The following is a 72,089-nucleotide window of genomic DNA, read 5'->3' as shown; positions in this document are numbered from 1 at the left end:
AAATATCAATTTTAGTAGTTTGCCCGAATGCAAATAAGGTGCGCTAGCAGTTCGATTTCCCCTCAGCTCCGGTGTTCTCATCCGGTGTTGACGGATGGCAGTTGTTCGCGTAGCGATAATGGGTGAATGCCTGTATATGCGGAACTGCTCATTCTCCACATTCATATATCTCCCTGCCACTCCTGAAACAGTGGTGCAGCGGTCAACCTATGCGCCACTGCCCTTCAATGACGTGCTGGTATTGGTGGGACGCAGGTTGCTCTTCCCGAGCAGCCCCTCGTTGCTCTTCCCGAGCAGCCCCTCGCGTTTAAATGAGTGAGAGAGAGACAGAAAGAGCGTAGAGAAAAAAGTGCCCTATAGTGGAGGGCTCCAGATTAACTTCGACCAAGGTTGGTTAGTATAACCTCCGTTGACATCGCACAGCACATGGACGTCTTTTGCCCTAAGTCTCCAATAAAACCCGGCTGCCGCGGCTGGGAATCGATCCAGCCACCTCACGCTGAGGAGCCGAGCGCAGCCTGCCATTCAGCAAGAGCAGCCGGCGAACAAAAACAAGGATCATAGTCACAGAAGGCCGTCACGAGAATACAGAAAATAGCCGCCTGAAACCTGCCGGAGTACAATCTTTGATTGGGCAAATGCCTGTGGCCACCGATATCCGGTTTGGCAATTCTTCTTAGCACTCACTGAGAAGTGAGCATTATTTTAGAAATGGCAGAGGCGTCAAAGAAGAAGATAATGGTGGGCACAACTCCAACGCTAGGAAAAGACCAAGTACCCGAGACCATACAATTACCTTGCATTTCCATGTCGCTCAGAAGAGTCCTGAGCAGCGGCCATGCCGCAGTCCAACACATCTGGGTCCGCCTTTTGCGCTCCGGCAGGAACGCTGCGCAAAGTGGCGAATTCCAATGATGCAGGTCATTGAGTAAACGGGCATGCATAAGAAATGTAATGCACATGCACACGCTCTGGCATAAGGGACCAGGGGCGGATTTAAGGGGAGACATGCAGCCGAACCCTATCCTCAAGCGAGCGATCTTACCTGGCAAAACCGATATTTTGCACAGTGGTGGGTTTAAGGAAGGGAGGTGGCAGCCCCTCTCATCAAGAAATTTTTTTACGGGAAAGCCATGAAATACCTTTTTTTTTATGACGGCGAATGTTCAAGAACCGCATCTCTCTAATGGGCACCCCCCCCCCTCATGACCGTACCAAATTCCCCAAAATACGCCCCTTCATTCCACCCCTTCCACTCTTTCGAGGAAGGTAAAGAGATGCTTGGTGCAAATAAGCAACCCCTGCAAGGTGCCGCATGCATCTGCCTCTAAGTTACAGCCTTCGTCAATTGTTCAGAGCACAAAGGAGTTTGCTTTTCGGACACGCTGTGCCGCTCGATATGCATCCCAAGGGTTCTGAATTTCTTGAACGTTAGTGGAACTCATGTCCTGCCCACAACGTTAGGATCTCTGCAGATGCTACAAGAACCCCGCAACGCGGCTTAGAAGAAAACCTTCTGGGCTCCACATTTTTGACACGAGGTCTTTTCAAAGCGCGCGCAAAAGCCAAAATTTCTTAAGCCAATATCACCTAAGGTAATCGCGTTTTCAAAATTCTTAATAGTAATATGGCTCCTACTAACTGTCGCCCAATAACCTCTACAACCAACAAGGCACCTAACTGTAATAGGTAAAAAACCCTTAACGAGTTTACTAGTTACTTGGATTTAGCTGCTGTCTGATGTCCGCCAACATTTGTATTAAAATTTGAGGAGGCACTTAAGCTTAGCCTTAAGGGTATGAGGCCACAGCGTAAGGGGTTAATTCCTTCACATTCTGGGTCTCCAGAGCAGCATGAACAAAACAGGAAGCCGGACTCTAACCGGCGAAAACACTCCGATGGGCGCTTACAAGGCGTTACCAAATTAAGAACCTGAACTATAACACAGGATCTGTGAGTCTTCCTACCACTCCTGGCGCAGTGATGCAGCGGTCAACCTATGCGCCACTGCCCTGCAATGTCTGGTGCTGGTAGTGGTGGGACGCAGGTGGCTCTTCCCGAGCAACCCCTCGCGATTAAATGCGCTGCCACCTGACACGGTAGTGTGTGTGTCTGTAGGGTGTGCGTATGTGTGTGTGCGAGTCTGTGTGCATGAGTGTGTGTGTGTGTCTATGTGTGTATGCGTGTGTGGGTGGGTGCGCATGTGTGCGTGTGTATGCGTGTGTCTGTGTGTGTCTGTCTGTGTGTGTGCGTGTGTGTGTGTGTGTGTGTGCGCGTGTGCGCGCGTGTGTGCATGTGTACTTGTGTGTGCATGTGCGATCATGCGTACATGTGTCTGCATGTGTGTGTCTGCGTGTGTGAGCGTGTGAGCGCGTGTATGCGCGTGTATGCGTGTATATGTGCGGTTGTGTGTGTGCGTGTGTGTTTGTGTATGTGCGCGTGTGGGGTGTGCGTGTGTGTGTGTGCGTGTGTGTGTGTTTGTACGTGTGTGCGTGTGTGTATGTGTGCGTGTTTGTGCGTGTGTGTGTGTGTGCGTGTGTGTGTATGCATGTGTGTGCGTTTGCGTGTGAGTGCGTGTGCGTGCTTGTGTGCCTGTGTCTCTCTGTGTGTGTGTTTGTGTGAGTGCGTGTGTGCGTGTCTGTGTGCGTGTGTGTGTGAGTGTGTGTGTGTGCGTGTGTGTGTGCATGTGTTTGTGCGTGTGTGTATGCGTATGTGTATGCGTGCGTGTGCGTGTGTGTGTGTGTGTGCGTGCGTGTGCGTGCTTGTGTGCGTGTGTGTCTGTGTATACGTGTTTGTGTGAGTGCGTGTGTGCGTGTGCGTGTGTGTGCGTGTGTGTGCGCGTGTCTGTGTGCGTGCGTGTCTGTTTGTATGTTTGTGTGCATGTGTGTTCTTGTGCGGATGTGTGCTTGTGTGTGCTTGTGTGCGTGTGTTATTGTGTGTGAGTATGCGTGCGTGCGTGCGTGCGTGTGTGTGTGTGTGTGTGTGCGTGTGTGTGTGTGTGTGTGTGTGTGTGGGGGGGGGGGGGGGGGTGGGGGGGGGTGTGTGTGTGTCCACCACCCGGTGAAAAGCCTGCCACAAAACAAGCTTTAGAGTGACACAAACCGGCTAGATGTCGTGCATGGAAACTAAGTGCTAGCGCTCTACAAACGACAATGGTTGGTACCCTAATACGAATACGCCGAGGTTGGGTTAGGCGACGCCCTCTCGGTAGCCCAAAAGTGCACGCACGTTTAAAAAGGGGGGGACAAGGTCCTCTCCCCAAAATCGATCTCATCCCACCTCACACGTACCACAGTTAACAATTCTCTTACCAATACTCTTCATCGTCTTGCACCATCGCCCTTCTCGCCCTCTAGCTCCCTGCAGATGCGAGAAAAATGTTGGGCGCCTAACACAAAAAAATCCCGGCTATGTGCCCGCAGAGTTGCAAGGGTAATACGCATTCGAGAGGGAAGCCGGTCATATGGACGAGAGACTTACTACTTTCCATTCCTCAGCCTGAATACGTTGGGAATATTATTACCAACCAATCACAAGGCATATGCGAATATATAAAAGTCTAAAAAAATGCTCTTATTACCTTGCGCCAAGAGTTTCTAGCGGTGATTTTAGTAAGTGATAGTGTCGACGCGTGGCGTAAAACCCTCCCGAGACTTTTTTTTATATCTTGATGCTCTTCGACGGTATATTTTCCCCGAAAACACGGCTCTTTTCGGAATTCGAAAAAAAATTATATCAGCAAGGTTGCTCTATCGGAAACGCAACCTGTGTATCCTGCTTCGAAGCGTGCACGAACTTGCACTTTTGTGCTACAAGCCTACGGGTTGTACCGCATGGATGCCCTTGCTAAGGCGGCAAGAGCAGGCAAGGGCAAAAATACCTCTTCGGAGTGGTATGATACACGAGAATCATTGGTTATGCGAAAAGGAAAGGCCTAGCGAGTGCCACCCTTGGTGAACATCACGCCGACAGGCGATAGGACGGTGGGAATAAGAGAGAGAGAGCCGAGAGAAAAAAGTGCCGTATAGTGGAGGGCTCCGGATTAACTTTTACCCAGGTTGGTTAGTATAACCTCCGTTGACATCGCACAGCACATGGACGTCTTTTGCCCTAAGTCTCCAATAAAACCCTTCTGGCCCGGGCTGGTGCTTGATCCAGCCACCTCAGGTGAGGAGCCGAGCGCAGCCTGCCAGTCAGCAAGAGCAGCAGGCCAACAAAAACAAGGATCATAGTCACAGGAGCCCGTCACGAGAAAGCAGAAAATAGCCATGTTCTCATGCCTGAAACTAACAGGAGTACAATCGCTGATTGGGCAAGTGCCTGTGGCCGCCGATATCCAGGTTTGGCCAATCTACGGAAACGGGCACAGACACAATCATACATATGTCTTAGCACGCACTGAGAAGTGAGCATTATTTTATAAATCGCAGAGGCGTCAAAAAAGAAAATAATGGCGGACACAACTCAAACGCATAGAAAAGACTAAGTAACCGAGCCCATACGATTACCTGGCGGCGGCAGTCAATGTTGCAGAACCCTGCCTCGCTTGAACGCCGCTGGGGCGAGTCCTGCGGCGAGCCCTGCGCAAAGCGCGGAATTATAATGATGCAGGCCAATCAGTAAACGGGAAGACATCACAGTTGTAATGCACATGCAAAAGCTCTTGCATAACGGACCGGGGGCGGATTTAAGGGAGGGATGCAGCCGACCACATCCTCAAGCGAGCAATCTTGGGTGGAAAAGCCCACATTTTGCACATTGGTGGATTTAAGGAAGCGAGGTGGCAGCCCTCTCAGCAAGCAATTTTGTACGGGAAAGCCATGAAACACCTTACTTTTATAACTTGGAAAGTAAAAGAAACGCATGTCTTTAATAGCCCGTCTCCTTCCCACTGATCCTACCAAATTCCCCAAAATACGCCCCTTCATTCCACCCCTTCCACTCTTTCGAGGAATTTAAAGAGATGCTCGGTGCAAATAAGCAACTGCAAGGTGCCGCATGCATCTGCCTCTAAGTTACAGCCTTCGGCAATAGTTCAGAACGCAATGGAGTTTCCTTTTGGGACACACTGTGCCGCTCGATATGCATCCCAAGGGTTCTGAATTTCCTGAACATTAGTGGAACTCAGGTGCTGCCCACAACGTTAGGATCTCTGCGGATGCTACAAGAGCCCCGCAACGCGTCTTAGAAGCAAACCTTTTGGGGCTCCAAGCTTTTGACACGAGATGTTCTAAAAGTGCGTGCAAAAGCCAAAATTTCTCAAGCCACATCGCCTAAGCTAATCGTGTTTCCAAAATTCTAAATCATAATATGACTGTTACTAACTGTCGACTAATAACTAGGGGTGTGCGAATATTCGAAATTTTCGAATATAGTTCGAATATTATATTTTTAGTATTCGTATTCGATTCGAAATCCAAGAGTTAACTTGTAAACACTGGTCCTCCTTCTCACGGCACCAGTTAACTTGACACACTGGTCATCCTGGTCACGGCACCACTTAACTTGCAACGGAATGGCCGGTTTGGTCGGGTCGGATGCTCGTCGATGGGGCGAATAACGATGGCACGTTGGCCGATTATCGTATAGCACTTCACGTCTACGTACGCTCGTCCGGCGACACGTTGCCGGTTGGGGCAGCCACCCCAAACTTCTTGAGAAGCAAAAAACTAATTTATTGCAGACTGGAGCAAAATACAAACACTTAGAGAAAAGGCGGTTTAAAAACAGCCGAGACTGGGACTCGGCGCGCTCTCGTTCTCTCTTTGTTTGCAGCGGGTTTTAATGCCTACGATAATTGGGCGGAGCTTTATTAAATCTGCTCTCGCCCAATTTCAACCAATCTCGCTGCAGTGGCACTTTGCATGCAAGTGCGCGGACCCCAGTGCTCGCCAGAGTCCGACTCTAGAGGCGCCAGTAAATTCCACTGGCTAGCTAGACAGTCGGGGTTTAAGAAGTCGCCGGCCTTATTGTCCCCCACCCCCACTTGACAGCTCATCTTTTTTCAATGATAAACAGTCACCGACCCTCTGCAACCCCGACAAGGCTGTTCGCGGTCTGCTCCAAGTTTCCCGCGGCCTTGGGGAGCGCCCGAAGCGCGCGACGCGCTGTCTCCTTTCTCGACCCCTCCAGACTTCCGACGGACACGGTAGTAATCGGCGAGAGGGGGACAGAAGCCACTGGCGCCGTAGGCGTCTGGCTTAACACCTCCCCACCAAGAATGTTTGGTGGACGCTCGCCGTACACCCAACATACAAAAGCGCGCAAAAGCACAAAAGCCCTGGCGGTCAACAACATAAAAAAAATCCCCAACAGCACAAGGGACCCGGATCTCAAGTGAGTGCTGTACGAACAACATAAAGAAAAGGAGCGCTTCTGCGTCCTACTAACAATTGCAAAAAAAACATGCCCAGGAAGCTGTCTGCATGCAGATGCGAACACAATTCTCAGTTAACACATTTCATTTACAAGCAGAGAAGCACAAACAGAACCCTCTAGTAAAATCCTGAGAAAAATCATACATGCAACAACATGTCAATAAACGCAAGATGAAGAAAACATATTGCTACAGAGTTTTCATTAAGTTGCATATACACCGCAACACGATCCCAACGAGGGCAAGACAAATAACACGGCACTCTTCAAGGTTATATGTCATCACAAAGGAAAACAGTTCATACACGACAAAATCAGCCCACCAGCATGGCTCTGTCCAATCATTTTCAGAGCCTCTTGGCTGTGAACTGCTCTCGTTTCCCCACTCTCACTCACTGCTACGTTGTGTGCTCGAGCCACATGGCACTTTATCCTTATTGCCACCTGTCAGTGGCAGAGTGGGTTACGGCTGTGGACCTAGGCATTCGTTGCTAGCCACCAGGATCGAACACGCCGTCTGGTAGCGTAAATTTGAACATTCCTTGTTGCGACGTGTACAATCCTCGCATTCTTCCTGCCTTCCGCGTTCGCTCATCTGCCTCGATGAGGCCGCCGCCTGTGTGCGCATATGGGCCGCAAGCCTCCGCGAAAGGATCTAAGTGCTCGTTCCTGGAGTGTCTCGTAGAATGTGGGATGACCAGCTGAACGAGTTTATCATAAGCGACGCCTAGGTTGGCGATCCGCCTGTTGAGCAGACCCGCAAGGCGATCGCAGCATGGACCGCGGTACGCCCATATCAGCGGCAGTGTAACTTCGCTCCTCTTTGGGTCTGGAGCGGATTCGCCATCGCCGTTGCTCAGATTCCTTTCATCTACCGCCAAGCTTATCGCGGCGTTACACGGGTGCGATTTTTCCGGATCGGAACATCCTCGCTTACCCAGCTGTGCTACAGGCTTCTCGGACACCGCTGTGAGTGCTGCGCATGGTGTTTGAACACACATGCCGCTTTCAGAACACTCTGCCTGGCATACAGATGTTTTGATGGGCAACAAAAGGTCGCAGTGGGGAACCCGGCCGGCCCAGCATTTCATGTCGTTCCGCTCATAAGCGCCATTAGTATCACTAACAGCATGCTCGGCTGCCTCGGAACACACGACCTACACCGTCTGATCACTGGTCGAATTCTTCCCAGGCAAATCCGTGGAGCTCACCTCCACCTTAGGATTCAAAGACTCCTGGTCTTTGTCAACAATAATGCCTAACTCCACAACTCGCGGCTCCTCGACACCAACCACAGCTGCACTGTTTGCGGGAACGTGCGATTCCTCTTGTCGCTCCTCAGTAGGAACCGACTGAATGCCGCTGCCGCTATCCTCTTTATTCACTGCTTCGATCAGCGTTTCATCAGCGTTCCATACGATACGGTACGACGGCAACTGTGCCGTCTCCGGCAGTACACTAGCCGCTCTCCGTGAGCGTTCCTCCTCCTATATCCTTTTTCTCTCCTGCCGTAGCTTCTCTTCGGCTATCGCTAACTGACGCTTGAGGTCTCGAATATACGCATCGCTTCTCTCTTTTTCTCTGGCTCGCTCGGCCTCTTACATTTTCGCTCGCTCTTGGCCATACCGATACCCATAGCTATATCCACTCCGCCAGCCAAATGTGGCCATTGTGTCTCGGTTTACTCTAACCTTGCGGCTCAAGCACTCCCGAGGCAAGTAATGTGAGCCTGGAGAAACTCACTCTGTTGTCGGGCTGTCGATCATGACACTTGCTATCCAGCATCGGCAGGTTGCGTCCTTAGGCGCAGATAGATGTCCGGCATCCAGGGCTCACAGCAGGCCCATCACTTCCTCCCGGCAGACGAAGTCGGCGATCGCAGGTGCCACCGAAGTCGCGGCCGTTCGCTCCGTTGGTCTCGCTTCACTCGCTCCTTGGCACTCTCGTGGAGTCTTGGCTCCGAAGTCTCTCCCAAAGAAATCACCTCAGTTGGACCTTGGTCCCTGGGGCTTCTCACCAAGGTGTTGCCCCGTCAGGCTTCCGGAAGGTACTGCCTCCAACCGTTTCGCAGAAAGCCGCTGGGACGATCCTGGTCACGGCACCAGTTAATTTGACACACTGGTCATCCTGGTCACGGCACCAGTTAACTTGCAACGGAATGGCCGGTTTGGTCTGGTTGGATCCTCGTCGATGGGGCGAATAACGATGCCACGTTGGCCGATGATCATATAGCACTTCACGTCTACGTACGCTCGTCCGGCGACACGTTGCCGGTTGGGGCAGCCACCCCAAACTTCTTGAGAAGCAAAAAACTAATTTATTGAAGACTGGAGCAAAACACAAACACTTAGAGAAAAGGCGGTTTAAAAGCGGCCGAGACTGGGACTCGGCGCGCTCTCCTTCTCTCTTTGTTTGCAGCTGGTTTTAATGCCTTCTATAATTGGACGGAGCTTTATTAAATCTGCTCTCGCCCAATTTCAACCAATCCCGCTGCAATGGCACTGTGCATGCAAATGGGCGGAGCCCAGTGCTCGCCAGAGCCCGACTCTAGAGGCGCCAGTAAATTCCCCTGCCTAGCTAGACAGTCAGGGTTTAAGAAGTCGCCGACCTTATTTTCCCCCACCCCCACTTGACAGCTCATCTTTTTTCAATCGGAAACAGTCACCGACCCTTTGCAACCCCGACAAGGCTGTTCGCGGTCAGCTCCCCGTTTCCCGCGGTATTGGAGAGCGCCCGAAGTGCGCGACGCGCTGTCTCCTTTCTCGACCCCTCCAGACTTCTGACGGACACGGTAGTAATCGGCGAGAGGGGGACAGAATCCACTGGCGCCGTAGGCGTCTGGCTTAACACTAAGTATTCGTGTTGTTTCGAATATTCGATGCGACGCGAATATACGTATCTAGCCGAATATTCTATTGTGAGCACCGGTGTTCATTTCGGTCCGCAAGTCCTATCGACAGAGACATAACAACACGGCGGCGCCCAGAGCAATGCGTAACGTTGGGCCATGCCGTAGCTGACTGCGCTGGTGAGCTTCCTTGTGGCTATACCTGCGAAGCTGGTATACTCAGAGCTGTGCACGAAGTGCCTAGCAATACGTGCCAGTTCAGTGCCAAGTGGGAGGGCATTTTCTGTGGCTGGAGGAGTCGTTTCAGCAAGAAGGGAACTACTTCTGCCTGACCATGTGGAGCAGCTGGTTTTAAGGCGGAAACCTTTAATGCCTCATCGTTGTAAGCAGGGGTTGTCGACAGAAATGTCACGCTTTTCAATTGGTCGAATCGGACGTGACGTCGCAGTGCGCGAATTTCAAACGGGGCAAATTGTACTTTGGCTAGTAACCATGCCACGAATTAAAGGGATCGCTCCAAGTAAATGGGACTTAGTTTAGTTAACTGCTTACTTAACCAATTAGCCTAATTAACCTTTCTAGTCAAACCAGATAAATAAATAAAACAGAGTAGGAAATTGGCCGAGCGCGGGAGTCGAACCCCGGTGTCCGGAGTGCGAGACGAGCACACTCCCACTCCTGCCATGCCAGCTGAATGGTTTGGATTGAACAAAGGCGCGTCTAGTGAATACGGTGTCTTCGTTGATTCCCATCTTCCTCCCTTCCCGTTACGACGAGCTTTAGTTGTCCACCGAGATATGAGAGACAGATACATTTCCTTTCCTCAAAAACGAATTTACCGGCGAGCAAGGCATAGAGCCGAACGGGCGATGGCGTTCAATGGGCTCCCTGACAGCGTTGCAAGAGGCTGTCGCGTTCCGCTCTTAGAGGCGAAGCTTAACACCTTAACCACACAGTGACACAAGCAGCAACGCCACGCTTAAGGCTTTGGCCTCACCGGACTTTAGGTCAACAAAGTGCCCCCTGATTTTTTCCTTCTCGACACCCTTTTATGTTAATCCTAGCAACGCGCTTTTGTGTTTATGGCAAGCTAGCCTTAAGCAATGCTGTGTACTACCCATCTTCTCTGATATTTCCACTCTTCTAAGAATACTGTTCGAGGCTTTGATGCTTTTTGTGCAACCACACACACCTTTTGTGTTCATATAATCATTGATAGCTAAAATGTGATGTTCTTGGGGGCACAAATAAATGTTTTGTAGTAGTTAAATGCATCTGTCCTTGATTATTCAATATTCGATTCGATATTCGGAACCAAGTATTCGTATTCGATTCGTATTCGAGAAATTTGATATTCGCACACCTCTAATTCCAACAAGGCACCTAACCGTAATAGGTAAAAAGAAAACCTTACAGATTTTACTAGTTACTTGGATTTAGCTGCTGTCTGATGTCCGAAAACACTGGTATTAAAATTGAAGGAGGCACTTAAGCTCGGCTTTAAGGGTATAACGCCACAGCGTAAGGGGTTAATTCCTTCACACACTGCGTCTCCACAGCAGCATGAACAAAGCAGGAAGCCGGACTCTAACCGGCGAGAAAACTCCTATGGGCGCTTACAGAGCGTTACGAAATTAAGAAGGTGAACAACTGTACCACAAAATTTGCACACTAATTAGTTGTCCAACATTTAGAAACGCCACAAACCCGCATTTCCTCTGCTTAACATTATCTTTCTTTCTTTCAAGCGGTAGGTTTGAGACCCAACTCGAAAGGCACGTGCGCTGTCCCATGCCATGTTAGTTTACCGAGATAAGCAAACCGCGACGTGTTTTCTGGGCGCCCGTGAGATCGCAGCCACCACCAGAAGGATATCAGCGCAGCGGCGCCCCTTTACATCCTAGACACATCGTAGCATTACTGAGAGCCTCATTCAGAGCCCCTTTAAGTTCAACCCTTTTCGTTAGCCACCATGTTTCTGCCCCACAGGCGAATACCCGCAAGATATAGCTCTTATATCCTTCCCTTTTGATGGATATTCCAAAACTCCAATTCATCACTTGACAGTGGCTGCCAAATGTACCACACCCTATTCTTATTGGACTAGTTGCTTCACATTCGTGATCAGGATCCACTAGCACCCTAATTAGATGTATTCCTTTACCGCTTCCAATTCTTCACTGCCTATTGCAAACCGTAGTTCCCTTCCGAGACCATGGAACATTACTTTCGATTGAAATACATAAATCTCGGAAAGCACTGTTCTGCGTTACACATCTAGGTGCACGATCATGCTTTGCAGTCCGTCCCTTGAGTTACTCAGCAAGGCAGTGACATAGGCAAATAAGATTGCTAAGAAGCAATAATAAATCCACCAAATTATGATCGCGTGGTAGGTTTAATGACCATGTACGCTAACCCGCAAGTGTGCTGTGCCTGTAACGAAGCACAGTGGCAGTCCGCTGCCAGAATGGGTCTCCTATTACATAGTGCAAGCGGGGACGCATAAAAACAATTGTCAATTTGCGTAGTTGGGCCAAATGCAAATAAGCTGCGCTAGCAGATCAATTTTCCCCTCAGCACCGGCGTTGTCATCCAGACTTCACGGATGGCAGTTGTTCGGGTGGCGATAATGGGTTAATGCCTGTATATGCGGAACTGCTCATTCTCCACATTCATATATCTTCCTGCCTCTCCTGGCGGACTGGTGCAGCGGTCAACCTATGCGCCATTGCCCTTCAATGGCTGGTGCTGGTATTGGTAGGACAACGTTTGCTCTTCCCGAGTAGCCTGTCGCGATTAAATGAGTGATAGAAAGAGAGAGCCTAGAGAAAAATGTGCCGTTTAGTGGAGGTCTCCTGATCAACTTCGACCAAGGTTCATTCGTATAACCTCCGTTGACATCGCACAGCACATGGACGTATTTTGCCCTAAGTCTCCAATAAAACCCGGCTGCCGCGGCTGGGACTTAATCCAGCCACCTCACGCTGAGGAGCCTAGCGCAGCCTGCCATTCAGCAAGAGCAGCCGGCGAACAAAAACGAGGATCATAGTTACGGAAGGCCGTGGCGAGAAAGCTGAACATAGACATGTTATTATGCCTGAAACTTGCCGGAGTACAATCTTTGATCGGGAAAGTAAGTGCCTGTGGCCGCCGATATCCAGGTTTGGCCCTTCTACGGAAACGAGCACAGACATAATCGTACATATGCCTTAGCACGCACTGAGAAGTAAGCATTATTTTATAAATTGCAGAGGCGTCAGAGAACAAAATAATGGCGGACACAACTCAAACGAATGCAAAACACCAAGTACCCGAGCCTTTACGATTACCTGGCAGCTGCTGCGGGCTTTGATGATTTCTTCGCAGGGTTCATGATGTTTCTTCCCTACCCTGGTTCTTTGAGGTCACGCCTGGGAAGAGCGCCGCGCAAAGAGCCGGATTGTAATGATGCAGGCCAATGAGTAAACGGGCAGACATTAGAGTTGTAATGCACATGCACACGCTGTGGCATAATGCACCAGGGGCGGATTTAAGGGAAGGGATGCAGCCTACCATTATCCTGAAGCGAGTAATTTTAGCTGGGAAAACACACATTTTACCCAGTCGTGGATTTAAAGGGACACTAAGGAGAAATTGGAGTTGGCTTGTATCGACAGAATACCAGCTCCTGATTACAAAAACGCCACTCATACTGAGAACAAAGCTCTTGTAACGTAGAAAAGAGCAAGAACCAAAATACAGGTATCGCCGCCACAGGCCAAACTCGCAAGTACAAGCGTTATGACGTCATAGAACAAAGCAGTGTTGCTAGAACCAATGGTTCTAGCAACTCTAGGACCCGAGAAGTCACAAATCACTGAGGCGCAGCCAATGCATGCGCAAATCTCCTTGACGTCGCCAGATGGCGCCACGTGCCCGGCAGCTACGCACGCGCCTGCAGCATTGGGACCAATCAGCGCCTGCTCACCGCCGGGCTCCCGGTATTCCGCTAGCGGTAACAAGGTACACTGTATGTTAAAGGTGTCTATCTGCGAGAACTTCGTTGACGACTTCGAGAGCGGGATCCATCGTAACGCTGGCGAAACGCCGGTGCGAACCTAAACGAAGCGACGGTAGCGACGGCCGCAATAGCCGACAGATGCCTTCAACGTGCGGCCGGCGGTAGCTTTCTTTTCGGCTGCTGCTAGGCCGCACTGCTGGCCGCCAGAAATCACGGAGTCTGCGTTACGTCATGTGCACGTCATGTTTCACGTCACTTAGTCCTGTGTCGTCATAGAAGAATCCCAAGTTTGAATCAGAGCGGCGGGAAAAACTTTTCAACTTCGAATCCAAATTTCTTAGAAATAAATGAATCTTTCGCTGCCGGCCAAGTGGCAACAAAGCCATGACATGCCGAACTATCGGATTTTGCTAGAAAAAAAAAATTGATAGTGCTCTCCTCACTGTCCCTTGAAGGAAATGAGGTGGCAGCCCCTCTAAGCGAGAAATTTTCTCTGGGAAAGCCACGAAATACCTTTTTATGACGATGAAAGTCCAAGAAACGCATGTCTTTAATAGCTCGCCCCCTTCAAACTGACCCTGCAAAATTCCCCAAAATACGCCCCTTCATTCCACCCCTTCCACTCTTTCGAGGAAGGTAAAGAGATGCTTGGTGCAAATAAGCAACCCCTGCAAGGTGGCCCATGTATCTGCCTCTGTAAGTTACAGCCTTCGTCAATTGTTCAGAGCACAAAGGAGTTTGCTTTTCGGACACGCTCTGCGGCTCGATATGTATCCCTATGGTTCTGAACTTCTTGAACGTTAGTGGAACGCAGCTCCTACCCACAACGTTAGAATCTCTGCGGATGCTACAATAGCCCCGAAACGCGTCTTAGAAGAAAACCTTTTGGGGCTCCAAACTTTTGGCACGAGATGTTTTGAAACAGTGCGCAAAAGCCAAAATTTCTTAAGCCACACCTCCTAAGCTAATCGCGTTTCCAAAATTCTAAATAGTAATATGACTTTTACTAACTGTCGACTATTAACCTCTAATTGCAACAAGGCACCTAACTGTAATAGGTAAAAAAAACCTTAACTTGTTTACTAGTTACTTGGATTTAGCTGCTGCCTGATGTCCGCCAACATGGTATTAAAATTGAAGAAGATGCTTGAGCTCGGCCTTAAGGGTATAACGCCACAGTGTAAGGGGTTAATTCCTTCACACACACTGCGTCTCCAGAGCAGCATGAACAAAGCAGAAAACCGGACTCCAACCGGCGAGAACACTCCGATGGGCGCATAACAGTGGGTTAAGAAATTAAGAACATGAACAACTATACCACAAAATTTGCACACTAATTAGTTGTCCTACCTTGAGAAACGCCACAAACCCTCATTTCCTCTGCTTTACCTTATCTTTATTTCTTTCAAGTGGCAGCTTTGAGACCCAACTCAAAAGGCACGTGGGCTCTCTCATGCCATGTTGGTTTACCGAGGTAAGCAAACAGCGACGTGTTTTCTGGGCACCCGTGCGATCGCAGGATATCTGTGGAGCGGCGTCCTTTCACATCCTAGGCTCACCGCAACATGACTGAGAGCCTCTTTCAGAGCCCCTTTAAGTTCAACCCTTTTCGTTAGCCCCCAAATTCGCCCCACAGGTGAAGGCCGGCAAGATACAGCTGCTATATACTTCCCTCTTGACGGATATTGCTAATCTCCAATGCATCTCTTGACAGCGGCTGCCAAATGTACTACACCCTATTCTTAGCGCCCGTGTTCTTCACATTCGAGATCCGGATCCACTACTGCTCTAATCGGATGTATACCTACATCGCTTCCAACTCTTCACTGCCTATTGCAAACTGTAGTTCCCTTCAGAGACCATGGAACATTACTTTCGATTAAATTACATCAATCTCGCGAAGCACAGTTCTGCGTTACACATCTAGGTCCACGATCATGCTTTGCAGTTAGTCCCCTGAGTTACTCATCAAGGCAGTGACATAAGCAAATCAGATTGCTAAGAAGCAATAATAATTCCACCAATTTATGATCGCGTGGTAGGTTTAATGACCATGTACGCTAACCCGTAAATGTGTCAGACCCTGGAACGAAGCGAAGTGGCAGTCCGCTGCCAGAATGGGTCTGCTATGCACATAGGTGCAAGCGGGCAAGCATAAAAACAATTGTCAATTTGCGTAGTTGGGCCAAATGAAAATAAGCTTTGCTAGCAGTTCGATTTCCCCACAGCACCGGCGTTCTCATCCAGTCTTCCCGGATGGCAGTTGTTTGAGTAGCGACAATGGGTTAATGCCTGTATATGCGGAACTGCTCATTCTCCGCATTTAAATATCTTCCTACCAATTTTGGCTCAGTGGTGCAGCGGTCAACCTATGCGCCACTGCCCTTCAGTGGCTGGTGCTGGTATTGGTAGGACACAGTTTGCGCTTTCCGAGCAGCCCCTCGCGATTAAATAAGTGACAGAGAGAGATAGCCTAAAGAAAAATGTGCCCTTTAGTGGAGGGCTCCTGATTAACTTCCACCAAGGTTCGTTAGTAAAACCTACGTTTACACGGCACAGCACATTTACGTCCTTTGCCCTAAGTCTCCAATAAAACCCGGCTGCCGCGGCTGGGACTTAATCCAGCCACCTCACGCAGAGGAGCCGAGCGCAGCCTGCCATTCAGCAAGGCCAGCCGGCGTACAAAAACGAGGATCATAGTTACGGAAGGCCGTCACGAGAAACCAGAACATACCCATGTTATTGTGCCTGAAACTTGCCGGAGTACAATCTTTGATTGGGCAGGTGCCTGTGGCCGCCGATATCCGGTTTGGAAATTATAAGGAAACGGGAACAGACACAATGGTAAATATGTCTTAGCACGCACTGAGAAGTGAGCATTATTTTATAAATCGCAGAGGCGTCAAAGAAGAAAATAATGGCGGACACAACTCAAACGCATGGAAAAGACTGCGTACCCGAGCCCATACGATTACCTAAGAGCTCCTGCGGTCCATGACTCCTCGGCCGGGTTCAAGGCGTTGGTCCGCTGACCTGGCCTGTTGACGTCAATCCTGGGACAATCGCAGCGCAAAGCGCCGAATTGTTATGATGCAGGCCAATGAGTAAACAGGCAGACATCAGATTTGTAATGCACATGCACACGCTGTGGCGTAATGGACCAGGGGCGGATTTAAGGGGAGGGATGCAGCCTATCATTACCCTGAAGCAAGTAATCTTAGCTCGGAAAACCCACATTTTTCAGAGTGGTGGATTTAACGAACGGAGGTGGCAGCCCCTCTCAGCAAGAAATTTTCTACACGAACGCCATGAAATACCTTATTTTTTTAACTAGGAAAGTCCAAGAAACGCACGTCTTTAATAGCTCCCCCCCCTTCCTACTGACCCTACCAAATTCCCCAAAATCCGCCCCTGCATTCCACCCCTTCCACTTTTACGAGGAAGGTCAAGAAATGCTTGGTGCAAATAAGCAACCCCTGCAAGGTGGCCCATGCATCTGCCTCTGTAAGTTACAGCCTTCGTCAATTGCTCAGAGCACAAAGGAGTTTGCTTTTCGGACACGCTCCGCGGCTCGATATGCATGTCAAGGGTTCTGAATTTCTTGAAGGTTACTGGAACTCAGGTAATGCCCCCATCGTTAGGATCTCTGCGGATGCTACAAGAACCACGCAACGCGTCTTAGAAGCAAACCTTTTGGGGCTCCAAACTTTTGACACGAGATGTTTTAAAAGCCCCCGCAAAAGCCAAAATTTCTGAAGCCAGATCGCAAAAGCTAATCGTGTTTCCAAAATTCTAAATATTAATATGACTGTTACTAACTGTCGACTAATAACATAATTGCAACAAGGAACCTAACTGCAATAGGTAAAAAAAATCCTTAACGAGTTTACTAGTTACTTGGATTTAGCTGCTGTCTGATGTCCACAACACTGGTATTAAAATTGAAGGAGGCACTTGAGCTCGGCCTTAAGGGTATAACGCCACAGCGTAAGGGGATAATTCCTTCACACACTGCGTCTCCAGAGCAGCATCATCAAAAGCAGGAAGCCGGACTCTCACCGGCGAGAAAACTCCTATGCACGCTTACAGAGCGTTACGAAATTAAGAACATTAACAACTATACCACAAAATCTGCACACTAATTAGTTGTCCAACCTTTAAAAACGCCACAAACCCGCATTTCCTCTGCTTAACATTATCACTATTTCTTTCAAGCGGAAGCTCCGAGACCCAACTCTAAAGGCCCGTGGGCTGTCGCATGCCATGTTGGTTTACCGAGATAAGCAAACCGCGACGTGTTTTCTGGGCACCCGTGAGATAGCATCCACCACCAGCAGGATATCTGCGCTGCGGCGCCCTTTCACATCCTAGACACATCGCAACATTACTGAGAACCTCTTTCTGAGACCCTTTAAGTTCAACCCTTTTAGTTAACCCCCATGTTCTGCCCCACAGGTGAATACCTGCAAGATATCGCTGTTATATACTTTCCTCTTGACGGATATTGCTAATCTTAAATGCATCTCTTGACAGCGGCTGCCAAATGTACCACACCATATTCTTATTACCCAGGTTGCTACATATTCGCGACCCGGATCCACTACCGCCCTAATTAGATGTATTCCTTTACCACTTCAAATTCTTTACTGCCTATTGCAAACTGTAGATCCCTTCCGAGACCGTGGAACATTTCTTTAGATTGAATTACACAAATCTCGGGAAGCACAGTTCTGCGTTACACATCTAGGTTCACGATCATGCCTTGCAGTTCTCCATTGAGTTACTCAGCAAGGCAGTGTCATAGCAAATCAGATTTCTAAGAAGCAATAATAATTCCGCCAATTTATGATCTCGTGGAAGGTTTAATGACCATGTACGCTAACCCGTAAGTGTGTCCGAGCCTGGAACAAAGCGCAGTGGCAGTCCGCTGCCATAATGGGTCTCCTATGTACATAGGTGCAAGCGGGGAAGCATAAAAACAATTGTCAGTTTGCGCAGTTGGGCCAAATGCGAATAAGCTGCGCTAGCAGTTCGATTTTCCCCTCAGCTCCGGCGTTCTCATCCAGTTTTTACAGATGCCAGTTGTTCGGGGAGTGGTAATGGGTTAATGCCTGTATATGCGGAACTGGTCATTCTCCGCATTTATATATCTTCCTACTAATCCTGGCGGACTGGTGCAGCGGTCAACCTATGCGCCATTGCCCTTCAATATCTGGTGCTGGTATTGGTAGGACACAGTTTGCTCTTCCCGAGCAGCCTCTCGCGATTAAATGAGTGACAGAGAGAGAGAGCCTAGAGAAAAATTTGCCCTTTAGTGGAGGGCTCCTGATTAACTTCGACCAAGGTTCGTTATTATAATCTATGTTTACATGGCACAGCACATTTAAATCTTTTGCCTTTCGTCTCCATTAAAACCCGGCAGCCGCGGCTGGGAATTTGATCCAGCCACCTCACGCTGAGGAGCCGAGCGCAGCCTGCCATTCAGCAAGGCCAGCCGGCGTACAAAAACGAGGATCATAGTTACGGAAGGCCGTCACGGGAAACCAGAACATAGCCATGTTATTGTGCCTGAAACTTGCCGGTGTACAATCTTTGATTGGACAAGTGCCTGTGGCTGCCGATATCCGGTTTGGCAAGTCTACGGAAACGGGCACAGACACCATGTCTTAGCACGCACTGAGAAGTGAGCATTATTTTATAAATCGCAGAGGCGTCAAAGAAGAAAATAATTGCGGACACAACTCAAACGCATGGAAAAGACTGAGTGCTCGAGCCCATACGATTAACTGGCAGCTCCTGCGGGCCTTGATTCCTCAGCCGGGTTCAAGCTTTTCTTTTGCTGACCTGGCCTTTTGACGTCAATCCTGGGACAAGCGCCGCGCAAAGCGCCGAATTGTAATGATGCAGGCCAATGAGTAAACAGGCAGACATCAGATTTGTAATGCACATGCACACGCTGTGGCGTAATGGACCAGGGGCGGATTTAAGGGGAGCGATGCAGCCTATCATTACCCTGAAGCGAGTAATCTTAGCTCGGAAAACCCACATTTTGGAGAGTGGTGGATTTAACGAAGGGAGGTGGCAGCCCCTCTCAGCAAGAAATTTTCTACAGGAAAGCCATGAAATACCTTATTTTTATAACTAGGAAAGTCCAAGAACCGCCTGTCTTTAATAGCTCCCCCCTCCCCTTCCCACTGACCCTCTCAAATTATCCAAAATCCGCCCCTGCAACCCACCCTTTCCACTTTTACGAGGAAGGTCAAGAGATGCTTAGGGCAAATAAGCAACCCCTGCAAGCTGACCCATAAATTTGCCTCTGCAAGTTGCGGCCTTCATCGAGAGTTCGGAGCGTAAAGGTGTTTGCTTTGGGACACGCTGTGGGGCTCGGATTGCATCCCAAGGGTTCTGAATTTCTTGAAGGTAAGTGAAACTCAGGGCCTGCCCACAGCTTTAGGGCCTCTGCGGATGCGACCAGATCCCCGCAACGCGTCTTAGAAGCAAACTTTTTGCGGCTCCAATCTTTTGATAGGAGATATTTTAAACGCGCGAGCAAACGCTAAAATTTCTTAAGCCACAGTGCCTAAAGTAATCGCGTTTTCAAAAGTCTAAATTGTGATCTGGCTGTTACTAACGGTCGACTATTAACCTCTAATTGCAACCAGGCACCTAGCTGTAGTAGGTAAACCGTTAACGATTTAACAAATTTACTAGTTCACCAGATTTGGAGGAGACATTGGAGAAATTGGAGGAGACACTTAAGCTCCACCTTAAGGGTATGACGTCACAGCGTAAGGGGTTAATTCCTACACACACTGCGTCTCCAGAACAGCATGAACTAAGAAGGATGCCGGACTATAACCGGCGAGAACACTCCATTGGGTGCTGTCAGAGCATTACGAAATTAAGAAGAACCTGAACAACTATACCACTAGATTTGAAGATTTTTTCTGTTGTCCAACCATTACAAACGCCACAAACCCGCGTTTTCTCTCCTTTCCCTGATCTCTATTTCTCTCAAGCGGCAGCTTTCAGGCCCAACTCGATAAACGCGCTAGCTGTTCCACGCCATGTCGCTTCGCCGAGATAAGCAAACCGCGACGTTTTTTTCTGGGTGCGCGTGAGACCGCAGCCACGAGCAAAACGCTGACTGGCGAAACTGGTCTGCGCACTCTCTTCGCCTGTCTGACGCAAGCGAAAGACAAACCTAGTGAGGTGCACTCCACCTATCATCATTTGCCGCAAACATACCGGCAACAGTGGCCAACGCTTCTTGGCGCTGGCGTCAGTTCAAGCCACACTTTCTACCTTTCGTGCATATTTTAAGAGCGTTAGCTCTTGCTACCCACGTTCGGACTTTTCTTGCCCTGTTCCGTCTTTCATGATGTGGCCGATTATGTGACCAAATTCTCGTAGCATTGTAGTCTAATGGTGTCATCGGCTGACGGCACGCGTGAAGTTTTCTACGCACTCGTGCGGTGCCCCGCGCTCGGCTGGATGCCACTCGTGCAGTGCTGTACATTCGGGTGGGACGAGCACGACACGCGTGCGCGCCACCGCGCCACCGTGGAGACCGACGGTGGAGCGCCGTGCAATCCCGTCGTGCAGCGCGCGCTAGCAGACGACGCTGTTCACGCTCGTTGTTTGACGCAGCATCGACGATGAGGAAAAACGGACGAAGCATTACAAGTGGGCATATTTTAACGAAATGTTGAATATTATAGCAGCTGCAATGCATTTATTCGCCCTGCAGTCACGCAGCCACCGGCGGGCGAGCCATGTGCCTTCCGTTACGAGGAAATTAAAGGTTTGTCAATATTTTAGTCTTGCAAGTTCTGCCTTAGCTCTTGCAGCGAACGGCATATGCTGTTCATCCGGCATTCCTGCACTTTATAACATCGTACTTTTTGCCAACGTATGCGCAGGTTAAAGGATATCAATAAAGCGACAATGTGAGGCGCTTAGTGAATTGAGAATCACCTGCTGATATTTGCGGAAGTTACTCTAGCTGAAGCTCTAAAGGCGTATGCATCGAAACCAGCAAGAATAACGCCTTTGTGTGGTGTCTTACAAACCTGCGCCCCCATAATTAATCGCTGTATCTTACGAGCAGGCTCATGGGTCCCGTGTTTCCCGCCGATTATATCAAGCGCGGTACTGCACTGTTCTGAAGAGGTGTTGACTGCGCTCGTTGGCGTCGGCCGCTCGTAGGAATAGCCTCAGAGATCATCGAGGGTCTCGGAGGCCTCGGTTAACAGACGGCAGAGAGCGCAACGGCACTCTGCGAGTGTTTGGCACGTTCAGCTGATGTGCAAGGAGACGTGCTACTTGTGTAGTATATGACGTCACTGAGCTAAGGTGGTGTCCACGATGGTGGGCACCATCATAGCTATGACGTCATGCACAAGTGATCACCAGTCAGCCGAGTAGTGACCACCCAATGTAAGCCACAGCACTATGGCTATAGTGCCTGGACAAAGTTTACCGCCATGTTTATGACGTCATAATGGCCACCATGGTAGCCTCAGGTTAGCCGGGCATACGAAATGTGGGACGCCATGTCCCCGCCAATTATGCGCGCTAGGCCACCGGGCCGCGTATTGCCAAACAGTATCCCGCAGGCGCACTCGAGCAGACGACGCCCGGGTGACCCAGGAGTGCGATTACATGGCATGACGCCACTTCCGTCGACAGCAAAAATGGCTGCTTCATGTGCTGCCACGGCGGCTGCGGTGCTTTCACGCCGTTGTAAACAAATGGTTCCAAGACCAAGGGCCTATGCAAGCCGCCTCGTTGAATCCTGGTACTTCCCTATGAATCTTAAACTGCGTCGATTCTAAGGACCTATACAAGCCGCACCGTTCGATGCTTGATATTCGTGGCCCAACGGTCTTCAAACAGACAGAAAACCTGTGCTTGGCGATGTCACGAAGCGTTTATTTGGAGCTATTTGTGGTCGTCGGAAGCGTTCCTAATACCTGCAAGGATTATAATGGACAGTGGCGAGTAACAGCTGCTTACGGTGAATTCGCTGTGCGTGCATAGGCTGCACAGCACGTGCCAAGTGTCTGCGTAGTGAATGTGATCAGAGCGAGTGCTTTTCCGCCAAGTCGGAGAATTGTGCCCCTGCAAAAGCTCACTACGTACACCGTCTTTTCCGAATGCTGAAATGAGCTTGGCCGTATGCAGGTAGTCGCATTTGTGGCGTTTTCTGCTCTGATCGCGACTGATGCGCGAGGAACACTATGTTTCTGCTATGTATCCATCACTGATTTTGATACTGTGCTTGAAAACTCACTGGAAGTTACACTGCCTCCACTGAAAGTTACGCTTCAGTGAAACGTGCAATAACGATTTCTCAATGACTACGTGATTCTTATCGAATAGTCTCCATCGCACTAAACACATTTACTGTAACAAGCAAGACTATTGTACCAGCTGCTAACAACCATCATAATTACAGAATCACATTTTTCAAATCGCTAAGATTACGCACTTTAAATTATTAGCCAGCAATTCAAACTAGCACACTGCAATGGATTTACACTGCTGACAGCGAAAAAAAAAATAATTGTACTTGCAGCGTTTCCCAAGCAATGCACGGGAGTTGTCACTGTAAAATGTAAACAGGTCTCCTCCCTGCCTACTGAACGCATTGCAAAAACGCGTACCTATTAAATGTATACTGTTTGTGCATATCTGAAGTGTACATGCATTAAATATCCACTTTTTAGCACACTGCTGTCAACCACGAGTGCCATGCACATGAAATAATTATGACGTTTCTAATCATTTGGCACATGTACAATCAGTGGTAACTAAAGCAGTTCTGCATTTCAGAGAACAGTGACAATGCAACAATACTGATTTTTGTCGTTTTTCAGGCCATTATAAAAGCCAAAATAGAATTAGAACCCTGTGGCTGGAAAGGGGCCGCAACGTGCATCATTTGGCTAAAATGCATGGCTTTATTCTCCACAGTGTTAGCGGGACATCAGTTTTCTTCGAGCAGTGTTTCCTGAACTCGCATTGCGGTTGCACAAGAAAGAATGCAGCATTGAAAAAAAGTGTGGGATGTTCTGCCGAAGGCTAGTCGTTGCCGACAAGTACAGAACAAGCTGGCGTATAATCTGCGGTACTCAAAATCCCTCAAATGTCCCTGTGCATGCAAAACAAAGAGGGCACCTAGTATGTATTGCATTAAAACTCTACACATGCCATCCTCATTAATGTCGACACGAGATTTAGAAGCCAGTAAACTGGATTACCGGTAGAGGAAATGCAAGGAATAATTTGGAGGGTTTACCTAGCGATGGCTCCTGGCTTATGCTGGGAAAGAATACTTCGTATCATCAGGGAAACAGAATACAATGACCATAACTTCTGGTTATCCGAAGCAAACCCTATCATTTCAAGTAGAATTTGTAGAACTGGATCTCCATTATGAGAGCTACAATGTCACAGAACAAAATGAAATTATATTTTTAGCTATTTAATTATGCAACAGGCTTACATGTGTATGTTCTTGGGTACACCTTTAAAGCAACACTTAAGAATTGTTTTTGCTGATCATTAAAATGTAGTACAGTATGAGTGATTGTAACAGCGACTAGGGGGTATATCCACGAAACAGTTCACTTTGGAACCAGCTTGTTTCTCCACGTTTCACCTCACGCGAATGGCCACTTCGCCACCTGACGTTAGGCCAGCTGACGTTAAGTTGCAAACTGTTTTGTTGATATACCCCGCTTCCCAGAGTAGCAAGCAAAAATGAGCATTGCTAAACGTTACCATTTGTTTGTACCACTTAATATACGTAGAATCTTGGAGTTCCAATTTATCAACATCTCCAGCAAAATACATCTATTTTACGGCTAGTCAGATTTTCAAGGAAAGAAATTAAGTGAGGCATCAACAGGCATCAGAAACTTGGAAAAGACCGAGTTGAAGTTAGGCCAAAGAATGCTGAAGAAAAACAAACACAGTGGTGACTTGTGTCTTTTACTGGCATCACTATGCTGCACATTAAAGTTGACGGATTCTGGGTTTAAGGTGAACCGACAGCCGAGTTAACAGAATCCTGAATGTCACATGCATAAGCATAAAAATAGCATTCTCAATGGGCCATGTTAGATAGTCTATGTGTTGCTTAGCTAAAGAAACAAGCACAAAAGAGAGACTGACACAGATATGCAGGTTATATTTTCATGGCCATCGTTTTGGTGGGCAAAAAAGAAAAAAATGGTTCAGGGATGAGCAATGAAATAAAGGGCTAAGGGCATCAGTGAAAGCCCAGAAAAAACTGCCCACCAAATCATGTAAAAGACAAGCGGGACAAAACGCAGTAGCAAGCAATAAGCCCAGTGCATACAAAAGACTGCTGTGTATAGAAAATGTCCAGCTGCATTTCAGATGAGAACAAGTATTCATAAAATATGGCAAGCCACATATGTAGTCAGGCTGGAATGAAATGAGAACAGCGCCTATGAACAAAACTAAATATTTTATCTGCGTGCTTTCAGCAGCAGTACGCAACTAGCGTGATGCAAGTTTTCGAGTAAAGGATCAACCGAAGTACACAGTTAGAAACTCCTTCTAAATGGATAGCTCACTGCAAAGTAGAAAACTACGCCATATGCGTGTTCACGATTCATTCCGGCATGACGGTACATAGCTTTCTGACCAAATGCGCAGCATGCAGCCGTTCACGAAGGCCATAGGCGCCTGCAACCACAAAACACACCAAGCAGTTCAACAATACATCGTAAATGCTTGGTAACCTCCTCGGAGAAACTTATCAGGGTACAAGTTGAAGGTCTTAAAAAGCCAAATAATTTACTATGTCAGCTGGTTGCATCACCACTTTGTATTAGAGCCCTCAAATAACACTGTAAATCAGAGTGTGAAAAGCATAAAAATGCATACAAATTGTTTGCTTGTGAAGCCTTCAGCTGTCGCTTTTAAGGAGTGGTAACTTCCCACATGTGGTGTCACTCTGACTTGTGTGCGCATGCTTGTGTGCAACCGTGGTAATGCAGCACATGTACATGTCTTATCACTGCACGTCGGTACATAAAGAAGGCAGAAATAAACATAAGGGCTTTTTGCCTCTCGGTTGTCAGCCAGCGTGTCCGAGTGCTCCCTTAAGACGTGCAAGCCCTGGACATGACAGTAGATTGCACATCATTTATCTTTGCCTTTGTTGTATCACTATCTGCTGTGGGTACCAATGATGACATAAAGCACTGTGCCTATTGCTGAAGCTGATATGCATCCATCCATAATGCTTTCCTTGTTTTAAAAGCACAACCAACACAAAGGAATTTCTCCATGTTCATCAGTAATTGCAGTCACTTAGCCCATTTCAACTGTAATTTATTTATTCATTTGTTTAATGATGCCTCAAATGGTCCTTGATGGGGGACCTAAGTACCAAAAACTGGTCAAGGAGGAGTGAAATAACGTTAACGCATAGAAAAAAGCATAGACAGCAGAAAGAGAATTTTAGACAACACAAGCACAGCAGTATTACGGGAAGGGCGGATCATCACACCTCATACATTTTTTCAGTGAATGCTTTAAGTGCACAAGATTATATTGGCAAACTGCATCGGCACAAATGCAATTGCAGTCCTTGGCTGTATGAACAAGACTGGTTTAGGGGGTTTTAACGTCCCAAAGTGACTCAGACTATGTGAGACGCCGTAGTGAAGGGCTCCGGAAATTTCGACCACCTGGACTTCGCACATTACACGCGCCTCTAGCATTTCAAGTCCACCAAAATTCGACCACCGCGGCCGGGATCGAACCCGTGCCTTTTGGTCAGCAGCCAACGTATGAACAAGAAAAAATAGATAAATGGTGGTGTGTACACATGGAAGATAAGCTGCTTTTTTTAGCATGATTAAGGCAGTGTGGAACATGGTGAGCAAGTATGCTGCTGAATTTCCAAGCGGCAAGTGGTAAAATTCATGAATAACACAAACAATTCATCTCGAATATAAAGGTAGAAAAGCTTGCAAAATGCATAAATAATAGGCCCCTTGAAAAATTACTTTTTTCTACCCCTGTGTTGGCAATTTTATTTTCAAGGTCAAGCAGAAGTATCAAAGCAAAGAAAGTCAGGCTTTTTTCTTTGTACTGTCCGAATAAAAATTTCTTTGTCATACTACTAGATAATATAACCAGTGATGCACGGGCGTGGCAACGGCAGTAGTGTTAAGAAGCAACTTGACCAGATGTGCAACTGTAGAAAAAAGGTACGGAAAGCCTGTGCGCATCACAGTAACAGGCAGATTTTTTTTTTTTTTGAGCAAGACAAGTTTCTACGCCTAAAAAGAGCGAGGTGTGTTTTTTGCCCGCAGTCTACACTTTGTGGAAGGAAATATTGGTGAAATGATTTAATTTCATCACTGTCCTTCATGCATGCTGGTATACATTATACAGCCTAATTGCAATTCATTACCTAGTGCAACATTAAACCAGTATCGCTCGCACACAAAAACATGAATTTTTGTTTTGACAGACCTGCCGTACATAGAGGTCAAAGTGCACAAGCAAACAATCACCTTTGTTAAACTGAAAAATGGCATCATTGGTGGCCCAGTCACACTAAGAGTGCAAAGTAAGCAGTCTGTCTGAAATTTTCCTCAAAACCCCCAAGCACCATCACCAACTTCCACGGAGCAAAATACAAATCACTGAGTCAGTCAAAGTGGGATCTAACACAGTGCCACTAAGCTCACAGGCGGGGAGTGATCTCGTGTTGCGTGCGTACAAGGTTGACAGTCCAGGTGAAAAAAAAAGATTCCATTTCAAGATTACTGAGGTGGAAATCACACCCTTCCAGCTAGAAACAATTCAATTCCATCTGAAAAATGTCTTTTGCAGCTTAACTATTGGCACAGAAATTATGCCCAGCTGAAAAAATTATACCTACAGTTAGCTCCAGCTGAATTAATGCAGAATTTGTAAGTTTCTGTCAGCTGTACCCCCTTCGACTAGAAAAGCTGGTAATGGGTAGCCTGTCAAAACTCTGCCCAAGCCTTGCATTTTCATATGGAAGATAATGACCATGAAACAAACTGCCTGAACTTTTCCTCAAGAAAAATAGTTTGTTGCTGAATAATTACAGGCAGCATGCGGAAGAAGCAGTCGAAAGCAAGCACACAGAGGCAACCAAATGCCATGAGGCAAAGCATGTTGCGATCTTATCAGACAAACAGTGCCACACAAGATGTGTTACACCGTGAAGAAGAGATGTTGTAAATGACTACAGACACAGTGTCCACGCTGTATATGTTCAGCATGTTGTGGACTGCAACAAACATCAAAGCAAACAGAAAAGCACTGGTGAAAGCATGTCCAGTCAAAACTCTGGTGCCATAAGGAAATATTTTGGTGCCTTCCTTTCTGTTGTGTACAAAATGTGTATTGTGTACAAGCAGAACATATAAGAAGGCACCACACCAAGGAACGTCATTTCTCCACAATCACCAAAACATGTGTTGAAGCACACACTCAGCAAGTTGGCAGACGGTAGGCAAAAAGCACTTGGGACACTTCCTGCCTCATGAAATACTGCAGCACATACCACCAATAAACTGAAAAACAAAAATATGCTCCTGTTTAAAGACGAACACCAAAATGACGACTTCATCAGCTTCCTAGAAGTATGCTATCAAACTTGAAGCAGAGCAAATGTACACTGATTACTTGTGGCATAGCTGCACGTGAAAACCATGGAAGTGAGTGCGATTCCCATACGCAGCTGAGCATACACTTCCTGTCTGTCAGGTAGAATCCAAATGGTGCTGTGTCCTCCTCTTTGTTGTAGATGTTGGTGCTCCTGCTAATACCACCACTTGCCAGTGGTGTCATGGTCCTGCAGCTGAGTGTGGATGAATATGTTGTGTTGGGCAATGAGAGCTGCCCTGATCTTCGAAGAGAAATCTTGACCCTGCCGCACCATGACACCTTTGCAGATACCTCATGTAATAGTTCAGGAGCCCGGCATGGCCACCCAGCTAGGTAACCAGTCTAGCCAAGAGGTGAGCGAAGATGAATCTGGCATCATGGCTCCTGAGCACATGAGACCCCATGATGAGAGTGGTCCTCCACGTCTGCATAAGATTCACACCATCACCTGCACATTAATCAAGGCTGTGCACTGGAATCTCCCAACAAGCTAGACATCAGGTTTCCAAATATATGAAATCATTGAAGCTGCAAATTCAACTCCAGTCTAGTTTTAGGTACGAATGCAAAATATGCTCACTGCAAAACCAATGATTAGTATCAAAACGAACTGTTTCCATATAGCTACCGGTACTTGATAAAATATTTCCCAAACTGATGGGTACAAATAATTATTAGTCTTTTTAAACTCAAGTAAAGAAACCACTACACAATACACTGCAGGCAAGGGCACAAGTTTAATTATTTACGGCTACCTTGAGTTCTTTAGCACATGCATGCTTTTCGAGGGTTTTACGGAATCCCGTCTGGCGAGGAGGGAACATAGCACCAGAAAATAGCAACACTCGCCAAAAAGAAGAAAAAAGGAAAAACTAATTAACGTTTCGGGGCCCGTACGGGTCCCTTGCTCACAATGAAGCGGATGGGCGAAGGTGGCGACTTATGTACTGTGCAGGTGGCGTAATGAGCATGCGTATATCTCAGGAAGATTACCCCGCATTCGGTTTAAAACATGTGGTGTCGATTAGATGTGATGCGATTCTAAATTTTCACCGGAACAGCGCGGACTAAGACATGGACACGCTGGGAGACACGACACACACGAGCACGATTTGTGCACGAGCGACACACACAGCGCTCGTGTGTGTCGTGTCTCCCTTCGTGTCCGTGTCTTAGTGCGCGCTGTTCCGGTGAAAATGAGTTACCAACTTGCCCAAGCATCTGTTTTAGCGATTCTAAAAGTAGGCGGGAAGATAAATACTTCTCCGTCGCGATGACTGAGGAATTGTCCCAATCGATGTTATGTGATGCAGCTTGATGATGTTCAGCCAAGGCATTTTCTTTCGTGTGGCCTTTGGCGACGTCATTTTGGTGTTGTTTCATGCGCCTAATGAAATTGCCTGATTCGCCGATGTATGAAGAGTTGCAGCCCTTGCAGGGAATCTTGTATACCCCTCCAGGAAATCTGTTCCGTTCAACCGGGTCTTTCACTCTGACAAGTTTTTGCTTTAGTTTACTTGGTGACACGTGAGCGATATAGATGTTGTAGTCCTTGAAGACCCTGGCTAAGGCCTCGCTGGCTCCTGGAGCGTCGGGGATGCTTGCCCGCTAACTTTTTTCGGTGGCCGTTGTTTCGACGTTTTGACATGAACAGCGGCGTTCTGCGGTTCTCATCATACTTTGAGGGTACCCGTTGTTGGAACGGTCCTTCCTCACAAATTTTAGTTCGGATCTGAGTTTCTTCGGGCTTGAGCAAAGGTGGAAAGCGCGGTCGAAAAGTCCGGATGCAACGGAGCGTTTATGCGCCACAGGGTTTGTCGAATGAAAACTCAAGTACCGACCAGTGTGAGTGGGCTTGCGGTACACACACGTTGCGAACCCATTGCTTGTTCTTTGCACAAGTACGTCCAGGAAGGGAATGGCGCCATTCTGTTCTTCTTCTTTGGTGAATTGTATTGTCGGCTGAAAGGAGTTCAGGTGTTCAAGGAAACGGCTTGCATCCTGTCGGCGAATCACACAGAAACAGTCATCGACGTTTCACACAGAAACAGTCATCGACTCCAGTCATCGACTGGAGTTGAGTGCTGTAATTACGCTGAGTGAGTCGGTGTAGATGACACTATTCATAACTAATACTAATAATAACATAACTAATACTCCAATGGCCAGAACAAGGAGCGTCATCACCAACGGCTCAACAGCCTCGGGCCAGAAAGGGCCCGATTCGCGGGCTAGGTCTTGTGTACCTGCCATCTCTTCTGCCTGCATAGGATGCACAAGTGCCGGAGGTTGACTGATGGCTTTTTCAGGGGTGGCTGGATGGTTATCAAGAGAATTCTCAGGTCCGGTTGCTGTTGCAGGGGCATCCGAAGCCAGAAGCTGGTTTGTTATGTTAATGGTGGTTTCCGGTGCCTGTCCTTCCAATGGTGCAGCTGCTATGTAAAGAGGATCGGCAGAGCTGAGGTTGCTTTGTGTCAGGGATGATGCCTGTTTCGGTATCAGTGCAGCTGCTGCCGACGACATTTTAGGGCTGCTGGGTTGGCGGATGCGGATGCCTGAAGTTCAAATGGCGGCTCCAGCAGGGAAGCAATGACTGGAGCTACCACTGCATGTCGTCTAGTGGCGCCCTATTGTGGTGCGCTTCCGGCTGCAGCGTCACGGTGCAATCCAAGAGGCTGGCGGCGATGTCTCTTCTCTGACTGGCGACGCTGACGAGGCTGATCAACTCCGGACCTTGATCCTTGATGGTGCACCGATGCCCTTGAGCTTCTGAAACCTGTGTAGCCTGTACAGACGTCGTCGTCGTTGTTTCTCTGCCTCAGATTCTGTCAGCTTCGTCTTTCAAACCTTGTGTTGAGAATGGGTAAGTGCGACTGGCCAGGAATAAAAGAATGAGTTTGGATGTTGCTTTTGTTCAGCTTATTTGGTTCACAAGCATCCGGTGCTGACATGCTCAAACACAAGGTAAAAAAATTGTGCTTTTTTTATATGTCAAAAGTTTAAACAGTTCAAGTACAAGGACATGTATGTCCCCGATTTTTACAATTTTCTTTTATTGTGAGCAGTGACATTCTTAGGCATGGACAGATGCTGTTTGGGGAGCTACACGCTAGATTTGTCATATTGTCGTGCATATGTGCACAGCAGTTCTTCTGAAAGCGCGCCAAAGCAGGAAGAAGATTCCAAAGTAGGCGGGCTGTTACCTGCCAGTTTCCAGCCATAGGGACATAATGTGAGCATATCTCTGCTTGAGTTGACAAGATTTTTTTTTTCCTTTTTACGATTCATTTGGGGGACCAAAATGAACAGGAAAAGCTATTGATTTGGTTTGCTCATTGTTCGATTTCTCATGTGCCTGTCACCAAGTCCGTGCCTGCCCTGTCTCTTGCTCACTTTTGCGGCCGTGGCAACGGAGGCGCCTCTCTTTTTAGGGAAAAATGTCGATGGCTTGGCGGTAACGATTTTGACCTCCCGCGTGGACGTTTAGCCCCTAGCGATGCTGTAGGGTTATTCAACGCCATTCCGCCCGCTCCCCTATTGTCGCCTGGACGTGAGCGCTTGTATGTTGTAGGAACGGGAACGGGGAGCGGTGTTTTGAATGCCACGGCACCCTTCGCGAACTTCCCGGACGATGCTCGTTAGCATTGGGACTTTCTCTCGTGTTTGTTCACCATGTCTTCGTGTTTTTTCTGCATCTCGCTTGTACCTGGCGCCTGAAGAATTTTAGTTTGCCACGAGAACGCTGCGGCCGAGCAGTTGGCCTGGAGTACTCGATGTGTGCGGAAGTGAGTGAGGTGAGCCGGGGAAGTGGTGGCTGACAGAGCTACAAGGAGTGGAATGCGACGACTTTGATGTTTTTGAAGGAGGGAGGGCCGAGCTAGACGTACGGTCCGGTACGAGTAAAGGGCAGTTCGGGGTTGGCTGAGGGGAACACGCTGAACAGCTGTCAGCGAAGTTGAGGAGAATTGCACAGACGCGTCGGCTGCAGAGCCTGACAGCTAGAATAGACCACAGTTGTGGCCCTTGGGGAAGACAATACAATTCACCAAAGAAGAACAGAATGGCGTCATTCCCTTCCTGGACGTACTTGTGCAAAGAACAAGCAGTGGGTTCGCAACGTGCCTGTACCGCAAGCCCACTCACACTGGTCGGTACTAGAGTTTTCATTCGACACACCCTGTGGCGCATAAACGCTCCGTTGCATCCGCACTTTTCGGCCGCGCTTTCCACCTTTGCTCAAGCCCGAAGAAACTCAGATACGAACTAAAAATCGTGAGGAAGGACCGTTCCAACAACGGGTACCCTCACAGTATGATAAGAACCGCAGAAGGCCGCCGTTCACGTCAAAACGTCGAAACAACGACCACCGAAAAAAGTAAGTGGGCAAGCATCCCCTACGCTCCAGGAGCCAGCGAGGCCTTAGCCAGGGTCTTCAAGGACTACAACGTCCATATCGCTCACGTGCCACCAAGTAAACTAAAGCAAAAACTTGTCAGAGTGAAAGACCCGGTTGAACGGAACAGATTTCTCGGAGTGGTATACAAGATTCCCTACAAGGACTGCAACGCTTCATACATCGGCGAATCAGGCAATTTCAATAGGCGCATGAAACAACATCAAAATGACGCCGCCAAAAGCCACACGAAAGAAAATGCCTTGGCTGAACACCATCAAGCTGCATCACATAACATCGATTGGGACAATGCCTCAGTCATCGCGAGGGAGAAGTATTTATCTTCCCGCCTACTTTTAGAATCGCATCACATCCAAATGACACCACATGTTTTAAACCGAACGCGTGGTAATCTTCCTGAGATATACACATGCTCATTACGCCACCAGCACCGTACATAAGTAGCCACCTTCGCCCATCCGCTTCATTTGTGAACAAGGGACCCGTACGGGCCCCGAAACGTCAATTTGTTTTTCCTTTTTTTTTCTTTTTGGCGAGTGTTCCTATTTCCTGCTGATATGCATGTTTTTGCATTTTGCACCGATCGAAATGAGGCTACCGTTACATTGTGGTCAAAAAGAGAAATTCAAAGCCAGAGAACAGCACTGCATGTCACCCACACCTATCTCCAATGTCATCTGAAAACTACAGACATGATTAATTTACATTATTTACACCGTCCATCCTTGCTCAATAAACTATATATAAATGCAATGAAATAACACTACCTGCATGCAACCTTATTCCAGGTAAACACGTTATCCCTTCATGCCTGCCACAACACGCTAAGCACGTGCTCACCAGTTGGTCGATTTCCATGCGGGCAGTACAGGAGAATGAAGAGAGATTGCACACAAATGGGTCATGAATGGATCCCGCACAGACTTCTCGTGTGCTGGAACCTTCACCGGCAGGAACAGCACGCCTGTAAATAAAATGTACAACAGTCATATATATTTGTTTTCCGCATGCCCTTACAGAAATAATTTTTTTGCACCCTCCTGCGGTCATTTCCACGTGACTGCTGTGTAACTGATGATGCAACATGGTTATGAAAATTTCAGCTTTAATAGCGAAATCACCTTTGCGTGCTTCATTAATAATGCTTTAGCTTGGTTATAGTATTTTTTAAGCTTTCACGGAATTTTTCGCACACTTAAGGAAACGACTCCTTCCAGCTGATTTCATCTGTGCTGCCTTTCACATTCATCGACAACACAAACAAAGAAATCGACCAACGTACTAGCATGCTAGGCTGTGTGTGGAAAAAGTGAAACATGGTATGATGCAAAAAGCAACGCGAAATGCCGAATACAAATTTAGAATTGACAGCACGCATCTTGCACATACTACTGTGCTCGCTTTAAAGTCATTTCCAGCCTGCGTGCAAAAATAAGTTAGAATGACGCTACACAAACTTCACCGCTGCAGCTTTCGTTTTCCTTACCTCAATGATGTTGGAGGCGTTGTCGCGTTGTATGTACATTTCCCGGCAGACGTTACGCTGTCTTGTTGACACCGCTGTCATGAGATAGTGCGCTAATGCACAGAGATGTCTCGTCGAGAAGCCCGGCACATTCCTGGAGTCCGCTGCTGGGCCGCGCGAACACCTGTCGTGTCATCCACTCATCGCGCGCGAAGCCCATACGTTCAGCGACGTTCACTGCTGGCGATCGCACCTCAGAGATCGACAGTTCGGTACTGCTTCTCGCCTGAGTGCATCCTTGCATAGCCACCACACCATACGCCACGTCAGGTGATTGCGCAGACGAGCTGTCTAGTCAGAGACAACTCGAAGCATCGTGGTGATCTTGATAGTCGCTCACCTTTCCCAGTTATAGTATTTAACAAACGACGAATAAATACAACAAGCAACAAACGCAACGCCGGCACCGCCATTTCCGCGCTGCATGAACCGCACAGACCAATGGTTTCGCACTGCAAGCGTAGGGTTTGCAACGGGGGAGCAGCTAGCGCCCCATGCGACTGTTAACGAAGCTTAGCTTTGGCTTGAAATAAATATCTGTTAAACTGCGGCGACCTAACGTCGTGTAAATGAGCGTTTCATTAACTCATTTGCATGATTCGGGTACCATGCGGCAGGCGAAATTATAGCGGCGAATTGCAGCCATTTTTGAAACATTTTTTTGACATCGCTCCATAATGTGTGCACATCATGTGCTTCACGTGACATTGTTCCAGCCAATCAGATTTTAGGAAGCGGTCATTTCCAGTATGTAGGTATTTTTTCCAAATTAGCTAGTCGAGCGTAAGTGTTCTCATACGTGCCACCTGTCGCTTCGTTTCCCTTCACAATCACATATATTAACCAGCCGGGCGCCAAGAATAGGTGGTGTCCAATCTGAACGAGCCGCAAGGCATGCTGGGTACTCCGACTTCCGGGTCTTTCGGCGAGATGCGCGTGTACGGCGCTCTGCTTGAAATGCGGATTTGCGAAGCTTAAATTCGCTCCTAATAAGTTAATACGCGCGAATGAAGTCGTAAAAAAGGTCAGCATGCTCTACGTGCATTATTATGCCCACGCTCGACGTTCCTTATTGGAATTAAGGGCGGAAAAGCGTTGTAAGCGCGAACGTTTCGGCATGCGTCGTCTGTTCGCGCTGAAGTTTAGGACGCTTCATTCACTCGCTGAAAAGTCCGCTTCTTGTTACGGTTATCATATGGCTGCTACATAGTTCTCTAATATATATTAGAGTACATATCTCCTAGAGGTTTCGCGCTTCCAGACGCTGAATATATGGACTACCAGCAACCGCAGCCTAGCATTACGTACGAGCGCACATTGTAGCAGGGTGGCTACGACGGCAAGGAGCTTGAACCGTGCAAATCCGCGGAGGACTTTCGGTACTTTTTCTATACACGCCGCGGTGGCCTAGCGGTTAGGGCGCTCGGCTACTAAGTCCGAGGACCCGATCCGGGACTCGGCGGCCGCGTTTCCGATGGAGGCGAAGCGCGAAAGGCGCCCGTGCGCTGCGCGATGTCGGCGCATGTTAAAGAACTCCCGGTGGTTCCAAATAATATGGAGGCCTCTACTACGGCGTCCCTGATTGCCCACGTGTCGCTCCTCCTCTCGAAAGTCTGTGAACTTATCAATGTTTTACAACCTTAGCAAGGGGCACAATCTGTTTTATTGTCGGTTTCTGTACTTGTCAGCTTAATTGCTTTCGTTGCATATTTGCTATGCTTTATGGAATAATTACTGCAGAAGCTGGCATTCTTAACAACTCTGTCATGTGATTTAATTTTAGTTGAGCTGTAATGCAAAAATGCAACTGCATTACAAATGTGTTGAATTTTCAGCACTACTGTAGTCTTTCTGCCTGTACGAATTATGCCCCGACAAGCATGCACCGAGACTTTGTGGCTGAAAACTTCCACTGATGTGCGCCAAGAGCCCAGATGGGAAGTTACATGGAAGCTATTCTAGCAGTGAGAGGCGTCCACTTACTGCAGCTCTGGTGGATGCACAAGAACTTTTCTCACAAACAAAATTGACTATGCATAGTTATGCACTGCAACTGCACTGCAATGCATTTTACACCCTGCATGGTGGTGTGGGACATTACAAGCCATTTACATTTAACTTGCACCTCTGAATGTAAAGAATTTCTGTACTCGATTTCCCGATGCTGGTTGCTGCATTAGGTAGATGAAAAAATGTACAAAAATAAATGCTTTGTTTTGTGTCATCTCTTGAACATTCACTAGCTTCAAGGATGTAGAATCAATGTTGCTTCCCATGAAAGCAGAGGAGAGCCTGTAGCCATTTTGCTGTCGTGTACTTCGTGCTCTGAGCCTAGTTGAAGGAGAACCACCAGCCTGTGTACAGACAGATGTCGCCAATGATTGGCACCTCAGCTGTTGATGCCTAGCTATGTATAGAAATGTGGAGATGTATAACTTACGCACTGTATGCACAATGTTCAAGGTAAGGTAGGTAAGTAACAACACTAGCAGCTAGGCAAAAGATGAGCTTGCCTTCTGTTTTTCCTAATAAAAACCTAAAGCCAAAACAAGGCATCAAAGCCTGCTACAGAGCTTCACTACAGGCACCACAACACGCACTACAGCGCTTGTCTCTTCTCCTTTCTTTGTTTGTGTTTGCATGCTTTGGTGCTGCTCCTTTTCTTAGATTCAAAATGCACCAACTAGCCCCAAAAGAAGGTTTATTGAACGTAAACAAAGTCAGGCACAAAGACAAAACAGTAAGCAACAGGAGCCAAAAGCAGAACAAGCTCTTGACGTGGGCAGCTTTACTGTTGAATTGCAAGAGGAGCAAGTTTCTCAGCTATTAACAAGAAACTCTTCTGGTCCTGTAGGTATACCATCATATCTTTGTCTTGCAAAACCTTTCGCAGCGCATTTTCTACAGCATGTAATAAATGAGTTTAATGCAGGAGATCTTTGTGACAAATAGTAAATTATAATAAATAGTATGGTCGAGCGTAAAAAAAATATGCTTCAGCTTTTACAGCACACACAGAAGCTTGATACGAGTTGTTTTCAGAATCTTCTACAAGTCCCTGTTGCAAAGTCTTGTGCAATGTTGAACAAAAGGCATTTGCATCCAGTTTTAGCTTTGGCGTTAACAATGCGGCACAGCTTGCATATTGATAAACCATCCCTAAGACACTAGTGATACCAAAAAGTCTGGAATGACTGAACACAATGCGTTCCTTGGCTTTTTAATAATAAACGTAATTTTATAGCATGATTATTACTCTTGATCGTTACGAACCCAACGACCACTAGACCAGCCTCTGCCTTCCTTGTAGGATCTTGCACATCTTGAAATCACCAATGTACCTCTCAATTAGTCAATCATTAAGTGCAATATTACTACATGCAAACATGCAATGCATCACATATGCAAGCTATAGACGTAGACATTTACTTCATATGCATGTTCAGCACATAAACAGTGTGCGAATGACACTTTGCTGCACAGTGAGAGTTCAGTATTACAGCATTTGTCTCAGATGTCAATTCTACTAAGTTCTGTACAATGAAAGGTGAAAAACAGCTAGGCTATGTTGGCTGCCATTTATTTTTGTGTTATCCTGAAGTGAAGCTTTTCCCAACTTACTGACTCAGAGTATGAAAAGAAAGGCGGTTAATAATCCTTATCACTTTCTAATGCGATCACCTCGTCTGTCAGCCTCCTTCTCCGCACACAGGAAACGAAGAAACATTATTGCAACATGCGGGTCCACACAAACTGGGAACTTATGTGTAACAGGTTGCTTAATTATCATTTTCGACACTTGCTGCGTGTTCATGTCGACTAGTGTTCTGGTGAAAACGTGTTTCAGTTTGGGCATGAATTTAGCAAAAATGGCCTCATAGAACAATTTATAACTCATACAAGTGCTCGTAAACATGTCTTAACACTGCGACCAGAGCAGTGCCAGCGAACGAGATGCCGCCGTACGTGGCCGCGGTGTCGCCGTTTCGACAGCTGACGGCAGTAACAACACACGCCTTAAGTATTAGCTATGAATTCGAGCTACTCGCATTCAGCGCAAATGTCTACGAATAATCGTCCTGTCCTTACCATCTTAAGTTGTCATGCTGTACTGACGGAGGCCGAACAGCACATATTTGCAAACATAGCCCGCGCGGTGCTGCCGCCGTCATGTGAGAACGGTTGTGGCACATAGCCGAAGTCTTCCGAGCGAGAAATTGGTGCTCCTCAAGGAGATAAACAACCTACTTTACCGAATTCTTCAACTTCCACAACGCTCTCAAACTCTGCCGCCAACAAAATGCTCGAAGCACAGCATAGGGTTGACCGTCGCAAGCAGTCTGCCAGCGGATCGCAACGGCGCACTGTTCTTGCCGTTCCCTCTACTTGGTGGCACTCGGAACATGTTGCATTCCGTTGCAATGAAGTTTCTGCAGGTTGCGGCAAACATCCTTTTTCCAGCAATGTGAACGCTAATATTAAGAAAAGGAAGACCGAAACCGCACGTCTGCAAGCAATGCCTACGCAAACCAAACGACAGAAAAGACCCGGAAGTTCAAACTCACGTGACAAAGCTGCGCCGTGACGCAATGTCCGCCGTCAGTTGGACACCACCTATAGCGCTGCAAAAAAATACATTTTCACTGCCACGTCAATTTGGCGTCAACGCGAAAAGTGCGTCTGCAACTGACCCTGATTGACACACACGTTGCTGGTGATTTACACCTCTGACAGCCAATCAGAGAGGCAATATGGCGTTGACAGGCGAATGTGAATATCGGGCTTGGAGGCAGGAAGATTTTTTTTCCTTCCTCCATGATATCGAGAATCCATGAGAATCGGGACCCAGGTTCAGTTTTAGGTAATCTCCTATGCGAGCGCCCTGTCGTGGCGAGCGCCACATTGATCGCCGCACACCTACGTTTGCCGATCGCCGAGAAGCGGCGCTCACATCCTTGACGAAAAGTGGGACGCTCGGCATCCGTTGACCTTGGCGCCGATGGCCAGGCGCGGGAAATTAGGAGGCTATGGTTCGTGCTAAACGTGCTGACGGCGGTACATGAATCAATGAAAGACAACGTCACGCAATCCGTCCTGCAGAAAGTCCCTCACAAAACGCGAAACCAAACCCCGCGAAAGGACACAAGCCATAGACGCTCGCTGCACACGGGGCGGGAAATGAGCTACCAATGCGCCCGAAAGCGGCTAAAGCGCGCCCTACGCGTAAGCCGAACAATGAGGCCACAGACTGCCGCTACTGCTAGCCAGTACGCAATGCCACAGACTTACGTCCAAGATGAAGAACAGCTGAAGAGAGAGAGAGAGAGAGAGCGCGAAAACTTTTATTGCTCTTTCAAGAGATTCGCGGAGATGAAGACTTCTTGGTCGTCCTGCTTGGGCGCTGGCGACTTGAGTCTTCGAGCAAGGGTGGGCCCTCAGTCCAGGGCTCCACTGAGTCGTGCCGCTTCAACAGCGTGCTGTACCAAGGCCCTCTGGACCTCGAGCTCGCTGCTGGAGAGACAGCTCTCCCATTGCTCCTCACTCGGTGTTTGATAATTGTGGAATGCTATGTTTCTTTCGCACTCCCAGGTAATGTGATAGAGTGTAGGTGTACCGCCGCACCAGGGACAGTCTGATCTCAATTGCGTTGGTGACATTTTGCTGTATATGTACAGGTTAGGAAAAGTGTTCGTCTGTAGCCTACGCCATCCTACAGCCTCTTCCCTAGTCAGTGCTCTGTGTGGTGGTGGATACCTCAATCTAGTTCCCCTATAAAGTTGTAGGGTCTCTGCGTAGCCTCCCTCGCACGTGAGTAGCCGTAACTCCGGGGCGTCCGATAAGCCTGCTCGGTAAGTGAGCCCTCGAGCCAGGCTGTCCGCCCTTTCGTTTCCTGCTACGCCTGCGTGAGCTGGCACCCAGATGATATGCTGTATAGGCGTTTTTCCAGCGGAAGCTGCCGCTTCGCCGATGATCCTAAGGGCGATGCCGCTAATGTTGCCCTTCGTATAACTCTTGCATGTTTCTTTCGAGTCCGTTAGAATGTTCAGGGAGCGGCCTCTTCTATAGCCTTCGGCTACCGCCAGCGCGACGGCAATCTCTTCGGCCTCCGCTATCCCCGACACTCCCACTGAAGCGCAGGAGGTCATTTCCCCTGTACCATTGACTACCACTACAGCGGCTGTGCGCTTCTCTACGCTTGCGTACATAGAAGCGTCCGTATATAGTGTGTTTTCGGATCGGCCTAGCCTTTTGTCCATCTGCTCGGCCCTAGCCTTCCGCCTCTCCTCGTGTAAGTTGGGATCCATGTTTTTAGGCAATGGCCCTACATTGAAAGTCCTTCTGAGGTCGTCTGGTACTTCTGTGTATCTGTCAGCCAGACCACCGGTGTTCCGACCCAACCTCTTCAGGAGCGCCCTTCCTGTGGGGGAGCCTCTGAGTCTAACCAGTTGTGCACCCGTTTGAGCCTCTGCGAGCTCGTCGAAGGTGTTGCTGACTCCGAGCTGGAGCAGTTTTTCGTTTGATGCGTTCCTGGGTAGGTGCAAAGCGATCTTGTAGGCCTTCCTGAGGACACAGTCGGCCTGCTCCCTCTCCGCTTTCGTTGTAGCGTGGTAAGGCAGCGAGTACATGACCCTGCTGACGAGCAAGCTGTTCACGAGTTTTAGAGTGTCTTCTTCCTTCATTCCGTATCTTCTCTGAGATACTCGGCTGATCATTCTTCCCACTTGTTCCGCGGCCCTCTTGAGCAGGGTGATGGTGTGACTGCATTTGCGGCTACTTTGCAGCCACATACCCAGGATGCGGACCAGGTTCTTTTCCTGGATCAGCTGTCCTTCGAGGACGACATCCAGTGAAGCTTGGGTGGGGTGTCTCCCTATTCTGATGATCTCCGACTTTTCGGTCGAGCACCTCAGGCCTCTCTCCCTTACGTAGTCTTCTATGCAGGTGGCAGCTTCTTGTAACCGATCTTGTTTCTCTCCTAGCGACCCTTGGGTGGTCCATACGGTAATGTCGTCGGCGTACATCGCGTGTTGAATACCCGGGATCTCTTTGAGCCGTCTCGCTAGTCCTAGCATCGCCATGTTGAAGAGTACAGGCGATATGACAGAGCCTTGGGGTGTTCCCTTGCAGGGCGTGGCGAAGACGTCGCTTCGTAACTCGCCTAGCCCTACGGTTGCTGTCCGGTCACTTAGGAAGGCCCTGATGTAGTCGTGGACCCTCTTCCCGCAGTTCGTGTCGTTTATGCCTTCCATGATGGCGGCGTGGCTCACGTTGTCAAAGGCCCCTTTGATGTCGAGGGCCATGACAACGTTCTCCCCGCTTCTTGGCATCTTCTCCAGTACTTCCTCCTTTAGCTGGAGGAGTACGTCTTGCGTGGACAGGTGAGCTCGAAACCCGTACATGCTATCGGGGTAGAGTTGGTTCCTCTCCAGATGCGACTGGATTCTCTTCGTTATTACTTTTTCGTACATCTTGCCTAGACAAGACGTAAGGGAGATCGGTCTGAGGTTTTCCACTTGTAGTTTCTTGCCAGGCTTCGGGATCATAACCACGACCGCATGTTTCCACTCGGCGGGCACCGTTCCTTCCTGCCAGAGTTTGTTGAAGTAGGCAGTAAGCTGATCAATGGCTCCATCTCCTAGGTTTCTGATCAGCGAGTTACGGATTTTGTCTGCTCCTGCTGCCGTATTTTTCGTAGCAGACCTGATCACTTCGACCACCTCTTCTCTGGTTATGGGTCTGTCCATATTAGGGTTCGCTTCGCCCCGGTATTCTTCTTTATAGCTCTGGGCCTGATCGTTGCCATAGCATTTGATCCGGACTTCCTCCATTAGCTGTTCGTCTGTTCGACAACCCTCGAAAGAGATCTTCGGAAGACGTCACCGTCGCGCTAGATAGCACGTTCGAAGCGCGTAACGGTCACTGCGAGCGCTGGCGCGTGCACGAGGCGAAATCACGAGAGCGCTAAGGAAAAAAAAAACGAAGCCCAGATTCATTGCTAGAGGTTCTGGTGTCCGGGTAGCTGCAAGAACATCAAATATAATTTTTTTTTTTCGGAGGGGTGTCTTGAATGCACAACCAAGCAAGCGAGCCGTTGATATACTGAGACCTTGATCATGTACTTATTGCTGCATGAAGCTTCGATACAGAGTTTGATGTTAGCATGTCGCCAGCAGACAGCGCTTTCCGATTAAAATGCATGGCGCCACTTTGAGCAAGTTGTGTGAAGAAAAAGAGGCGCGAACGTTAGTTTTTTTTTTCTCGCACTCATACCTCCTTGGCATTCACCATCGTACCTTGGCCAATCCCCCCGCGTGGGTGTGTGCCATTTTCATATGGTGAAGAAGAAGAAGAAGTTCTGAACAGTGTCCATTCCCTTTCCCAGATTCCTCAGTTTTTATTTATGAGCCGTTTGAGGTACGTGTGGACGGACTTTTCTGCTGTTTGGATCTGCACCAAACTCTCGCCAATCTCCCACCGTGGATATGCGCCAGTCCTTCAGAGGTAACAACAACAATTCCTCTCTCACATTTTCTGGCAAACGTTGCGGGAAAAAAAGGAACACATTTGCTGTATAGAAAATTATTCACTGTTTCTAGTTCTTCTGGTTGGTTCGAACGCGTCACCTTTCATGCAACTCGGAACAGCTCAACAAAATTGACCAAATGCTAATTTTTGCTATCGGTGGCATAATAGTAGCTCAAATTCTAGCATCGCTAACAAATATTCACATTGGTTTTGCACGTGGAGATTTAGAATAGGGGGCCCCAAGAAGTTTGGGGCGTCGAAGTCAGCATGCGCAGAACGTAAGGCCCGCCTTGCGCCTTGGGTATAGTGAACTACTTCACTATCGTCTTGGGTTAACGTTAGCGGCGAACGTTAGGTAAGGCGGCGTTGGGGCGTGCGCCCCAATGCCGCTATACGTTCAGGCAACAGGGTGGCGCCCGTCGAAGCACGGCCTCTCGCTTCACCACCGATTCGCAAACTAAAGGCGCACGAAGCTTTCGCTTTGTCTGAACTTGCGTGAACCACAAAATTTTAGCGATAAAACACCCCAGATTTTCAGATTGCTTCCATGTTTACAGAGCTGCTAGGCTTAGCGAGTACGCGTCGTTTGACGGCAGAAACGCGCAAGGTTCAAACAGGCGTGAGCCTCAACGCGGCTCTGCTATTAGTCACCATAGCTCTGCGTTCAGGCAACATGGCGGCGACCGTCGAAGCGGGGCCTCTTGCTTCAGCACCGATTCATTGTCGCCGCTACTCATGTGTATTAAGTTCACGGCAAACGAAAGGCGCACAAAGCTATCGCTTTGTCTGGAGATGCCCGCATCACAATATTTTAGTGATGAAATGAGCCAAACTTTCGGATTGCTTCCGTGCTTACAGAGCTGCTAGGCTTAGCGAGTACGCATTTGGCCGCCATGGAGATGACTTGGCGGGACGTTCGAATGGGGTTTTGCGCCTCAGTAAAAACACGTACTTGTTTATAATCTTTGCCCTTAAATCGTGTGTCTGCAATAATAACAGTTTGTGATGCAGAAATAAACGCATATTTTAAAATTTTTTTAAGAGCATCTTTATGGTTTGCTGTAGTGGCGCTGCAATCTATAAACGCAAGCCTGGCCCCGCTGCGTAGAGGAGGCCCCTATTTTAAAGCTCAGCGGTTCACTCGTTCGTAGCGCTGGGGCCCGCTATTTATTTGGGGTCCCCAAGCCTTGGGGCCCCCATTCTAAAACTCTCTAATGACTTTTTTTTTCATTCACAAATAAATGGGGCATCAGCGCCCGTGGCGCTCACTGAAAAAGAAGCTGCCTTCGGCATTTTCATCTTTTGACAAACTGAGCACACCACACTCTCAACAAATGCCTGCATTCTTTGGATGCAGTTCTTAATTGATGACTTTGTTTGATTTAATCTTCGCCCTTTTTGTCCGCTTGTTCTGTCTTGCAGTCTTATCCTTTAGATTCAGGATTGCTGTTTTTAATCTTCTGGGATGCCTGTTTAAACTTCTTTTTTGCGTTTCCATCTTTTTTTACATTTTTGCACTTAGAGATCTGTTAGCCCCGTGTCGTGTGCCCATTCCTTATTTTTAGTTTCTTGTCGGCTGTCCCATTCTTTTCTGTAATCAACTTTGACCAACTGAATCAATCGGTAGTGGAGTCAGTGGATTAGGTCCCAGAACTGCTTCTGAGCTACGACGAGTTGTGCCGTAATGGGACTCTTCGGATTGAATCCAATGCAGCAGCTCTCCGCAAGATGATTGCGCCATATCTCTTTTTGGACTGCTCGACACCATCCCCGCTAATGTCATCGAGTGATTTATTGCGCCGTGAGCTTTGCTTCTGACGCATGATTCGCCGAATGGGGTTTATTAAATCACTGGTCCGAGTAGTCCCAACGCATCGAAAGCGCCGTTGCTGATGCCCCTACCTCAGGCAGGGAGCTTCGGCGCGGTAAACATCAGGACAGCCTGGCGTTTACCCTTTCGTTGGCGCGAAAAACATATCTGCTGTCAGGAACGCACAATTATTTGCAAGCATGCAAGGTAGGGAGCCGATTCACTTCCATCAAACATGCACGTCCACTGCGTCCAATGGTCATGGACGACATGCCGATGGAGCCGAACAGCACCGTCAGCCGCGTCCTGTGAGCGAAAAGTAAAATACCAGACGCTGTCCCTGCAAGGTATGGCAGAGTTCGGGACAAGGGATTAGGGTGCGTTGGATGCTGTGCAGTTCTTGCGCTCTTGCGGAGTGGCGGTCGTGCGAAGGGCATCGGTCGGGCCGAGAGAGCCACAGGCGGCACCGTTTTCCGCCGAAGTACCAGCGAAGGATGTCCGTGTAGTCTTGCCTGCAGGGCACAAAAAACGCAGACTGGGCACCGCTTCCCTTTACTTTTCTTTGAGAAGAAGAAACGGGCAGTGTGCACATGGATCGACGCTTACGGACAGCGGCAGGTGTCACAAAAAGAAGATGGTGGCTGGAGAAAAAATCCACTCAGGTGAGAGACACGACCTCTTGTGGTGCCTCAGCGGAGGCGGAAAAAAAAATATCCGTTTGTAAGCACCTTCGACAGCAGCGCTTTATTGGTACGTACCAGACATGGGCACCCTCGGCAAAGCGAGTCCTCATGAGGGTGTCCTCACCTCCATCTCATAAGGGCTTCACTCGATGAGGGTGAATTAGCGGGGAACATTTTATGAGGGAGAGGGAAGACAGAGGTGGTCAGGGCAGGCTAATGGGGGGAAAGATGCACACTTTGAGGGTGAGAATGTGTCACAAAGTCGGGCATTTCTTTAAGATTCCCGTCAGGGGTGAGGCTTATTCCAGGCCTCGTGTGAACGCAGAAACGACGACTAAATGAAAACAACTAAACCAGAATTACGCAGGGTGATCAAAGTTAAGCTTGGCGAAATCCACCTCTGCGCATAAGTTATGCGGTCAGAGGGACACAAAGGGTAATTGCCACCGTCAGGCACCTACTTAACTAAACTAAATTAAAACATTGGATTCGGCTAGTGTGAGTGTTCATATCGGAAATATAGGGGCGGTCGCATTTCTGGGCTACCCCAATTAGTAGAATTTTTCTACACTAGTCGTGCTTGGTGACATTCGCTCCTAAAGTTTGCACTTATTTCGCTTCAATTACTTATGCAAGGCAGTTGACAGTCGATGCGGAACTCAACCCTAGTGGGACGCAGCTGTTGCATCGGGTGTTTCTTCGATTCAGAGAGCCGGAAGCTAAAGAACTGTTTGAGCCTAGTGCGACTCAGTAACATGGACGAATACCGGGCGTTCAACCTGAAGTGCTGCGCAATTTTTAAAATTAGGCTATTTGTGTTAGAATAACGCTTTTGTGGGCATATCGCTCTCAGCGGTGTAGCTCATCAGGAAACAGCTAAAACGTGCTAACCAGTGGCCTGGTTAACTAATAGTGAACAGTTAACTTTTGAACTATTGTCCTCAGTCTCCTTAATTATTGAAAGGCATGTCGCCCACGGTAAGTAATATCAATATTAGTTTTAAGAATTTCGAAAACGTGGTTACCCTCGGCGCTACGGTCGAACAAATTTTGGTTATTTCAACGAGTTATATACACTGAAGGGGTTGCTTGGCCTACCAGCTTTTCGAAAGCGCATGTATTTTGGCGAGACGTAGCCAGAATTTGTTCGGCCACAGCGCCAAGGGTAAGGGCCCTTTCGAAATTCGAAAAACTTATGTGGATGTAATTATGGTGGGCCTCTGAATAAACATGGGGACAAATAGTAACAGTAAAAAGGGTCACTATTCAGTATTACTTAACAGCACGTCTTCGCTGTATTCTGGTGCGCTACACTGCTGACAATGCTGTGCGGAAAAAAAACGCTCATCGAATTAAAAAAAAAATCTCCTGGTTTCTTTGTGGTTTCTTTCGTCGGGTTAGGAGGGTGGAGGGGTGAAGGGGGGGAGTTAGTAGAGGGTGAGGGCCGCTAGTGCTGAATAACCCGCGGCACGGGGACGACAGGCCGTGTCCTTCTCTTTCCTGCCTCTGCTGCACTTCCGTAAAAAGTTGTCCGCGACCATAGCGCGCAATCGCAGATGACTGGCAAGTGCCTCCGTGGAATGGGATTAACCGCGACGTTATGACAACTGGTCAGCGCCATTGGCTGGGGAGGGGGGGCTCCTTTGAGATCTATTTGCCGCTGCTTTCTTGACTTGTTTCCCGCTATAAAAAATGCGTTGGTCCACTGGTCAGTTGCACAAAAATTCATCCAACCAGGACCAACATTTGAACTTGTATCGAGAGCTGTTCCGACAAGTGCACGAACACAAAAGCACAAAATAAGGGTAACCTTCCCTCCCCCAACCCACCTCTTGCTTCCTGAAAGCAAAACATCTGCGATTGTGCGGCGCCCTCATCCACCCGGTCATCCAGAGGGCAGACGATCCTTATGCGAAACCTCGAAGGACAAACCTTTTATGCCGCCGCGATTTTGTGCGCACACCATAGGAATCTCGCAGCCGTCACGTCCCAGTGTAGTCAACGATCGTGGCTTCCTTAGTACGTGCGTTTTGTTTGCGCAATGCCCGGAGCAGCTTGCGAACGCTTTGGGAGTTACACACAGATAGGTCCAAGCTGCAAAAACTGTAAAGTAATGCGAATGCACCGCCCCTCTTCCTTTGTTGCAGCCAGTAATGTCGAGGAAAAATCTTCCACGGGTTAATTAATGACATATTTCATAATAACGCTACCTGGCGTTGCCCGAAAGGTGGATCCGACTATAGTGAACTAGATAGATAACCCGACCGACCGGACAGGCAACGCACACCACAGCGCGGCCAGCAAGGCATTCAAACTTCTCAAGTGGCTGCCGTTACTTGATGGTGATGCGCAGTAGCTTCGTTTTCGATGCTTCCCCTGTCTCCTGCACACCGCGCTCTGCTTCCACTTCGCACGCTTTGCCCTCAGCGCATGATTTATCTTATAGGCCATCAATCTGAGCTTGAACGGAGGTAGCCTACAGTTCAATGCCGCCTTTTTGGAGCATTTTTAGGTCGTTCTTTTTTTTTGCAGGGGAGGGGGGGGGGGGGGGAGCGCCGTCGTTGGCGTGCATATCAGTCAATGAAGAAACAGAGGTAGTGCTAAGAGCTCTCTTGCCCCCCTTAAGCAGCTCAAGGCTGTCCGGCGCACATTCCAAGTTACACAATCCATTCACCAAGTAAATTTTCTCACAGGTTCTTTCGTCTTCCTTATTGCACCAGCGGTGCCCCGCCAGAGACGGTTTATCTAACTCGAAGACTGAAGCTCTTCGCACCAGCGGTGCCCCGTCAGAGACGGTCTCTCGATGATTCGAGACGCAGGGATAAAGGGAAAACTTTTGTACAGTTTATGTACAGCAATTTACAATAGATACAAGTTCAGGCACTAGAGACAAATTAACGGCACAAAAACAAACAACAAAAAGGGCGGAACTGGCTAATACTAGGGGAAGCCCCCACTCGGCGTTGCCGAAGATGCGTTGCATCTCACCTTAGCACAGAACCCCCAGCCGCGTTCCGATGACCCCCGCGAACGCTACCGAACCCTTACACGCCCTTCCCAAGATTCTACAAAGGGCTCAAATGCCACTTTTAGAATTATAACAAAGGGATCGGTACGGGTCACAAAACCACCCTGTGGGTGACATACCGCAGCTACACAAACACTGGCACGAACAAAACCAAAAACAAAAAAATGCACACGGGCACCAACACAACATCACGCAAAATGCACACTTAAATACACACAGTGGCATGCCTGCCGTGCGCCGTAGCACAGCGTCCAAGTTGGTGCGTTGCACCCAGTTCACCAGCATGCACACCCGCGTCCTGCTCGACACACACACCGACACTCGCAACTAGAGCGTTCAGTAGCACTCGCACGACGTCCGTAAGTGGCCACGTGAGCCTCCTTAGTCGCACCGAGCGTCCTTGTGTGTGTTCGAGCCACTACGCGTCTCAACACAATTAACGCCTAACTGCCACTCGGCTCATTAGGCTGGTGCCACAGCGGGGCAAGAATTCAAAAATGCTGCCCTCCAGGATCGAAAACAACGTCCTGATCCTCGATAAGTGAAAATCTCTGACCATGCGACGCACTTGAGAGCACTCTCTCTCCGGCGCACCAGTACGACACGCGTGGTGCGTAAAGAGCATAGCCCCTGGCCCGTCCAAATATAGCAGTACAGTCAGTCTTGCTACACTTGATATGCCGACCTCTAGCACGGAACATACTGTTCCTCGCGTCGACTTTCAGCGTGAAAGCCACGCACCTGCCTCCTGCCACTCCACCTCGCCCGGGGCCATCTGCACCTTTACTGCACGAGCAAACTTTGAAACCGCCGCTCCGTGCTTGATCAGCGCCCGCTGGCCCCGTGGCATAGTCTGACTCCGAGGCTCCATGAGCTCTCTGACAGTCACTTGACCCGGGCTTGCCTTGCGGCAAGTCGCCACTCATTTCCGGGTCCTCAACTGACCTGGTCGGGCACACACCGGGTGCGTTCAACTGCGCGGCGTTCTGCCCGGTCGGCCCAACAGGCCCACCTCCGCTCTTTGCCTCGGATGAAGGGCTCTTGCCACCAGAAACGCTACAGGGCACTTCATGCTCCATACCCGACACAGTGTGCGGTTGCGGCAACGCCAGATTTTCACTGGCTGTTACTAGCTCCGCGTCAGAGGTCACAATCTTAGAGCCTACAGGAATTCCACCGCTGTCCTGTTTGTTATCGGACACCTTGGTCACGATTGGCCCTAGATCACTAGAATTGGGCTGCTCCTGTTCTTTGCTAGACGCCCGTGGTGGCGGAAAAGCTGTGGTATTTTCGCGTCTTTCAGGAATCCTGTTTTCACTTCCTGAACCTTTCGCGGCGTTTCCTAAGAAAGATGCGTTCCCGCATACCGGCTGATTGCTTTCAGCGTCTTCACTGCTTTTTCCCTGACCTGTGCATGACAAGCATAATCCTTTGTCTTCCAGCACAGGCTGCCTCACCTCTCGGGACTCGGAGCAGTTCTCCCTGGTTAGTTCACTAGCTTTCCTAGACGCCTTGAGCTCAGCGAGCTCCAGCGCTAGCTGCTGGCGCTTTGCTTCTAATTCCTCCAAGACGCACTTAACATCCTGTGCTTTCTCCTCGCACAGCGGCGCCTTTCCTCTATTCACTTTCGCAAGTTCGGCCTGAAAGTACGCTAAACGCGCCTTCGCTAATTCAACTCGGTACTTCACATCAAGTGAGGGCCGGCATGGATAACACTCCATAACGCCGTCTGTACCCCCCAGCTGTCCTACCGGCTCGAACACAGGGACGTGAACAATGCGACCAAGGAAACTCACGGTTTCGATGCGTCGATCCGCATTGCCAGCTCCTTGGCGTCGGGGTCCACCGCCACTTTCCCCGGACGCTGCGATGAGCTGTCGCACGCCGCTGGTCCGCCGCCGGTGATCGTCGAGTTCCCGACGCGCTGCTTCCTTGACCGGACGCAGTCCCGCGTCGCTGGACTACTGCCGTGGTCCTTGCGTCCTTGCCGCCGTGTCTCCGCAGGTCCGTTCACGAACGCTGACCTGTCGCCTTGTCACCTTTCTCCCTGCCTTGTCTTCTTCCTGCGCCGTCTTCCGATGGCCGCAGGATCCTCGTCGACTGCGCCAGTAAATTTTCTCACAGGTTCTTTCGTCTTCCTTATTGCACCAGCGGTGCCCCGCCAGAGACGGTTTATCTAACTCGAAGACTGAAGCTCTTCGCACCAGCGGTGCCCCGTCAGAGACGGTCTCTCGATGATTCGAGACGCAGGGAGGAAGGGAAAACTTTTGTACAGTTTATGTACAGCAATTTACAATAGATACAAGTTCAGGCACTAGAGACAAATTAACGGCACAAAAACAAACAACAAAAAGGGCGGAACTGGCTAATACTAGGGGAGGCCCCTAACTCGGCGTTGCCGAAGATGCGTTGCATCTCACCTTAGCACAGAACCCCCAGCCGCGTTCCGATGACCCCCGCGAACGCTACCGAACCCTTACACACCAACTTTGCACAAAATACCCCTGTCCTGTGCGTATACACTGGATTCGCGGGCATTCCCAGGATCCACATAATATTCATGTGGATGTAACGACACACCTTGACACATCCGATATCCCGCCACCTTCCCCTCTTCCCTCAGATCCGTTCCTGTCCCATGTTTCCGAGAAACAGGCTTTGCGTCAGCGAACACGCGCTCTAATTCCTCCGTGTTCGTACCCTCTCCCCCGTAGTCTCACTCGGGAGGAGGAGGTATCTGTGCGCCGGATTCGGGCAGGAGCGGCTCTGACTCCTTCTGAGCGTCATCGGTGGCGTGACAAACGTTACGAAGTGACTGACAAGTGTCCCCATTGTGGTGCTGCTCCCGACCAGTGTGACGAAAAACACTTGCTGTGGACTTGCCCGGCTACAGCTTCCGTGAGACGACGCTTCCTAAGAAAGGTTGGCGTGCGATGGGACGTTGCAGACGACTATCGCAAGTGGACTCAAGATAATCGCTTTATCGCGAACTTTTGTCGCTTTTTGAGCGAGGCTTGTTTGGACTCCTTTTTATAACTTTCTTTCCCTTTTTCATTATGCCTAATGGCAAACAGCTCGAATAAAAAAAAAAGCTAAAAATATTTATTTATTACTTCTGGATGAGAAAAAAAATATCGAGTGGAGAAATAAGCCCACGGTGACGAAGCTTTCGCCTCGCTTCATGCGATCACTCTTTTGCGTTAATAAAAATTTTCACGAATGGAATCGCGTAGCTGCCCGTCTTTTGCTGCTTTGTTTCGTTCCTTTTTCGCTGAGGATTCTCCGCCAGGGGTTGCTTGTCACTAGGCCGCGTGCATGCGCGCCCCATCGCACGCGCAAGCGCGATACAACCGGCGGAGGAGCAGAACCCATAGTCGTTTTGAGAGAGATGAAGACTTCCGCGGCTTCCCCACCGTCCGCAGCCGGGAGCAGGCACGTCGGCCATGCCTCGATGAACCAGCCGGGCCTCGCTGCGCTGGACCAACCGGCGCTGGCCGTCGGGCAGGAGGCAAGCGGCGAGGAGGAGCCGGCGGTGCCCTTCGGCGAGGGCCTGTACCAGATGCTGGCCCTGTTCAACAGCACGCTGTCTGGAGTCGCTTTCCTGTGCCACCTATTCAGCGTGCGGCTCACGGCCCACGTGATGGACCACTGGCGCCGGCAACCGCCCGAGTTCGCCAACCTGAGCGCCGCCGAATGGAAGGAGATGGCCATACCACGCGCGGGGGACGGCACCTACAGCCGCTGCGTGAGGTACGGCCGCATATCTGTTTTGCATGCTGCATCTCGCTAGTTCCTTGCAGCGCTCGGCTGCTGACCCGAAAGACGCGCGTTCGATCCCGGCCGCGGCGGCCGAATTTCGATGGAGGCGAAATTCTAGAGGCCCGTGTACTGTCCGAGGTCAGTGCACGTTAAAGAACCCCAGGTGGTCGAAATTTCCGGAGCCCTCCACTACGGCGTCCCTCATAGCCTGAGTTGTTTTGGGACGTTAAACCCCAGTAAAACCAAACCAAACCAAGTTCCTTGCAGTACTGCCAAAGCGTGCAGAGGCGACGTTCTCGCGCTGCGGAGTATGAGTGGCAGCATGAACGTATATGATTGCAGTATTGTGGTATGTAAAAGTGTTAATATATTGTCTTCGGTAAGCCAAAATGAATACACAGGAAACCAAGTTCCATGCGATTTGCATGACATTCCTTACTCAAGATGTTCTTTTTCTTTTCGCCGAAAAGCAATGTCGAAAAATAATTGCATTTCCTTACGTATATCCAAGTTAACAACGTATAAAACACATCGTTTAGTATATATTTCAGCGTAATGTTTAGGTATCATTGGAAGAAAATTTCTCGCAAGTTTCTTTTAAAATGACCAGTAAATGCGCGAACCAAAGCAGCTGACTATGGGAGTTCTTCGGCTTTCTCAAAAATGGCATTTACTTTCGCTTTCACGTGGAACTTACCGGCATCGCCTCAGTAGCTTTAACATGTGCGTGATCCTCTTCGCTACTTCATGCTGCAACGCGACACAGAACATCAGCATTTAGCCACAGACGTCACCGTACCGGTTCGGCTTCCGCACTGATGCTTTCGTACTTCAGCTTCTGATCTCTTAGTGTTGGTAGATATACTCGTCGATAGGAAACCGCGATGTTGTTTGGGTTTTTTGGTATAGTTCATCGTTTGGTTAATGCGGTTTAGCGTCCCAAAGCGACTCAGGATATGAGTGACGCCGCAGTGGAGGGTAGTGAACAATTTCGACCACATGGGGTTCTTTAACGTGCACTGAAATCGCACAGTTCACGAGCACGGTACGCGGCCGGGATCGAACCCGCGTCTTTCGAGTCAGCAGCCGAGCACCATAACCACTGAGCCACCGCGGCGGGTCCCCTTATGGTTCGCAGATGTCTTCCTTCGTTTTATGCCTTTTACCAATGGCGGCGTTTCTGCAGACGCCGTCTTCTTTTCTGACGCGTGCCAGCTTGCGTCGTTTGTGCAAAGACGGCGATCTGACAGCGAGGCGCGAAGGAACTTAGTTAGGGCTGGGGTCGAACTCTTACCCGGCCATAGCCATTTTGAACAATGCTTAGGTGATCGCTGTCGGCCTTCTGGCTTAAAGGGGCACTGCGATGATTTCCTCGGTACCGATTTATATCATTAACTAGATTTATCATGAGTTCCTGAGAATATTGCAAAAAGAATTATTGAAATCGGAGCATGCAAATGGAGGTTATTGCACTTTTTGAAAATGCGAAATGAAAAGATCTGACGAAAATGCGTTTCACTCACCCAGTACTTAGATTGGGCGCCACCAATCAGAACCGTGCCTAGAGCACACGCAGAGGAAGCTTGCATGCAATTGTTGCTTTGGCGGGGCAGCCCACGGCTGCGCATTTTGACGGCGTCGGCTCCCCCCCCCCCCCCCGAAATTTTGAGTTCATTTTATTTTGTGGCTCTTGCCGTCAATTGCTATCTTTTTACCACTGACAGTATATTAAAGCGGACAAAGTGAAAAGATCTCGCATTAAAGAAATTTAGCACTTTTTACTTTATATAGCTCTCGCACAGAAAAGTAAACAGTATAGAAAAGTTTATTAAAATCCATCTAGGTACCATTTTTTTTATTCCGAACCCGTTTGAACCGGTTCGATGCTGTCTGAACCGGTTCGCCGGAACGGAATGGCGCTCCGGAGCTGAACCCGGAACTGACCTCGAAAGGCGTAAACCCGAACGGCACAGGAAAAGTTCCGGTTCGATGCCCTGGCTCCGGCACGCAACCTATGGTTTATTTGCTAAGGCGTATAATATAAGCTTGAAAGTTATCTGAAAAATAAAAAAGAAACGAAGAAATGCGTAGCAAACTAAGGATGAAGATGCACAACGGTCCTTGAATGTCTAAAGGTGGCGTTCACGTTTTCTCGGGCGGGGAAGGCAAGGAGAGGCGAGTAAAAGCCACGTGAGAGGAGGAAAATAACACAAAAAAAAATTGTTTAAACCAGCGTCACCTCGTGTCACTCGTCGCATGAACTCGACGCCCAGTGCGGTCACGTCGTTCTGGCCAGAACACTCCTTCTCTTGCCCCTTGTCTTTTGTGACTGTTTTTATTTTTTCATTTTGCAATGTACCAACTGGCCCGCATTTTTACCCTTCTGCGGAGGGAGGCAGCATGTATCTAAAAACGGTGGGTCCGTGGGTCCAACCTGAGTATGAACCCAGGCCTGCCACCGCCCAGGCATCGTACCTCACGAGCGCGACTGGCCCTCACAGTCGCCTGGGAGTCTCTGCCACTCCCATGGGGTTCGCATCCACAGAGGATGGGTCCCGGCCATACCCATCCCCACCGCTGGTATGGATGCCGCTGGCGTTGCATCGGAACAAAGCCTAGTTGCCGAAACTACAACGACCCGAAACTGATGGCGGAAGGGGCACGAGCAGGCCGCACAGTCGGATTCTCCCCCCGGATCAGCGACAGCAAACATTCGGTTTCGGGAGGCATCATGTCTTCCGAGGCAGGATAATGCTCAATTTCAGCCCAGCTTATCAAAGTGGGATCGTAGACGCCCATTTTCTGAGCCGCCATAGCGACCGCACTCAATCACAGACCACGCCCGAGCGTAGCCTTAAGATAGGGTCCGCTCCGAGGCGGCGTGGCGTGAGTGAGTAATTGTAATAAGTAAGCCAAAAATGACCCATATGCTTTATTTCAGTGTCCTAGGAGTGTTGCCCAATTTGCGAAGACGATGAAATCAAGATTTTCGGGGCCCAGGTTGCTAGTTAGCGGTTCCGGCCGAAAATCAGCGGAGCCGATGTGCCGCTCGTCCTCACTGCGCCAGCGAACGCTCGTTCTTTCCAACAGCCGAGCATGCACTACAACCACTGATCAGTCGCTACGGAAAGAAAATGCTTGAAAAACACTGCAGCGCAGCAGAAAGCAAAGACACAAAGAAAAGAAACGAACACCACGGGCATACCACGGGCGCTACCGTAGTGTTCGTTTCTGTTGAGCTCAAACAAAATAAATTGTGCCTGTGCTTTTAAAAGTGCAGGCAGTACGTCCGCCATCAAAAGTTCATGGAGGTGGACTCTGCCCAATAAATTTAATTTCTTCGCGTCTGAAACGTAGTGCTTCAGTACAAGTGGTGCGCTCTGTGAATCGTACAATGGCTATTAGGCCGTATGTAACTATTCCAGGATGCACTGAAAGAACTCACTGAAATTAATTTCTCCGCTAATCGTCTTCCATTAACAATTGACGCGGTGTACAGTCGCCGTCAAAAGTAAATGGAAGGCGACTTTGTCAAAAAATTCAATTTCTTTAAATCTAAAGCACAATGGCCCAAGTTTGTTGGTGCACAGTGCAATTCGCGCAATCACAATTTAAGGATGCATAAATTGATGGGCAATGATTAAATATTTTCGTTAATATTGCCTTCCATTTACTTTTGACGGCACCTGTACATGTGTGAAATTTTAAACTAATTGAGTTTTAAATTACATCGGTATCCCGTCACTTCAATAATCTTGATTTATTTGGTACAGCTATTCTTAGGGGTATTGCTTTGGGACGTTAAACCCCAAAAAACCAACCAACCAACCTATAAATAGAGCTTGGTCAAAAAGCTTAAGTTAATAAATTGATGTTCTTTACACTTTATTTTCAAACTACAGCATGCTGCAGGCATGTCCAAAATGATCAGTTGCCAAGTGCATATAACACACAAACATATGACTGCATGATTTCACCTTCATATTGTTTCAGTGAAACAAATAAAACGCAAGAAAAAGCAGTGCAGTTCGTCAGCGGTTTAACCAATCCTGCAACTATTCAACCTTATCATTTCCGTTGAAATGGCTACTCCGCTGCTTTAGCGCGTGAGTCAATACGCTTGCTTCTGAGCGCTGCAAAAGACGACTTTTCTGCTCATGATGCTGTACAAAAACACCACCGGTTGGTGTTGCCGGTGCAGTCTCATGTGGCGAGGATATCGGTTGTGTGGAAGTGTAAATTAGCCGGTCATAGGCTTCCCTTTCTTGTGTCATACTTTTTCTTTTGTTTTTTCTTTAAAGAAGGAAGGAGGCGGGGTATTTCGATCGCTTTTTTCTCTACTAGCCTTTTCTTTTTTCGTCCAATTTCAGGATTCCCTCCAGGAAGTCCCTGAATCTTCTCATTCGATTTAATTATTCCGGTTATCGGCGTGGAAGCCACTGTCACTGGTGACAGCAATCAGTGGGGCTTAAATCATTTTTCTGTGCGTTGTGCTAGCCATCATCCTGTGTAGTGCGTTCACCTGATATTTCTGTCTGTCTTCCGTACTAGCCCATATATTACTATAGAAATGGGCGGCAGTAGCGTCGAAGGGAAATAATGCGTTTTGCCGTCATGCACGTATGTTGTGTTGTGTCTATATTTAACCAAAACGAGCTCTCTCCTCAGGTGTTCTACCCCTGACGCTGCTCTTTCGAAGTTGTACAAAATAATTGTCTTCGTTCGCTTTGTAATTGTTTACCTCTGCACATCAGTCATTAACACTTCTTTCAGTGCCTTATCAGTTAAAGCTGCCACGTTGGCTCAGTGGTTATCGGGCTCAGCTGCTGACCTGAAAGGCGCGGGTTCGATTCCGGCCGCGGCGGCCGAATTTCCAAGGCGGCGAAATTGTAGAGGCCCGTGTACTGTGCGATGTCAGTGCACGTTAAAGAACCGCAGAGTGGTCGAAATTTCCGGAGCCCTTCACAACGGCGTCCCCCATAGCCCGAGTTCCTTTGGGACGTTAAACCCCCATAAACCAAGCCATAAACCAAATATCACAGTTAAACCATCCCCTTTTTCTGAAATATTCAAGGCGGAATAGCGGGTACTTCATAATGATGACGCGTTGCTTTATTGTATTCACCATTGTATTCGCGTGCGCTTTATGCATTGTGTGAGACGTAGGCATCCTCACACGTGCCATCGCGACCCCTCCGCTTCGACTAGTCGTACATAGCCACCCATTGTATAGCTAGCAGTTGCTGTTTTCTCGCCATCTCGAGGAAAGGCGGATCAGTGGTTATCGCTCTCAATAGCGTGTTCGAAGCGCAGAGGCAGCGTAGAACGGTCAGTCTACTTTCATGTCGAGCGAATTGAGAGAAATGAAGCGTTCTTCTCGTCATCACGCTATATAACCTCCTGTGAGAGAGGTGTCACGTGGATTACACTTGCACGACACTAGCGCGCACGTGGCAACCGCCGCTCGCAACTATATGCTTCCAGTGTGTGCGGACAGCCGACCAAGCGGTTTCCGTCCGACGTGCTACTCACAGCTACCTCTGTAATAAGAATAAAGCGCCTTTGCCGAGCCAGGAAGTTAACGGATGTTTCCTTTCCATCCACTGCAGGCGAGGTGGTGTTCGTGGAAGAAGACGTGAACAAGTGTTCGCCGTCGGAGCCACACTGCGTGACAGTGGCCCAGTGTCCGCAGGCGCAGAGGGACATCCGCCGAGGAACGCACCCCACCATCTGCGACTGGAAAGGAGCCACTTCGTTGGTTTGCTGCGCGCAGCCCACGGGAGTGCCCCCGGTAACACCGGACCAACCTCGTACGTACAACTCAGTTTCCATGCAAGGAAATATTCGTGAGCAACAAGCGGGGCAGTGCGTACGATCCTGTGCCGTTGCCTAGCAACCAGAGTTACTGTGGGACAATGTGCTCCGTCCTAACGGGCACTTTACCTCCCTTCAAAAAACAAAAGGTGCGCCTACTTCTGCAGAAAGCTGATAGATCAGATAGGGGTCCGCCTAGCTCCAGCTTATACCCTCCGATCATTCTAACAGCGGAAGGTACGATCGCGAGCCGTAGCATTATCCACCAATGTCGTGGGACACTACACTCCGTTACAAACTCGAAAAAATCCTCAGTATAACAACAGTACAAAAAATGTTCGTGCCCTTCCTGTCCCTGACAAACCTTTCGCCACCCCTTAATTACAAATTCTATGGTGCCTCCACTTAAATGCGATGCCCACCTCTGCCCGCTCTTTCCTCTATGGTCTCTGAGCCTCATCTGCATGCGCAAGTTTCTTCGAACACGATGCTGATATGGACCATTGCCTGTTCTCCTGCTCCGTTGCCATTCAATCCTCCCATTACCCATACCTCATTCCCTCAACGTGGTGGGCCTGGCTTGGCTAACCGTGGATCAGCTGACGGACCAGCTGATTTTTTGGTGACCCCGGCGCAAGATATTCTTGACGCTTAAGGCTGTGTCGTAATGCGGTTGTTCCTCTCTCTTTCTATCTCTATGACATTGCCAAAAGGCAACAAGCCACTCATGGGACAAGGTGCTCATTACAGCTTATGCACTAGTTACACGGCCGGCTTAACCGCTGTTATGCCTGACAGTTAAGTTCAGTAACCGTGGTTATGCTTAACCACGGTTGCTGAACTTGACTGCGGTTAACGCGAACCGCGGTTCGCATCACTGTTCACGTTCACGGCCATCAACGGCCCCTTTGGTGCAACAAGCGAAGTGACGCTGCGATCGGCAAAGCGAAGTTGCATTTACAGATATCTCCGTTAATTAAAATGCAGTGTTTTGAGTGCCGTCCGATGGCGCAGCAACAGCTCAGACTCCGCTATTTTCTCGATTAACGACGCAAACCGAGGACGCCACGCTCGCTTCGCGGTAACCGTGGTTAGCGCCTTTGCTGAGGTTTGGTCCACCGTGTAACATGGGCGAACCACGGTTTCGCGTAACCGCTGCTAACTTTGCCCATGTGATAGGGGTATTAGTTTTTCTGTTTTTTACTTGCGTTTATTTTCGTTAGCACGTCCCTTAGACTCAAAACAAATCTTGTTCTTCCGCTCTTCTTTTCCTGGATCCTCCGACAGAGGTACCGCCAACGATTCCTCCCGTGCAACCACCTGTTGGGCCACCTGTGGAACCTCCTGTGCAACCTCCTCCAGTTGTTCCGCCAACCAGTCCTCCTGATTCTCAACCACAGCCACCCACAGACCAGGGGACTGGAACGAGCGTGCCAGGGGCTACAGGCATCGGAGGAACATCGTCTGTGGACAAAGCCGGTTCGTCCGGTACCAAGCCAGGCGGAGGCTCGGAAGGACGCGACCCGGCAGCAGGAGTCGAAGACTGCGAATGCGACGACGGTGCGCTCTTGTTGCTTCTGGTCCCGCGCATAGATGTCGCAACCAAAAGAAAAAAAAAGATAACAGAGAGAGAGGGGGGTAAAGGTGAAAGCAAAATTGGTGTCACTGGAAGCTGCACTCCTTGTCTTTTACCTAGAGAGGTTTATTTCGCAAGTCATAAGTAACAGACGCTGCTTGAACAGGGAACTTGTTTAATTGGTAGCCGGCTAGAAAACCCAACGGACGCAATGGTACTAATAACAGAATAATTTTGCAGAAGACCGGATGCAAAAGTCAGCTGCTTCCATAGCCGACGTAGTAAGTATAGCGCATATAAGCAACAGGAGCGGTAGTAATTAGAATAGCAGAATAAATGAAATATTAACGGTGATGCCATATGGCCCCATCGGCTACCGGTTTGCGGCCGTGCTGGGAGCGGAAGGCTGCCACTTCAGCCTGCTACACCAGAGAAATTGTGCTTCAGAGGCGCGCTTCAGACACGATGGACTTGCTTTGCGTCTATGGTGCATTTAAAGCCTCGCGATGCGATTGACGAGCGGTGCTCGTAGAAACAGTCGCCCTTCAGGTAAGCCTCACCAAACTGATGCGTCTGTCCCCCACTAATGTCGATCGTTGTCCGCAAAAGGTCGTTCCACGCTATGCACTGTAGCTTGGTGGGTGACGGGCACGGCACTCACGTAAGCAATGCAGGTATGTCTTTTTTTCTCTGAGCGGTTACAGGTGGGACGAAAATTCGCTCGCAGTTACGTAGCCCATGTCTCGACTTCGCAGCAACGAACCATTTAATGGGCGTAAATCGGGTGAAACGCGCTTTCCGTCGCTGACATTTCGGTGGAGTAGCTTGTTAGCTGCAACAAGCTAAAAGTTTAAAGATAGCTTTCCTAACATAAGGCAGCCAGTGGATTGGCGAAGGCTTTCTAGACAAGGCATTCACGCAAGTATTAATCCGGTCGCGACGTTATCACGCGAACGCCGGACAGGGCCATTTAATATTCGGATACTATTTAGATTTCATTGCGTTGTTTTTTTTTATTCATTCCTACTCTTCGCCGTTGGTTCAGGCAACTCCATGTCGTGCGTTTCCTCATCATCACCGGCTAAAGCTTAGCGATGGCGGGGTCCTTGCGTTGCTACGGCCAATGACAAAGACCAAAACAGAATGCAATAGAATCGACAAGGGCCCGTTACATTATACCGGAGCCCTCTGGACTCATGCGCACAACGTCTTGCGTGAGGTAGCGCGTACAGCAAGTATCGATACGTGTGGCAAACTTCCGTCTTGCGCACGGCGTTCATTTTGAAAGAACCTCGCGACGTTGCCTTGCGCAGTATAGCCTTGCGCCGTGTGCAAACGCGCCATCGGGTATCGTGGGTCTTAACCCTCCTTCCGCCGCGGTCCCGCAGCGCTCCCGGTCAGGACTTGCGGATTGCGACCCGAGGCGACCGAATCCCGACAGCGACCAGCGCGGCTGCTCTTGGATAAGCCCGTCCACTCTCTGGACGCCTGCAGGGTTCGAAGACCTGGACTGAACCGGCGGCGGCGGCCGCTCAACGCGGTGTCGCTGCTCCCGCGCCAGCAGCTCACCGGCCAGTCACAGCGCCAGCAGCAGCAGGAGCAGTCGCAGTCGACGCCGTCCGACAGTACCTGGCCCTGGATGGTAAGTCCTGTCTTCGCTGCTCCTCATCACCACTCCTCTTCGCCGAGCTTAAGAGCGCCCTATAGGGTTATCCGTGCGAAGGAATTGAATAGCATTGGCAACTACCAAGTATAGTTCTGAGCAGAAAACTTTCCCGGTAAAGATGTTCTTATGCGGAACATGCGACGTGCTAGCCGACATGAAGTTTAGGGTGTGCAGGAGAAGCATAAATGAGCACTCGTAAACAGTTAATGCGTTAGCATTAGAAGGATCAGTGCAAGTGGAAATGGCGACCGCCGTCTGTCAGTAGCCGGTTTCCCGTGGCCCACCTGCCCATCGTGGCTACGAACTAACTTAGTATACTACCTATACGTATTTAGTTTATTAACTCGGTTGTAAATAACGAACCATAGCATGCTACTTCGCATATAACAAAATATGATGTGTGAACCTCGGATATACCGAACCTACTTATATCACTTCCGATATAACGAACTTTTGTGCCTGGACCTCGGACCTTAAGAACATAGTGTGTTGGCCCTAGACATGACGAACTTTATTGTGTCAATCTCGGATATGATGAGCGCTTCGCGATAACGCATTCAAACGATCCACCGAGAATCGCCTAAAAGTTATTGTCATTACTTTCTAACTGTTACTCGTGGGAAGAGTTTTAAAGGGTTACGGCCGGCTCCATGCTCCGTTTTTCGATTCCGCACTAGAGTTCCCATATTTGGGTGTTGGCCGCATCATCCTGCACACAGGATGCCGCACCGCAGCGACTGAGAGACGTTTCTGAGGCTGGGGTAAACGGGGCGTTGAGATGACGAATACGTGCATCTTTTAAATTCTACGCTTGGTGCTTGAGTTTTCCACAAAATGGTCGCGTTCCGAAAGACGCGTTTTCTGCAAATGAAAATCATTCGCGTTTGGTCCGAGCTCTACTAGACCGTGCAGTCTGTTTTCAAGTATTAGTGATCCCTTCGCGGCGTGCGGCTTTCCTCTTTGGTCATCGTTAGGATTTCAACATGTGATAACTAGACGAGATTTATGTGAAAGGTAGCAAATAAAGATGGAAAACATTCCGACCGCGGGGACTGTATTTCGATAGAGGTGAATGTCCGTGCGCAGTGCGATATCAGGGGACGTTAAAGGACACCAGGTGGTCCAAAAAATCCGGAGTCCCCCACTGTGGCGTCTCATATCGCCCATATGTCGCTTCGGAACGCTGAACCCCATAATTTACAATATACAATTTTTATACATGAGAAAACGAAGCGTTGCCTGTGTTACAAAGTTTATAAAAGTGGTATGTCGCTCCATTCACGCTGGTTGACTGGAATAAATTTACTGGGCAGAAACGGGTCATGCGCTCACCTCACATTTGAGAGTAGTGATCGATGCCCGGTGATTCCACTTGTCATTTGCCGCGGGAATAGTAGACAAGGGTACAGTTGAGACATGCTAAGATACGCTGAGCGCTTAGAATATCACCAGAAAATGTTACCTAACGCAGCTTATTTTCTGGAACTGACACCACGGTAACAAAAGACACGGACAGATATCCTATAAAAATAAAGGATTTTAGTTGGCACGTTTAGAACCTCGGACTTGCTACTGTTCTCATGGGAGAGTGTTATGCAGAAATAAATTCTTTAGAAAGAGCAACAGGCAGAGCGAAATGTGTGAAAAAAAAATTGGTTGTGGCGTAGTTCTGCTATGCCAGGATATACGTAGCGTCAGGTTAGGGCGAGGTCTCCACATCTCGGTGGATACCTGAACCAGAGGGAAGGCGCGTAACTGTCCTCTTGGAACACTGGACACCTCAACTGTGCTTTAAGCTAAGTGGCGGTAGTGACAGGGGTGCGCTGCATTCGTTTGCTTTGACAACGTTGAGCCGGAAACGCGGCGCTGAAGCCATAGGCCGTCGGCGTTTGTTGTGTTCATTGGTGTTGGCGTTGACAACGTTTTACACTCCGATCATTTTAAGGAAAGGAAGTGCATATAATGGCTCCCTGGGTCAGTGGACGCCTGAATCGTGCTTATAGGTCCGTGGAATGAGGGAAGAGAGGTGTGGCTGCAGGCATTGACAAGGTTGTGCCAAAAACGCGGCGCTGAAGCCATATGCCGTCGGTGTTCGTTGTGTTCATTGACGTTGGCGTTGTCAACGTTTTACACTCCGATCATTTTAAGGAAAGGAAGTCGAGCGCGCGCGGCGAGGCACGCCAACTGTGCGTAGTGACGTCACTTGCTCCTCGCGCATGCGCAGCACGGCTCTCCAGGAGCCAGGCGAAACTGCTCAACCTCGACCAGTGTAGCTCACGCTACAAAATTTGTGCACCTAAGCTTGCCGGTTTAGCGCAATATAATGAGCGAAAGCTAACTGGCATTATCGGCCGAGTGGTCTGGAGCCGCAGGCCCGTTTTGACGTTTCACAGGAGACTCCGATTAAGCGTTTCTATGCTCACGTGTACGCTCGGCCTTCTTCCGCATGCGGTCTCCGTTCGACCGCGTTCCCTGCACACTTCACGGACTCAAGGGCACGCTTGCACGAAGCAAATAAGACTGTGCAGTTCTCAGTTTACCCTTATTCGCAGTCGTGACCCTGCCCTGGATAAATTTAAAGGAAAGGCGCATAACTTCATTTTTTCAGTGGATACCTGAACCGCGCAGTCATAAAAAAAAGACGGGAAGGTTCAAAAGCGGCTGCTGCGCCGGGTCTGAAAAAGCGTTGCTTGCGGATGGCATGCAGGGCGGGATAAGAGAGCGCTGTGCGCGACCAGAGGCTCATACACGGTTCAGAGCGTTGTTCTGCATCATGGAGCGCCCCTTTCAATGCATCCCGGTAGTCCAGGTCCCGCCTGCTTGAAGCAAATTAGTCTAGTTCCATGTTCAGCCTTCTTAGCAATTTTGATCACGTTGCTAGAAGTGGTCTAGACCATCCGCTGGATTTTAGGACGGGAAATACGCATAAATGGCTCACTCTGTTGGTGAACACCTCAACCGCGCCGTGAGAGAAAAACGCAAGGTGGCCATCTCAACCGCGCCGTGAGAGAAAAGCGCGAACGCTAGCTGGAAACATGCTTTTAGTCTTTGTTCGTGTTTCTCTCTCAAGACGCGGTTGAGGAGTCCACCGGCAAAGGGAGCCATTTATACGCCATTCCTCAAATTCTGCGGAGCGTCTAGACTGCGGATTAAGCTAGACCGGGAATCTTATTCGCAATCTAAGCACTCTCTTGCTTTTGAGGAAAGGAAATGCCCATTCTTGGCTCACTTTGTAGCAGCCCGCGTAACATAACGCGTAACGCATTACTACTGCCGTTGTACTTTCCAAATGGATGATAATAAAGCTATTACAGCTTTCACCTTAAAATAATATGCTTCGTTCCACGCAGGCTTCTGTGGTTGACCAAGTGAACCCGGCTAGGCGATGTGCTGGTGTGTTGTTAGACCAGCAACACATACTCACAGCAGCCCAATGCTTCGGACCAGACAACGGGTGAGTTGAAAACTCTTCAAAGTGAGTCCCTGTTCCTACGGAAGTGGGTTCTTTGATTAGATAAACTTATGAAATGAATGCTAGCTCTGTAGTAGCGCACATAAAAAAGACGGCGCAGCTCTCTTCGACTGCCTGGGAGAACTGTACGAGTCCGCATGTGTGACTCTCGTTTCTATGGAGGTGTTTTGTCTTTTAACAAGGTCAGGCATAACTTTATACCGAACAAGAGTACTGAGAACCATTCGGACGCGTGTTCAACTACGAAACTATAAAAAAGAAAATAGGCTGATGAGTTATCCGGAAAGCTACGCGGCATCGCGGTCTCCGGACTGCACCCAAGCTTTACCTGACTCTCCCGACGCTCCTTCTGCTATAAGCCTCCGCAGAAGCAAGTGGTGCTAGTAGAACCTCTGCACGCTTTTAGGAAACACAAAACTGTCCGACTATCTGCCGTTTTTTTTTTTCATTGCTTTCCTACATCTAGCGGCGCAATCAAAGGCTTAGACTAGCGAAAAGCGTTAAGATGCGCACGAGGTAAAGGGGTGTCGGGCTTGACAGCTTATTAGCTCCGAGGTGGAGTAGCGTGTTACGAAGCATAACTTCCATTTGGACGAGTTGGTTAAGGCTGTGAGCGACTTTGCAATCCAAAAGAGACAGGTGAGGTTGATGAAAGCACGAAACCTAGTGACAGGGTTATTTCTTCCCCAGTACCGTCCACACTACCTAATACGCTGCATATTCTCTAGCATCGTGTTGCGCAGAGTTTCCAAGATCCATTCCGGAAGGATTTCGTTCCGTAAGGAGCGCTCCGTCTCACCACAGGGCATGCTCCGCTTTGAGAAGCTCTAGATTCGGATTTATGACGGCTTCAGTACGTTCGCTCCCTCTACGCCACTCTCGTTCTGAAGCTAGTGGAGAAGCACTGCCCGTATACACGAACGCCATCGCAGGAGGAACAGCGCCGTGATGCTGAACACACCGGGCCTGCCCGTGACGCTCCGACGCGTGGTGAGCGCCGAAGCACATCCGATGTTCCGCGTGCCGGACGGTTACCACGACCTGGCCCTGGTGAGGTTCGAACCCGCACTCGCTTCCGGGGAGCTGGCGCCCATCTGTCTGCCCACGGTGCTCAACGCCAGGCGCGTGCTCAACGGCAGCATCCTCGACGCCGTCAGCTGGTCCGACCGGCAGAGAGGTGAGCTGCGTGCGGTCGATCAACACGAGTGGCTGCTATTTTTTTTTCCTTCTCCTTAGGACCTAAACAGACTCAGTGGCTGTACAAGCTTTTTTTCCATAGTCGTTATTTTTTAAGGCGGAAGCCTTTAATGTCTCATCGTTGTAAGCAGCAGTTGTCGACAGAAAATGTCACGCTTTTCATTTGGTGGAAACGGTCGTGACGTCACAGTGCGCGAATTTCAAACGGGGCCAATTGTACTTTGGCTAGTAACCATGCAACCAATTGAAGGGATCGTACAGTGATGCTCCAATTAAGTGGGACTGAGCTTAGTTAATTGCTTAATTATCCAATTAGCCTAATTAGCTTTACTAGTCAGGCCATATAAATAAATAAAACCGATTAAGAAATTGGTCGAGCTCAGGAATCGAACCCCGGTCTTCGGCGTGAGAGACGAGCATGCTATCCACTCCGCCATGCCAGCTCGATGGTTTGGAATGAACAAAGGCGCGTCTAGTGAATACGGTGTCTTCACTCACTCTCATCCTCATCCATTCCCTTCCCGCGAGGTTTAGTTGTCCACCGACAAATGAGAGACAGATACATTTCCTTTCCTCAAAAACCAATTTACTGACAAGCGAGGCGTAGAACCAAATGGGCGATGGCGTTCTATGGACTCCTTGGCAGTGTTGCAAGACGCTGTCGCGTTCCACTCTTAGGGGCATCAGTGACCACACTTTAGGTCAAAAAAGTGCCCCCCTGACTTTTGTGAGACAGTTACTGCGTAATTTCCTTTCCTCAAATACAATTTTCATTTTCTTCATTACGGCTCCTCTTTATCTATCTTCTTTCACTCCCACTTCCTCCCTTCCTCTACGGTGCGGTTCAGGTGTCCACCGAGATGACAGAGAATTACTGCGCCATTTCCTTTCCTCAAAAAGCGTTGCGTTCAAAGGGCAAGGCATCGCGCTGAACGGGTGGTGTACCGTGGACTCCCTGGCAGCGCTACAACGCGCTGTCGCGTTCCACTCCTAAAGGCGAAGCTTAAGCGTCATTAATTAGCAGTTAATTAATATTCAAGCATTAATCAGTAATTAACCATTAATTAGTGATTTGTAATCACTTGGCGATTAGTACTCAATTATATGTGACGCCACCGGTGCCACAGAAACAGCGAAGGTGGCGCGGAAAACGCTTCCGCCTCTACCCACTTTAGACAGTCAAAGTGCCCCCTGAATTTTTTTTATATGACGACGCACTGTGCTATCCTCTGAGCCGTTCAAGGTCTTATCCGTGCGTGTGTAGGCAGACAGGTATGCAGGTGACAGCTACAAATGGGCGACAAGTTTTGTGAAAAATAGTGCGTTAAGAAGTCTGCAAACGTCTTATGCGGTCGTTTTTTGAGAACAGGGGCCTAAGATGTTAGAAACAGCAGCAATATGCCTGGCAGTTAACCTTCTTCGTCCGACGCTTGCAGACAACTCTCGTTTCCTGTCTCTGTCGTGGCCGACAGTTCCCGTGCCAGCCTGCTGTGGACACTGCATTCCGACTGCTGCTCTCATGCTTGCTTGGTTTTCGCGCAGATTTCCACCCGGGCTCGATGGGCGATAAGCGCTACCGGGTGATCTCTTCTTCGAGCTGCAACAACACGTACGCTGGCGTTGACCTCTCACCGTACCCGCAGGGCATCAACCACGAAGACTTCATTTGCGCTCAGCTGACCGCCAACATCGGCGAGGAGTGTGTGGTGAGTGTCCGTCTGCTCACGTGCTCTCCAGAGTTGGGAACTGTCAATAATCTAGCGACAAAGGCTGCCACCGGTTTACTGCACGTCTCTGCTCGGTCTGGCTTGCTTCATTACGTTTTTTTTTTCCGTGTTTCTTTACTTGTATGCTCCGTTTCCTGAGTACAAAAGCTCTCGGGCTGAATATTTTCCCTATTAGTTACCTCTGTAAAGACAACCCAAGCAGAAAGGACCCGACATGTTGAAAATGAAAGCATTGCTACAGTCGGCTACAACTTAAAAACGAAGCAGCAGAAACCCCTCAAAGGAGCCCCTCCAGCCACTTGCGTCGACCAGTTCTCCCCTTTGATCGATTTTCCTCCTTGACCCATCCCTGTGGGCTCGCTAGCGTGAAATCGCGGTGGGGGGGGGGGGGGGGGATGCAGATGAATAGGGAATAAGCACCGCTTAACCGGACTGGCCGCGGTGTCAGGAGAATCAGTCGATGCCTTTGGCTGGAGGGCATCCTTTAAGGGGCATCTGCTGCTTCGTTCTTGGCTTGTATCCGACTATTATAGATGACCTCGGCCTCGCTAGGTGCACAGTAATGATGTGTAGAGTTGTGTCAGTTTGTGCACAGCGTCAGATATAAACCAGCAGGGAAATGGCGGGACAAAAATTGCGGAGGGCACTTAAAACTACTTGCGTGCTGTGAATGTAAAAGTATGCACGCGAGTTGTTCGGCTGCGGCGATGGTGTGCCACCTCACTGCAGCGGCCAACGAATGTGATTTGTTCGCGCCGTCCGAATGGAAGTAAGTTGATGAAGACTACGATGCCCAAATCCAGCGAGGGAGACTAGCAGTTCAACGCTCGGGATTTTGTGTTGGGTGATGACGCAGTTTGAACGATTTCACGGAAATACCCATACGTTCTGCCAGTGACGTGACAAACAGTTGATACAACAAACGTCGATAAGCTCTTGCCAAGCGAACCTGGCAAACAGTGGGTAGAAACGGATCCTCCTAGTCTCGCAAGATGAACCTCTAAATGGAGTATTTAACTAGTGTTACCAAAAAATACCTTTACAGAGATCTTGTTAAAGTAGCCTTGCATGTTTCTGTGTATCGGTCGCTGTACTCTTTTAGAGTGGGGTAAAATATAACGAAACGTTTAAAGCGAATGCCTGTAAAGCCTGCTGTGCAAACTTTCTTCGTTAAACTGCATGTCGGGGCTCTCCCCGTAAAGCCATGGATGGCAGAAAATGGAACTTTGTACCATGAGGTGTCGACTGTCTTTTGTGCAGAAAGCCGGAGACTGTTGAACATGTATTTATAGATTGCTGGGACGGGGTCTTCTTTTGAGATGTTCTACAGGGAACTTTGATGAAATATTTCCTCTCAGATCCCCATCGAATTCGCGTTTTGGCAGTCAAGAATGATGAGGGTGTGCCGTGTTGCAGTCAAGAATGATGAGGGTGTGCGACCTGATCTGTTCGCACCGGCCTGTGTTCGAAACCCACTTGGGAAGAAATTTTATTTTTTTGTCTTTACTGATGATGTAGCCACTGACTGTCGATGACATCATGTTGTCATCTGGGTTTTGGGTTCATTTCTCGTGGATGTAACCCCGGATTTGGTGAATGGTGGGGGCCATATGAAGCCTTCGCATTAACAAAACAGAGGAAGACCTATGGCGACTACAGGGCTGCTTTTCCAGTAGTCGTCCATTGTCTTCTTTTCTATTCTGGTTCCGTCCTTTTCCTGCTGGTCACTACCCAAAACTAGATGCAAACGCTGCCAGAATAAAACATCAGGCGTAGACAAAACCTGGGGCCATTTTTTTCTTATTGATTCCTCTTCTTTTTGCACTGCAGGGCATCCCGGGAAGCCCCCTCATGATACAGGAGGGCAAGCACTGGGCCGTCATCGGGCTGTACAGCTTCGGTGTATCGTGCAGCGGCACGGCGCAGTACCCGACAGTGTTCACACGCGTGTCCCCGTACATCACCTGGATATACGAGAAGCTCGGCGCGCGCTAATGAGCGTGCCCGAGGCCCACGTCCGGACCATCAGGATGAGCAGGCATCGTCCGGTGGCCTGCTGCAGTGGCATGCCTGCGGGCAACACTTGCTGAACACGCGCGATCACACGCTGTAAGCGAGGCATACACAGATAGTCAACTATTCGGCGATCAACATGAACAAAAGGCGTCACAACTCGCGCACCTGCAGTAATTTATTCACTGACTTTTGTGAGTGAGTCTACTGCACCAAGTCAAGGAAATTTGCTAGGATACAGAGAGCAAAGACGCTGCCTTGATTCCAGGCGACACTAGCGAAGAATCTTGTACGAAAGCATTTTACGCGTTCAGTACTCTCCCTTAAAGTTAGAAACTAATAAAGAGAATCCCCACTGAGTGCAGGTGCTCTACAATGCGACACAAACTTTGACTGTTTGCTTTAACAAATCCCCTAATATGGCTCGTCCCCTTCTTTCTTTTCGCTTCCCTTTTTCCGGCAAGCTAGTGGTGTGCAGGAGAGAGCGTAAGCCTTCGGTACAAGCAAGCTGTAGTAGTTTGGGGCCTATATGATGAGAACACTGGCTTTCAAACGGAAACTCAGAATGGCTCGCCAGTGACGAGTTGTCCTAAAATGTCCTGCTCGGTAGCTTTCTCACCAGCATGCACCATTACTGTGAAGTTATCCTTCAACTAAAATTGATAGGGTGTCATGCTGATGCGGACTTCTAGATGAAAACTGAGCACACCGTGCACTACTTTGAACCAGAATGGACCCCTTGGCTTACTGCCCGAGTGATGACTTAGAATATGTGGCTCAGCCGCAGAAAATTAAGACTCGCGCTCCACACCTATGCGCGACGGCCGCATTCCGGTGGCGGCGAAAAGCCAGGCCGTCCGTGCGTGGAGATTTAAAAAACTCTATGTGGCCTTATGCAATCCGTAGCCTTTACTGCAGCTTCATGAAGTCAGGCATACCAACAGGCGGTGCGGGCAGGGCACTATTATTTTCCTTTTTATTTCCGGTCGTTCCTAATGAATGTAGCTTCACGTAGTAAAAAATGCATTATGCAGTTTTGGTTATTTAAGCAGTTCAGGACCTTATTGAAGGTACTCCTGGCGACTACGTTTAATACATTAAAAAAAGCGTAATCTATACCTAAGCCACTTCCAGCGTGTGAATGCACAGTGTGAAATCGCTTGCAGTGGTTTTCTCCAATGGGCCCCACGCATCGCCACCGTATACGTGATAGCTCGAGCTGCTGACCCTGTGGCGTGACTACGTGATGTCCAGTGATGTAGTGAGAGGTCAGGACGACCAATGGAATCGAATGAGTAATGACGGAGTGGACTGTCCTGCTGCTGTTGGCAGTGGGAATGAAAGTGGACTGTTTGTGCTGCTGGCGGTTTCTTATTTATTGTGTCTTGTGTAAATAAAATGGACCTGTGCTTTTGGCCAGTTTATTTCGTCTACGTTGCAACCTTGGAAAAACCGAGTACGCTTTGACAAGTGTTCATTTGGAGCTTCCAAGCAAAGAATTAACTAAGAGAAGATATTTTTGCCTGTCATTGGTAGTCTGTTACATGATGAAGCCGTGCGCTGACGAAGTGGGTTGAACATTGATTCTAAAATTTATGTGGAAAAAGTTCACAGAGCGGTTACGACTGAGTGAAAAACCGAGTACGCTTTGACAAGTGTTCATTTGGAGCTTCCAAGCAAAGAAGTAACTAAGAGAAGATACTTTTGCCTGTCATTGGTAGTCTGTTACATGATGAAGCCGTGCGCTGACGAAGTGAGTTGAACATTGATTCTAAAATTTGTCACTAATAACAAATGGAAAAAGTTCACAGAGCGGTTACGACTGTGTAACGCAAATGTTTGTGCTTTAGCTGTGGTGTAAGAGCAAAAGATATTTTATTATTCTGGCTTCAACTATTAGGCTCCTCTCCAATGCTCGAGCACATGTACCGCAACGTGTGTCGCCTTGTGAACCGTACCCCTTATGCGCAGTCTGGCGCGCTTTCTTATCACACACACGCTGCTACAGCAGGCCGCAGCAGCGTCCTGGTTCGCTGCGAAGTTAGCCAAGCGAGACACCGCCACTCCGCTCTCCCTAACCATGCCAGCAATCGCAGTGTGGCGCGAAGTGCTCCTCTCCCCAGTCCTCTATTATAGAAAAATTAGAAAAATAGAAAAATTAAACATTGTTTTATTAGAGCACAGCTCTCGATTCTGCCACTACGAGACAGAATACGAGACAATCTCAATACATGTTTTGGTCAGTCGTCGTCCGAGCAAGGCCTCCAGAGCCGGCTATTCAGCAGCCTTATTGCTAAGAGCGCCTTCATGTGAACGGAGCCATTCAAAATTGACACTTAAACCAAAATGCAGGCAGCTCTTTAACGAGACAATGTAAACGCTACAGTACTTATGAACAAAAAGTTAAGAAAGCAACGTCTGAAGTGCAGACAGTCTGAGGCAATCACGTCAGGTAGGCATTGGCAAGGCCAACCTCCTTGAGCTCACTTTTAGAGAGATGACTTCGAGCACCATCATGGAATCAGTGCTATATCAAGCTCGATGACCTTTTTGGGTAATTCTTCATAGACGGAATCCCAAACGCTGTTGCGCCACCTCTACGCGCTTTGTCCACATAACCACCCGCAAAAACATGGAGTGGACTTTACGATTGCTAGCAGCTGGCTAAGTCATCTGCAGGACAAAGGCTTCCTCCACTGATCTCCAAAATCCCCTTTCCAGCGGCATCCTATCCCAGAAAATTTCCGAATATCCCGTTTGAAGTTAGGCAAGATGCGATATCAATGCCCTAATCACGTACGACGTACGGAGATCACAGGCTATGCACACGAACACCCAACTCACTAAATCAATATCCAGTCATTTTCTATACTTACTACCGGCCAACCCCACACAACTCTCATCAAGAAAGTATTCAAACTCATGTAGCTTATCGACGAATCGGTAGAACAATTTCTTA

General features: G+C 48.8%; 1 protein-coding gene across 1 annotated transcript; it reads left to right on the top strand.

The window, feature by feature from the left end:
- Positions 1-51,357: 51,357 nt before the first annotated feature.
- LOC149354571 (uncharacterized) lies at positions 51,358-69,207 on the top strand. Its single transcript, XM_089576003.1, has 9 exons — positions 51,358-51,656; positions 54,211-54,245; positions 57,275-57,475; positions 58,755-59,039; positions 60,444-60,697; positions 64,072-64,175; positions 65,126-65,370; positions 66,933-67,096; positions 68,948-69,207. Exons 1-9 carry the CDS (start codon positions 51,358-51,360, stop codon positions 69,110-69,112), a joined length of 1,752 nt encoding a protein of 583 aa, XP_089432129.1. The 3' UTR covers positions 69,113-69,207.
- The last annotated feature ends 2,882 nt before the right edge of the window (positions 69,208-72,089 follow it).

The sequence above is a fragment of the Amblyomma mixtum genome, chromosome 3 (genome assembly GCF_055824585.1).
Source record: "Amblyomma mixtum isolate Tamu chromosome 3, ASM5582458v1, whole genome shotgun sequence".
Taxonomy (NCBI): Eukaryota; Metazoa; Arthropoda; class Arachnida; order Ixodida; family Ixodidae; genus Amblyomma; species Amblyomma mixtum.
The sequence above is the reverse complement of the archived record's forward strand: the minus strand, read 5'-3'. Positions and strand labels throughout refer to the sequence as shown.

Bases quoted from the DNA above. Each gene is read 5' to 3' on its own strand.
- LOC149354571 (XM_089576003.1), top strand. From the start codon at position 51,358: ATGAACCAGCCGGGCCTCGCTGCGCTGGACCAACCGGCGCTGGCCGTC. The intron at 60,698-64,071 runs GTAAGTCCTGTC...CGTTCCACGCAG, and splicing joins ACAGTACCTGGCCCTGGATG to GCTTCTGTGGTTGACCAAGT. The intron at 64,176-65,125 runs GTGAGTTGAAAA...ACGCCATCGCAG, and splicing joins TGCTTCGGACCAGACAACGG to GAGGAACAGCGCCGTGATGC.